General features: G+C 44.9%; 2 protein-coding genes across 2 annotated transcripts; both read left to right on the top strand.

The window, feature by feature from the left end:
* Positions 1-33,939: 33,939 nt before the first annotated feature.
* LOC141994316 (actin, cytoplasmic 2-like) lies at positions 33,940-34,677 on the top strand. The gene has a single exon (XM_074964520.1). The coding sequence runs from the start codon at positions 33,940-33,942 to the stop codon at positions 34,675-34,677; it is 738 nt and encodes a 245-aa protein (XP_074820621.1).
* Positions 34,678-51,647: 16,970 nt separating this feature from the next.
* On the top strand, positions 51,648-61,386 carry PARP16 (poly(ADP-ribose) polymerase family member 16). The gene is made up of 7 exons (XM_074964832.1): positions 51,648-51,748; positions 52,645-52,849; positions 55,405-55,542; positions 56,740-56,946; positions 58,319-58,490; positions 59,309-59,450; positions 59,749-61,386. Exons 2-7 carry the CDS (start codon positions 52,658-52,660, stop codon positions 59,891-59,893), a joined length of 996 nt encoding a protein of 331 aa, XP_074820933.1. The 5' UTR covers positions 51,648-51,748; positions 52,645-52,657; the 3' UTR covers positions 59,894-61,386.
* The last annotated feature ends 10,703 nt before the right edge of the window (positions 61,387-72,089 follow it).

Genomic DNA, 72,089 nt, shown 5'->3' with positions numbered 1-72,089 from the left:
GTAGCACGTGAAGGGCAGTTGTAAACTGAGCAACAGCTCATGTATTAAGAGCTATCAGCGGCTATTTTTTTTAAAAAAAAAACTATGTCGTTAATCTCACTCTCTCTCTCTGCCGTCCATCATACATGCTGAAAAGTTTGAAAATACCATTTATTTTGTGACCTGCTTTATCCTTCCCAGTTTGCAAATAATGGGCCAGCCACCCCTGTTCTATTCCGCAGCCGAGAGAGAAACACAGACACTGGTAAAACAAACAAACAACTCGCCAACGTGTGCTCAAACCACTGCCAACCCTGCAGACCCGTATTGTGTCATTGTTCCCTTGTGCTTCCCCCATCCAGAGCCTCCTGTCTTACATTTAGTTTGAAACCTGTTTGGGGCAGGGGCTGTCTTTTTGTTGTGTTTGTACAGCGCCTAGCACAACAGGGTCCTGGCTCATGACTACAGCTCTTTGACACTGCCACAATACAAAATAAATAACAACGGTGAAATGAGACCAGAGAGCACAGAATGAGTTGACCAGTGGCTACGCTGCTTTTTTCTTTCCACTCTCCAACCCATTCGTGGTCTTTCCCCAGTTGCTCCAGTCACACGCAGCTTTCATGGCAGGGCTTGACTAAAAGGAGATGGTGGTGGTTGTTCCCATGTGTACAGTAATAATGCCCAAGGACTTCAGCTCCCGGTCTGGGACTGCATTATGTGTAGGGCCCTACCAAATTCACAGTCCGTTTTGGTCAATTTCACGGTCATCGGATTTTTAAAATTGTAAATTTCATGATTTCAGCTATTTAAATCTGAAATTTCATGGTGTTGTAATTGTCGGGGTCCTGACCCAAAAAGGAGTTGTGGGGGGGTTGCAAGGGTATTGCAGGGGGGGTTGCGGTACTGCTACCCTGACTTCTGCGCTGCTGCTGGCGGCGGCGCTGCCTTCAGAGCTGAGCACCTGGCCAACGGCCACCGCTCTCCAGCCACCCAGCTCTGAAGGCAACGCAGAAGTAATGGTGGCAATACCATGACCCCCCAAGCAACTCCCTTTTGGGTCAGGACCCCCAATTTGAGAAACGCTGGTCTCCCCCGTGAAATCTATATAGTATAGGGTAAAAGCACATAAAACACAAGATTTCACAGGGGGGAGACCAGATTTCACAGTCCGTGACACGTTTTTCATGGCCGTGAATATGGTAGGCTCCTAATTATGTGAGGTGCTGTGGAAACATCTATTTAAAAAGAGAGTCCCTGCCCCAAATGGTGGACAATCTAGCTTACAACCAGGAGACAAAACAAACCGGAGGAGGTGGAGGTGTAGGAGTAAAGCAAGCGTACACACCCCCCAGCATTAACCTGGGCTCTCCACTCTGCACACATATGTAAGAATACACCCCAGAATAGAGAGAGCTGGGGATTTCTGCGGCATTATGCTGATTTACAGCAGCGGTGGATCTGGCCCTTGGAGCCTAACCTAAAATTAAAGATAAGGAAAAGGGGGACAGAAAGATGCCGAGACAAAAAAAGATGTATAAAATAACTGGAGGTGACCCAAGGAAAGGTGTCTTCTCAGGGATCACTAGTGAAAGAAAGTTACATGGGTGTGTAAATTCTTGCAGGATCAGGGCTTTATTTTGCCCGAAGGATGAGGTTAAAGTTCCCTCGCACCATTTCTACCTTCCACTTTCCCCAGAGTTCCACCACAAGATGGGACAATTAGGCTCACTCTCTCTTGGTACTGCAAAACCCCCCCGAATGTGGTGGCTTTTTGCTTACTTCTTGCCTTGCACCTGCTTTACTGGCCACGTCAACAGGAAGGGGCTCAGCCTTGGGAATAGCGTGTGTGTCTGTCAGGCTGCTCTGGAGAAGCAGCATTTCACTAAAGCACCCATTGATTTTATCAGAGCAGTACCCTGGCCCTGGAGAATTTAGTAAGAGAGCACATATTTACAAAACCTAAAGACATTCCCCGCCAGCCTATAACAACTGAGGGAATATTTTGAGCACAGGGAAGTGTTCCTTTAAATAAAGGGATACTCTCAATGTTAAAATAGACCAACAATTATATTAGACATTAAATATTGGGGTGAAATCTATTTTTACAAGATGACCCGCACATAAGATGGGCGTGGGACATTGAGATAGATGACGAAAAACGCTGCTTGCCTAGTATCCTTCAAAGAGATTAAAAGAATTTAAGTCACTGAGCAGCTTTAAACCTGGCTTTTTCATTGTATGAAAACAGTGACATACAATTGATCTGACCTCATCAGTGACCTATCTGCCATCTAGGGTTTGATTGGTACAGATATATGGCTGTAAGTTGAGGGTCTGTTAAAAGCAGGCCATTCTGAAACAATAAAACTCTGTAGGAAGCAAAGACTGAAATAAGTTAGGGTAGCTTCATAATTTACTATCGACAGATGGACAAGCAGGCTGCCCATCATCTCTGAGCTGGTCCCAGGAAGTTGGCCTCAAGTATCAGCAAGGAATGACCTTATTTTAAGGCATTACCGAGCCTATAAAGTCTACCTCATGGGGAGGAAACAATTTGTTTTTCTGCACTCTCTTCTCCACCTTCAACCAGTTTAGAACCCAAACTCTTAAATAAATTATTGGCTGCTGTAGAGCACTACAGATGGATGTGAGGTAGCCACATGCTATAGCACATGTGAAAATAAACCCACGGTCTCTGCCCTCAGATAGGTGCAGTCTCAGAGGAAGGGTGTTCCAGGAGCCTGGAAGAGCTGGATTGAATTCCCTGCTCTGTGCCTCAGGGCAAGTCACATAGATGCTCTGTGCCTCAGTTTCCCTATCTGTACAATGGGGATAACAGCACCGCCCTGCCTCCCAGGGATGTTGTGAGGATAAATACATTAAAGATTAGGAGGTGCTTATATACTACAGTAATAGGGGCCATTCTCTCGTCTCTCCCGGGGATTGCACGTAAGAACACCTATGGTAGATACAGAGAGAGAAGACGCACCAGACAATGGTTTAGGCCAAAGAGGATTTTTTGAAAAATAATTCATGTAATGCAAATTAACAATTGCATACAACTGATTTTTCTTGCATACCCGTCCCTTCTATTTTATATATTCATTCCATACATAATTCTATGTTAACGTTACCTCTTTAGCATTCAAGAGTCAGGAAATACCAAATTGATTACTGCCTGCGTGGCCTTAACTCACCCCCCTTATGCAGATAGATTTTTTAAAATAAATAAGAAAGGTATATTTTCCCCAGCTCTCCTGGAAGGAAATTTCTGGAACAGTTTTACTCAAACTTTAAAAATGAAATAAAATTAATCAAGCCTCCGAAAACTCAGCCCCCAAGGTGAAAGTTTCAGAAAGTAACAAAACAGAGGGTTGGGGTGGAAAGTGGTGGGAAATCTGAACTTCAGCACTTTCTGTTGCTCCTGCCAGAATTCCACGGATAGGCCATGACGCACGAAAGCTCCCCGATGTATTCAGGATGGACACTTAAACACATGCTCAAATACTTTCCTGAATTGGGGCTTTCGGGCTCGAACACCCTGGCCTTGATTCAGCAAAATGCTTAAGTACTTGCTTAGCTTTAAGAACGTAAGTCATCCCGTTGACTTCATTGGAACTATTCACATGAGTAAAGGGCAGCATGAGCTGTGCTGGATCAGGACCACAGTGTTCTGCACCTTGCAGGATTAAGCCCTTAGTTAGTGGGAAGACAGGTGAGAAATATAATATATTTATTCAGTTTGGACACAATCATGTTCCTAAAACGGGAGTTTTGTCTTTGACATCAATGGGAGTTGGATTGTATCCTTTATCGTAAGTTTCTCCATTAACCACTGGAGGCAAATGTACTGAAAAGGCAGACAAAAAAGCATGACCCGAGCCACATACTGATATACTATCCCAAAAGCTCGGGCTACGGACATAGAAGGCCTGATCTTCAAAATTAGGTGTTTGTACAACTGTGCACCTCATTTGCATGTGTAAAGCTGGATGATTGGATGCACAGATGAACGGTTCTTCATCTGAGTGGCAACTTGCACACACAATCACGAGATGTGCATGTGCAATCATGGACAATGAGCATGCAAGTTAGACATGGAATTGCAGGTGCATTTTTGGCACCCAAAAGGGATATACCCAATATTTTGGGGGAGGAGAAAAAAAAATTGAACTTCACAGCCAAGTTTTCACCCCAGCTATGCTCACACCACCCAGCTAAAGTTACCATGGTTGTACTGGTGTAAATGAGGGAAGAATGTGACCCCTGGGGTGTAAAATCTGGCAATATTTGAAAAGAAACCTGCCCCTCCACTCCTATGGGAAGGGCTCCTTCCACCAGGATAGCAAAAGCTATTATAAGCCAGTAACATCACTAACTGAATCTTCATAAATTACTTTGCTGTATAAACAATATGGTAACCCAACACCTTCCATCTTCAAAAGCACATTACAAGCTTTGATTCATTAAGTCCCCAGCTTTCCAGAAAGACATGGCAGTATTCGGGTTATGCTTAAACCATGGCTGCTTTATTAAACAGTAGCAATGATACTGATTTTAAAACCATTAGCAATGACACTGGTACAGAACGTCTGATTTTGGCCACCCGGCGACACTCCTCCAAGTCTAGAATCGCAAGACAATCTGAACAAACAAATCTAAGTTATGTGTGCAATATATCTTGAGTGAGTAAAATACTGCCACGTTTCCTGCTCCATTTACCCAATTTTAACTACACCTGACCTATTCTTATCCTAATGGGAAACGGCTGCTCCTCTCATCGCCGCATTCGCCAAACATGTATTTCTGGTAAAGGCCAAGCCTAAATCACTTCCCCTGCTCTTAAGTGCTGAGCACCAGCTGTCTTGTGACATTGAACTGGAACAGCCCTTTTCCTAGACCTCCAACTGGGCTTCCCATTATCTGTACTCTCCCCCACCCACTATCTCCTGTGTTTCTGCACTGGGTTCCAAGCTTTCATATACTGCTTCACTTTAAGAACTCTAAATCACCACTGGCTAATACCTACCCCAAAGGTTGGGCAAATCTTCATTCCAAGCACCAAGTTAACAACTAAGGGCCTGATCTTGTCCAGTGCTCAGCAATCCACGATTTCTATTGACTTCAGTGGGAGTAAGCATGCTGAGCACCTTGCAGGATCATTGCAAAAGTACTCCTTCAGCTCCAGTTCAAGAACTGATCCTGTAAGCCATGACTCAGGCAAGCTGTCCTTAATGCAAGTTGCATTCAGCAAGGCTACTCAATTCATACTGAAGTCAATGGAAAGACTCCCAATGACAATGGAATTTGGAGGCGACCCTGAGTAAGTAACTATTCACACGAGAAAGGATGTGCAGGACTCGGCCCCACAATGGCATGAACTGGACTTAGAGCAGACTCTTTTTTGGAGGTAACAAAATCCTGATTAGGAATAGGGGAGAGATGCATCTTCTAAGACTGGTCTATTCAATTAAGCCATCTCCATAAAGATCAAATGGAAACCGGATAAAAATACTTGCTGATCCCTGACCTTTCCAGGACACGTGCTTAAAACTGTCAGCTTCCTCAGAAAATGTGTTTGTTTTACAAACAAACAATGACAGTATCTTTTGAAATAGCCCAGAGAAGCCAGTCAGATATTATTAACTGCTATTAAGTATTACTTGGGACTTGGTGGTGAAGAAACATATGCCATTGGCTGAGTTTATGCGAGATAATTTTACAAGTTCACTTTGATATGCAGAAACTGATGTCTTGAAGCAAGTATATAGGCAAAAGAATTTTCTGCTGGAATTAGCATTTGGCATAAGATAATTGCAGCAATTGTCTCTCCCTTATTGGTGGTGAATTGCCGTAATTGTCCATCATTTAGTTGTGTAAATCTTGCACGAATAAAGCCACAATTTGCATGTGTGCAGAAAAAAAACATTACAGAAACGAAAAGTAAACAAGCTATATTTTCCTGCTCAAGATGCGTTTTCATTCTTATGTCAAAATTAAACAATAAGATTCTGTGTGATTTGTTTGTTCCCAGCCTAGAAATCAAAACTTCAGCAACCTTTAATTTTAAAATAATCAAAAATACTGGAAGAATGAGAAATCTTCCATGGTTTGTTACAGAAGTTACATTGTGTGCTATAGTGGTGAGAACACTGGACTGGGGACTGAGCACTGGACTGGGCATTTATTCTTGGCTATTCCACTGATAATCTTTATGAACTTGGCCAAGTTAGCAAGTCTGATCCAGGTCCTGCTGGCCGTCAATGAAAAGACTCTCATTGACTTAGACTTTCATTGACTCCAATGAAAGCTGGATCTGTTGACTTTAACAGGAGCTGGATAGGACACTTAGGAACTGGTGTTTCAGTTTTCCCACTCACAAAATACCACATGGATGTCATGAGGCTACATAAATTAAAATGAATAAGTTTCAGAGTAACAGCCGTGTTAGTCTGTATTTGCAAAAAGAAAAGGAGTACCTGTGGCACCTTAGAGACTAACCAATTTATTTGAGCATAAGCTTTCGTGAGCTACAGCTTATGCTCAAATAAATTGGTTAGTCTCTAAGGTGCCACAGGTACTCCTTTTCTTTTTGTAAAATGAATAAGAAGCTCTTTGAGGTGTCAGATGATTAAAAAAAAATAAAAAAATCTACCCCTAAACTCCCCCCAAACTGTTAACATTTCTTATTACCGCTGAAAAGTGCTACTGAAGTAGAACGTGTCCATTGCAACCAGCAATATCCTGGATGGAAGATTCGGGTTCGGCATTTCTATTTATTGCTGTGTTGTAGCTTTACAATACCAACGGCAGTAGAGGGAGGCAGATACTGTGAGAAATTCTCCATAAATACGCATTCCATTTTTCAACGAATTTGATTTGAGCATATCCTCATTCCCTGTGTGTTTGGTTACAGCAAATATTCCAGTGAATGGAGTTTTTTGGCAGAAATGTTCACTGAAACAATGAAGTAAGGCCCTGATTCAGCAAGGTACGGAAACGTGGATAGCATTTTAAGCATGTGAGGATGCTTAGCGCCCTATCCACTAAACCAGGCTGCCAAATTTAGGAAGTTTGATATTCACATGATACCTACATTACAGGTAGGGCTGGTCAAAAATTCTCCAGTAAACCTTTTTTGACAGAAAATTGGGCTTTTGACTGAACAAACATTTTCATGGGAGGTGACTGCTTACTTCGAAAGTTTTTGATTTTTTACTGAAAGTCCATTTTTTCCTTACAGCAGAAAAATCAAAAAGATTTTTAGTTTTGGACAAGTAGTCAAAATTTTCTGTGGTGAAAAAAAACAAAAACCATCATATGACTAGCTCTAAATCTAGGCCCTGATCCTGCAATCTGATCCGCATGGGTGGACTCTTATCTCCGCATGAGTTCCCAGAGGAGCTCTGCCTGGATGCAGAGTTCTATTCTGGCAGGGTCAGGTCTTAGTACGTACATGTGATCTTGTTTTCGTTTGGAAATTTTCTCATAAAGTGACATGAACGACATTTCCTTCCAGCTGTACTGCGACATATTGGAGAGGCATACAACATAACTCAATTCCTCATATGGTGGTCAAACCCCTGAGGCATATAATTTTAATAAAGCATGTCTTCCTAGAACACATCCACCTCCTGTGCAATTCAGATGGAACATAGCTTCTTGACAACCCTCGTTAGCTGTAACGTTAGGTTACTAATTAGTTAAACTAGCAACTGGAGGACTGGCTGTTCAACCAAGCTGCAATCAGGCCCCGTCTCTAGGAACAAGAGTCTTGTTGTAGATTTTGGCATAGTTCTGAATTGATCCCAAACCAAATTCCTGAACAATTATCATCATCATTCAGGATCAGAATCCAGCCATTTCCCCGCCATGGCCTCTCCTACCTAAAACATCTCCTCTTGATCTACTTTCCAAGTTGCCATGGAGGTCTACAGCAACAAGCCGGTATCATAATAGCTACCCTTTTCACTTCTAGCCCAAAGGTACTATGGGATATTGTACTCGTTTATTCAGCACAGATTAAAAGGAGATATTTGTACACCAGCTACAGTCAGATTCATCACTGGGGAATTCCATACTTTCAATTAAGATTCTATTATCACAGAGCTATTAATCACTCTATAACCTCACCAAAACAAGTCCTAAGGGTAGATATTTCTGAGTAAAAAAACTGTCAGCATTTCAAGGGTGGGAAGCGACTGACAAAGGGTGCATCTCTCCGTTTCATCTCAGTGCATTATTCCTTTGTGTACATTGCAATGAAGTAGTATAGTCCATGCAATCCTGTCACTGGAAACGGTCATCAGCAGGATCACTAGAAAAGGGTGTATTTGTAAACCTCTTGTTTAACTGCTTAATACCTGGCAACAGGATCAGCCCAGAAGAACTTCTTTCACCCCAGTGGGCCTGCACTGATAAGCCCCTCCTGCAAGTGCCCTCAGCTTCCAAAGTAGTCCCGGTGAGCTGAGGTTGCTCAGCACTGCATAGGAGGAGCTCAGCCCTTCGCAGAACCGGACTACTACTGCCTTCAGTACTTCGGCTGCTAGGTTTAGTGTAAGAACTGAGGCACAATGTCTCAGCTGACTCCAGTGGAAGGCACAAGTGAACCAGTTACAACTCCATGAAGCTGGGGCTGACTCTATGCCGCTCTAGATTACAGTAGCCCAGGGGCTACTCTAATTTCTGCTGTCTAACTGTGGCCCCTAAGGGGCTAGCTGCCAGCTAGAAATAGCCAGAGTGTCATCCACTCTCCAGCCCCTTGACATGCCTCATATGCCATGGGAGCCAACTGTGATAGCTGTACATCCACTGGGGATTTCTTCATGCTGGGGGGGAGTCCCAAGCTGGAAGATCCACCCAGTTTCCAGCCTCCTGCACCACCGGAGCAGGCTGGAGAATCTGACTCCTGGACTAGAGCCTCTGATCTCAAGAGAAAGAGAGCTTTCACTGTCCTGCTAAGTAACCTGCAGAGGCAGAGGAAAGAGGATGCATTGTCAGCATCAATGTAATCTCCAGTCACAATTCGCATACAGTTACACAAAGGGGTAGGCAGCAATGGGAACTACCTTTCCACCCAGACACAGAGCCGGGTCTGGGCCCCAGGTGACAGCATCGGCGTCCACTATGCGAGGGGAAAGAGGAGGAGTGTAATTATTGCCTAGGCGGTTGCTTACTTCACTGCTGCTTTGACTTCCATGAGCAGGGTCATTACAATCCCATTGCCGCGGACAACAAACACGGAATCCATCAACCCAACAGGCCACGTGTGCGTGTGAGAGAGAGAAGGGGAGATACAAATAGTATCACAGGCTGCAGTCATAATCAAAAGTCTGCTAGCCGTGCTTCTCCTTGCTACTCAAACCAAACTCCTAGTACAGAAATATGTCAGCTACTGCTACAGTAAGGGCTCCTCTAGCTGTGACTTCCCACCCCGTAACTACTACACCCTTTCACCCCAATCCATGGTCTCATCCAGCTTCAGGCAAGCAGAGGGAGACTAAGGGCTGGTATCCTCAGGCTGGCTCCACGATCAGCTTATTGCTACAACAGACTCATCACAACTGTATTATTCTGTCTACGTCCATACTTCCACAGGAGATCATTAGAAAACACTAGCACCAAGAAATGAGAGTGGATCATTGCTTTATCAAAGTGAAAGCTTTATACCACCTGCAGGAAAGCATCACTTTAATTTAAAAATGAGATTCTAAATTTCTGTATATTATATATGAAGAGAATGGGATTTAGTTTTAAAAGTATGAATACATAGCCCCTTAGTACCCTACCCAATACCTCATTAGATCCTCTCTCTGTCTCAGACTCTCTGTACATTCGTGGACAAGTAGCCACAATTGTCTAATGATCTGACTAGCCAGACCCTCATTTTTATCTATAGTTTCTTTAAATCAAGTAGATATATTGCACTGGTTAAAAATGTCCATGTGCAACAACTACACCAGCACCCCTAAATACTAACCGATGTGAGCCATATACTCACTTGATAAATAAACATGAGTTTAAGATATGATGGAAACTTCTGGTTGATTTTTTCCCCCCAAAAGGGTTTTGAAGTTCTTTCTGGAAATTTTTTTTGTTTTTTCCATGAAATTTTTTTTTTTTTATAAATTTTTTTGAAATTTCAATATTTTCTCCATCTCATCTTTTTTTGCCCTTTTTCCAACCAAGTACAATCATCATGTGCATTTTCCCTACACTGACTTTGTTTGTTTCCATATTTCTTTTGGCTACCTTGTAACTTTTCAGAACTTCTCCAACTTTCGAAAAGTCACAGGGGGGCAAAGTTACAGTCTCATTTTTCCATCTGCTGCTCTCAAGGTTTCCTCGGCTTTAGTAAAGTTGCAAGAGGTGACAAATGTCAAACAAAACAAATAAAACCCAGACCATTCATTGCACTGCATTTAGTGCCAAAAGTAAATAAAAGGAGGCAAAGTGACAAAATAATTTTTAAAATGTCAAAAGTTTTCAATTTTGAGGGGAAAAAAACAAAAAAACCCAAACAACCAGGAAAATGATGAAACACCAAAAATGCTCATGAAACTCTCCAGCTTAGAAAAGAGATAATTTGTTAGAATATGGTTTTGAATTCAAAATTTCCACTAGCTCTAAATGCCAAGTAACCTAGCAGGAAGGCGCTAACAGAAAAGAAGTCCATTCTAGTGTTTAGAAAAACTACAACTTATTTTGCACACAAAACAAGTGTTTTTCCTCCCTGCATGACTCTTTCCTTCCATTTTCTCTTCTTTTTATGCCTTGTCTCATTCTCTCCATTCTCTAGTAGGTTTTGTATGTATTTCTCCAATGCTGAAATCATTGTCGTTCTCTAACTGGCAGGTAAATGAATCCTGAATCCTTGAATCTCCCATGCATCTGGGAAAAGGAACTAGCCAATCTAAGGGAAAAAGTTGCCCACTCCAATCCCTTCCTCTTAAAAAGCAGAGAAAGGGGTTGGGGGAAGCACAGACGGAAAAGGGAAGCACAACTGCCATTGTTTTATAGGGTCATAGTAATTAAATATCCTATAGGGTAGGAATATACTTAAGACAACCAAGTGAATCCCCATACAAGGTCTAGTTCTAATCTTCCTGCCTGCCCCCCTTCCCTAAGAGAGGATATGTCCAATATTAAATTGATGTGATAGTTGATCTTACCAAAAGGCAAAGAAGTCCTTTTGAATCAGGTGTTCACCTAGTCTTGTGAGCAAAGCTGATCTGCTGACCTACCGCTGGATTTCTGCAGTAAACAGCATTCTCGGCTTTTAACAGGTAAGTGACATCTTTTAGGAAGAGAGCTAGAGAGAGGTTGAAAACACTGGATCAGTCAAAAGCAAAGCTATTAGTCAAAATGTTAAATTGATACAATGGCACTAAGATTGTGTGCATAGTAAGCATCCCAGCTGAATAAGTCTCATTAATCTATTTATTTTGGAAGGGACGCTGCAGGAGTCACATGCATCAGAACATTTAAACTGCTGTAATTAGAGTTTCATTGGATTTTCTCAAAAAGAAAAGGGGTACTTGTGGTACCTTAGAGACTAACAAATTTATTTGAGCATAAGCTTTCGCGAGCTAAGTGAGCAGTACCTCACGAAAGCTCATGCTCAAATAAATTTGTTAGTCTCTAAGGTGCCACAAGTACCCCTTTTCTTTTTGCAGATACAGACTAACACGGCTGCTACTCTGAAACCTGTCATTGGATTTTCTATCACACCCACAGAAGAATGTTACTGACCAAATGTCAAATTATGCTCTGTTGCACCAGTGTAAATCCAGAGTAACACTACTTAAATCAGTGGAGTTACTCTGGATTTACACCAATGGACTGAAAGCAGAATTTAGCCTTGTCAAATATAAAGGGAAGGGTAAACACCTTTAAATCCCTCCTGGACAGAGGAAAAACCCTTTCACCTGTAAAGGGTTAAGAAGCTAAGATAACCTCGCTGGCACCTGACCAAAATGACCAATGAGGAGACAAGATACTTTCAAAGCTGGAGGGGGGGAATAAAGGGTTCTCTTTGTCTGTGTGTTGCTTTTGCTGGGACCAGAGCAGGAATGCAGGTCAGAACTCCTGTAAAGAGTTAATAAGCAATCTAGTTAGATATGCGTTAGATTCTGTTTTGTTTAAATGGCTGATAAAATAAGTTGTGCTGAATGGAATGTATATTCCTGTTTGTGTGTCTTTTTGTAACTTAAGGTTTTGCCTAGAGGGATTCTCTGTGTTTTGAATCTGATTACCCTGTAAGGTATTTACCATCCTGATTTTACAGAGGTGATTCTTTTACTTTTTCTTTTTCTTTAATTAAAATTCTTCTTTTAAGAACCTGCTTGTTTTTTCATGGTTCTTAAGATCCAAGGGTTTGGGCCTGTGTTCACCTATGCAAATTGGTGAGGATTTTTATCAAGCCTTCCCCAGGAAAGGGGGTGTAGGGCTTGGGGGGATTTTGGGGGGAAAAATGTTTCCAAGTGGGCTCTTTCCCTGTTATTTTTGTTAGATGCTTGGTGGTGGCAGCAATAAGGTCCAGGGGCAAAAGGTAAAATAGTTTGTACCTTGGGGAAGTTTTAACCTAAGCTGGTAAAAATAAGCTTAGGGGGTTTTTCATGCAGGTCCCCACATCTGTACCCTAGAGTTCAGAATGGGGAAGGAAACTTGACAAGCCTATATACCATCTAAGCAATATGTACACAGATTTTTTTCTTGTTGGTGTACTTGTAAGAAGTTTATGGCTTGAAAGCATTCGTTTTCCTTTGAAAATGTCCAGGCTGGTGATCTGAAAGCTAAATTCCAGGTTCCTGTAATTAAGCTGCTCTTTCATGCAAATTCCCAACTCCCTGCTCTGAATGTTTATGTTTCATACTGTTGATGATACAGCTAGTTTTAGGCACCTAAAAACCTAGGAAAGTACTAATTTTCCATGTTTTGGGGTCTGTGTTGTGCTTGGAAATGAGCCTGTCCAGACATTCACCCGTTTTTACTAGAAACCGACCTGGTGTTTTGCATGTTTTTGACTGCTTTTGAAAGCAAACTGAGGTTCAGTCTTATCCACGCTCATACAGCCAGCGAGGGCCTCAGCTGCAAGTAGGGCCCAGAGGTCCTGATTTCCAGTTTCATACTTTAGGGCCCAATCCTGCAAACAATGGCACAGCTCATATGAAGTTACTCTTGTGCATAAGCATATGCAGCTTTGGGACCTAGGCTTTGTCCCCCTCAAAGAACTTGACTTCCAGCAGGATACTTTCTTTGAGGGGTCCCATGCCAAGCATGTTTGCACACAATTGACAAACTCTGAGGGATAGCTCAGTGGTTTGAGCATTGGCTTGCTAAACCCAGGGTTGTGAGTTCAATCCTTGAGGGAGCCATTTAGGGATCTGGGGCAAAAATTGGGGATTGGTCCTGCTTTGAGCGGGGGTTGGACTAGATGACCTCTTGAGGTCCCTTCCAACCCTGATATTCTATGAAACGTAAACCTTCTGGTGTGTTGAATTCAGTTGAGCTCTTCTGACAAAGGAAACATTTAGGGGAGAAAGATTTCACGCTCTTTCGGGGAGGAGCGTCAGTTTGAAAGAGAAGAAATGTGCCTGAAGAGGTGGGGCCCAGAATCTGCAGCCCACGGTGGAACAAAGGTGACCCCAAGCCAGCTTTTTGTCCTCCCACTCCTGGGCCGCTCCAGTAGCTGGAGAGGCCCCCGCCTAAATCACACAGGCTCTGAGCTAAGGCAGCTTTGCAGGGTTTCCCTATGGACCCCTGCATAGCAGAAATCCTTGGGAGACAGCCTTACAGCTATCTTCTGCTATACTTGAGCCAGGGGAATCCTTCCCCAGCCAAATCTGGGGCTTTCAGGGCCTTTTTATACCACTCTGGCCCTTCCAGTGCAGGGGCAAGAATGTCACCCTTCATCTGACTGTTTATAGGGTGAAAACTTACAAAGTGTTTGAATTCTCTGGCCTGTGCTAGGCATAAGGTCAGACTAGATTGTCAGAATTGTCCCTTCTGACCTTAGAATCCAGGATCTCTTTTCCAGAAAAAAAAAATTATAAACTCTCTTCTTTCATTCGATAGGCATTGAGCCTGCATACCTCACAGGAGCAGCCTGAGTATCGAGCTGTCAGTTTAAAATACACATTTCCACAATAGCATTCAGTGGGGATTCGCTATTTCAGGTAGAATAAATATTTTTAAAAAATCTAATTTAGTTTCCATTGTTAAACAACATGTATTGCCAATTTTTTTTTTACCACTTTCACGCTGTCATTTTAGGGGTGAAAAGCCACTTAATTTCTCTAGTGCTTTCTTTTTGAAAAATGAGCCCATTTCTGTATCTGTGAAACTTATGCCCCCCCTTAATGTTAAGCAAAGAAACTGTGTGCTCAGAACACACATCTTAGGTTTTAACTCTTGATTCATTACTGATAAGGAATCAAGCTAAGGATGCACCATTGTTCTCCTCATCAGGTTTCAATCACATTTCTCCAGAGAAGATGCAAAGAAAGGAACTCTTTTCTGTTCATACACATCAGCTTGATGAAATCAAGCCTATAAAAGAATTTCATTAATGGCAAATACACCCACTGTTCTTTCGTCAAAATACATTTTAAAAAATATTTTAGAATTTCCCATCGTGCTAAATGCAGACCCTAACAAATTGTGTATTGGAATAATAATTATTCACAGCTTTAAAGTTATTGACTTGGGAAATCTAATTGGATTTGCATGTAGATCTGGACTTCGACATATTTTATGCCCAAGGATTCCACTTGTCCACTATTCATTATGCTTAAAGATATCATCGTAAAGGTACCGAGTAACTTTTATACTATACAGAGGTTAATGCAGTGACAGTAGTATAGTGCACGAACACATTAAGACCATTTCCTACAAAGAATTCTACAACTGGTTAAATGCCATCCACCAGAGGGAACAGATAAATTAAGTGGTAAGGTGATGAGCACACTGGTGCAACACATCGTTTGCCGCATTGTGGTTGCAAAGTGACAACAGAAAGTCTGGCAAGCTGGGTGAGGTAATATCTTTTATTTGGCCAACTTCTGCTGGTGAGAGAGACAAGCTTTCAAGCTTACACAGAGCTTTTCTTCAGACGAAGAGCTCTGTGTAAACTCAAAAAGCGTGTCTCTCTCCCCAACAGATGTTGGTCCAATAAAAGATATTACCTCACCCAGCTTGTCTCTATAATATCCTGGGACCAATATGGCTACAACACCACTGCATATAATAGAAAGTCTATTACTCTACAGATATACTCCCTCGGGACCCATCAAACGATGGATGAGTAGGTCAGCTTCCTATACTTTGCTTTCTCTCACAAATCGACAGCAGTTACCAATGCTATAGATGTTGAGTGGTTGTCTTGTCTTTACTTTTTATATCCCGTGTATTTATAGAATAACTACCTCCCTTCCTGACAGCACTATTTTTACCATTTAAGCAAAACTTAATTAAAATTTTAATCCAAAGATGAATTACACTCTTAACCTCCTGGAGAGACGAGCCCTATTCCTTCACTGCACACGGTATTGTTGATAATCACTTTTTTCACACTATGCTTTATTAATATACATATGGTACGTGCTCTGCCCCAAAAACTTACGATGCAAGACAGTTTTATAGGGCCAGATTCTGGCTCACACTATGTCAATGGGACTGTCCATGGATTAAAGCGAGGATGTCACACTCTGATATATGTTAGGTCATCAGTTCATAAATCAGAATAAAAAAGCCAGCCTGCCCGAGAAGGGCACATCTCTTAAAGCCCACCAGATTTAAAGAGGCTGTGTTACCTTCCTGATCACTAGAAATAACTGTGAAGGTTATTACTTGTGGATGGTGTCCCTAGCCTCTGTTTGCCAGAAGCCGGGAGAGGGCGACAGGGGATGGATCACTTGATGATTACCCGTTCTGTTCATTCCTTCTGGGGCACCTGGCATTGGCCACTGTCGGAAGACAGGATACGGGGCTAGATGGACCTTCGGTCTGACCCAGTATGGCCTTTCTTATGTTCTCATCAGCACATTTCTATAATTGAACTGAAAGGATCCATTAAGCTATTTATTTTACTATTGGTATTGCAGTGGTTCCTGCAGGCCTGTAGTGAGGTGGAGTGGCCTCCTACTGACCCAGAAGGGGAGGAGCTGCTCGCAGAGCCCTGGTGGGTGGAGCCAGGCCATGCTCACCCCTCCCACCGGAAGTCAGGGGGCAGGGCAGGAAGTATAAAAGGCGGGTTTGGGGGGTTCAGTTGTGGGGCAGCTGCTGAAGGAGCCAGATGCCCCCTCCCTGCTCCCAAGCTGGGAAACTGCTGCAGGCCTCCCGCGGCACTGAGGACTGGCCGACGCTGCCGGAGCCATCTGCTGACCAAGCCATGGAGGAGTCGCCGGGACTGCCGCTGGCCTTCTACCTGGACAACTCAGAGGACCCCCTGCGGCCCCAGGTACACCCCCAGGGGGAGATAGGAAGTAGCCCTGGGGAACCAGACAACGGTCTAGTGAAGAGCTGGCCTGCGACGAGGTTGGCATGTTGCAGGCAGATCCCCGCTGACCCGGTGGCAGACCCCTGTGCCCCTGTTAGGGCCCTGGGCTGGGACACGGTGGAGTTGGGCGGGCCCATGTCCCCCCTGGAACCTCCCACCCATGGGGTGTCAGTACTCCCCCTCCGTAGACCCAGAGGCCTGCCTACGCCGACATTCTGCCGAGTGAGGACACTAGGAGGTTCTTCTCATGCCTGAGCTCCCCCAGGCTGCGTTTGGGGTGCTCTACCCCGGCCTGAGCCCAGAGGACTTGTTGCCCCGCCCTGACTAAGGGCCTCGGCCCTGAGACCCAGACTCTGCACTGCCCCGCCCAAGTGTTCGGTGTACTAACTCTTTGTTTGCCACTCTATCCAGAGTACCAGTCCGAACCACAGACTCTTCGCTGCCCTGACTGTGGGCTAGAGACCCTGAGTGACTATCGCTCTGCCCGGACTGGTGACCAGAGATACAGGCCGAGTGTGACTCGGCTCATTCCCTAAGTGGGAACGACGCCCCGGGACGTAGTGAGGCGGAGTGGCCTCCTACTGACCCAGAGGGGGAGGATCCACTGCTAACCCACTACAAGGCCCCACTTGAGATGGGGGTCCCATAGGTCCAGTTCCTGAGACTGTCCCTGACCCAAAGAGTTTAGAGTCTAAATAGACAAGACAAAGGGTGGGAGGGGAAACTGAGGCACAGCTGGTCAGACAGCATGTCAGTGGCAGAACTGGGGAGAGAAATCCAAGTTTCCTGACTCCCAGTCCAGGGCTCTATTCACCTGATGCCGCCACTTCTCTTTAACTTACTACTAACACATTCCAAAAAAAAAAGTTTCCTTTCTAGGCCCTCCTGCCAGTTGCCCACACCAAACTTGCGGGAAGATGGCAAAGAAATTTGGCTTTGCTGGCAGATGGGAGCATTGTTCTCTCTCTGTCATTCTCCTGTTCTCTTTTGAGTCTGATTCTCCTCTCACTTTCACTGGTGTAAGCCAGCAGTAGGAGTTACAAAAAATGGTGCAAGACCAGAATTAGGCCCATGGAGTTTTAACTTGCCTCAAATGAAAGCCTCTCTCTCGATCCCTAATTTTTCTGGCCATATCCCCCCTCAAAGTTCTATCGACACAATAGCTGCTAGTCCTTTAGCCTTGCCTCAGCTCTTGACTGACCCATTAAGCCCATGAAAAGACCCTTTCTGCGAACTCAACTCCACGCACCGCCACTCGGAGACATGGAGTGGCGTGTTGAGCTAGGACATCTGGGAAGCCCAACTCACCAAGTTCCTCAGTGTCTCTCCCCTTCAGTGGGCAGTTACCCAGTTTCTCCTCATCCCCCATTATTAAGGATGCGTGCTCACAAGGCCAAAATTCAGCAGAAATGGAGAGTTCTTGGCACCGGGCAGGATTGGATCCCCAGCAGGCAAAGATTGTCAGTCTCCTTCCTTCAGAGATAGGGCCCAGGTTTGCAAACTTCCAAGGTCAGTAAGAAGCCCCCAACTTACTCGCTATAGCCTCCTTCAACTCCTCGCTCTTCGTGAGGGCTAGGGGAAAAGCGCTTTTGGAACAGAGCGTTACACTTGGCAACTGGCAGAGCCACAGGTATATTGATTGGCCTTTGCTTCTTTTTGTTTTATAAGGCACACTGGCACATAAACATGAATAGGATGGGATGAGGCAAGGGCTAGATCCCCTACTGCTTTTCTCTGGGTTTATGCCTGTGTGACCCTGCTGTGTTACATCAGCATAAAGCTGCCCTGATACAGTGAAGGAGGCCCAGAATTTAACCGAATGTCTGTGTTTCTGTTCGATCAAGGCAGAAATGAGGCTTATTTTACTCACAATTCCTTGCAAGCACAAACCCGAGGATGGCACTATGTTTCCACCCTCTCTTGCTCTAAATAAAATGTAATCCTTTGCACTTCCATGGCACCTTCTGTCAGAGGATGCCCAGGCACTTTACAAAGGTTAATAAGTTAAGCCTGGCATCATGGCTGTGAGACAAGATGGTATCACTGACCCCTATTATACAGATGGAGAAACTGAGGCCCAGAGAGAGATGAAGTGACTTGTCCAGAGATCCTCAAAAAGCTTGGGTGCAGAACCCAGACATGGAGACAACCAGTCTTGGGCTTTAGCCATAAGACTGTTGTGCCAGGTTGCCAAAAATCAAACACTGAAAAAGTTTCTCATGATTTGCTACCAGGTTTCTAGGGAGGAGGAGGGAGATCAGAGCTGTTAGCCTTTTCAAGGTTAAAGCAAAACTTAGTTAAGACCATTCATCCCGGTTCTTGCTCACTCTTTCATTCTGAACAAAGACAATGCAGGAAAAGCACTCTCACCGCAGGCAGTATCTAGCAGAGGAAATAAACAGCAATACATTATGAGACAGAGAGCTCTTGCATCTTGTACCCATTAACTAATTCCTACGGCAGGACATGGGCACCAATTCATCAAATGTAATCAATACCTTCCCATATGCAGCGGGTTGAGGAGAGTGTGTGTTGACATTCCGATGACCTTGGGAGAACAAGGCCAGCTCCCTCAGAGCTCAGGCCAAAGAATCTAGTGACAGAGGATGTGGAAAAAGTTAATGAACTCAATGCTTTTTTTGCCTCTGCCTTCATGAACAAGGTCAGCTCCCAGACTACTGCACTGGGCAGCACAGCATGGGGAGGAGGTGACCAGCCCTCTGTGGAGAAAGAAGTGGTTCGGGACTATTTAGAAAAGCTGGACGAGCACAAGTCCATGGGGCCGGATGCTCTGCATCCGAGAGTGCTAAAGGAGTTGGCAGATGTGATTGCAGAGCCATTGGCCATTATCTTTGAAAACTCATGGCAATCGGGGGAAGTCCCGGACGACGGGAAAAAGGCTAATGTAGTGCCCATCTTTAAAAAAGGGAAGGAGGAGGGTCCTGGGAACTACAGGCCAGTCAGCCTCACCTCAGTCCCTGGAAAAATCTTGGAGCAGGTCCTCAAGGAATCAATTCTGAAGCATTTAGACAAGAGGAAAGTGATCAGGAACAGTCAGCATGGATTCACCAAGGGCAAGTCATGCCTGACTAATCTAATTGCCTTCTATGAAGAGATAACTGGCTCTGTGGATGAGGGGAAAGCAGTGGACGTGTTGTTCCTTGACTTTAGCAAAGCTTTTGACACTGTCTCCCACAGTATTCTTGCCAGCAAGTTAAAGAAGTATGGGCTGGATGAATGGACTATAAGGTGGATAGAAAGTTGGCTAGATTGTCGGGCTCAACGGGTAGTGATTAATGGCTCCATGTCTAGTTGGCAGCCAGTATCAAGTGGAGTGCCCCAAGGGTCGGTCCTGGGGCCGGTTTTGTTCAATATCTTCATAAATGATCTGGAGGATGGTGTGGATTGCAAGTTTGCAAGTTTGCAGATGACACTAAACTGGGAGGAGAGGTAGATACACTGGAGGGTAGGGATAGGATACAGAGGGACCTAGACAAATTAGAGGATTGGGCCAAAAGAAATCTGATGAGGTTCAACAAGGACAAGTGCAGAGTCCTGCACTTAGGATGGAAGAATCCCATGCACCGCTACAGACTAGGGACCGAATGGCTAGGCAGCAGTTCTTCAGAAAAGGACCTAGAGGTTACAGTGGACGAGAAGCTGGATATGAGTCAACAGTGTGCCCTTGTTGCCAAGAAGGCCAATGGCATTTTGGGATGTATAAGTAGGGGCATTGCCAGCAGATCGAGGGACTTGATCATTCCCCTCTATTTGACATTGTGTCCAGTTTTGGGCCCCACACTACAAGAAGGATGTGGAAAAATTGGATAGCATCCAGCAGAGGGCAACAAAAATGATTAGGGGACTGGAACACATGACTTATGAGGGGAGGCTGAGGCAACTGGGATTGTTTAGTCTGCGGAAGAGAAGAATGAGGGGGATTTGATAGCTGCTTTCAGCTACCTGAAAGGGGGTTCCAAAGAGGATGGATCGAGACTGTTCTCAGTGGTAGCAGGTGACAGAACAAGGAGTAATGGTCTCAAGTTGCAGTGGGGGAGATTTAGGTTGGATATTAGGAAAAACTTTTTCACTAGGAGGGTGGTGAAGCACTGGAATGCGTTACCTAGGGAGGTGGTGGAATCTCCTTCCTTAGAAGTTTTTAAGATCAGGCTTGACAAAGCCCTGGCTGGGATGATTTAGCTGGGGACTGGTCCTGCTTTGAGCAGGGGGTTGGACTAGATGACCTCCTGAGGTCCCTTCCAACCCTGATATTCTATGAATCTGGACCGAAACAGCTGTATAAGCTCACATGTTGCTCCACACCGCAATCAGGTCGCAGCTTGTCGTGGCATACCCACGCTAGCTTTGATCTAGCTAGACCAAAGCTACCTGGAGTAACAATAGCAGTGTAGCCACAGCAGCCTGGGTAGCGAAGCTTGTGTACGTATCCTGGGTCCTGTAGCTGGGACGCTAGCCCATGCCGCTACCCCCACGGCTGCAGCTACACCGGTATTGTTACTCGGGTATGTCTACACGAGCTGCAAGCCCATCTCCTGATTGCAGTGTAGACGTACCAATGTGGCTTGGCCCAAGCAGCATGTGGCAGAGGCAAGGGTTTAGACCTGATGTCTCCCAAGTGCGAGGCTAGCCCCATAATCACTGACCATCCTTTAGGCACTGCCACAGTGCAAACAGTAAGTAATAGCGGCAGCCAATGCCCGTGCTACCCATGTTCTGTGGATCAAGTACTTCAGTCTTCAGAGCCAGCCACATCCCTGGCCCCTATTTATAAAAATGCCAGCATGTAAATGAAATGCCCCCTATCTGTACGGCCGCAATTCAACAAGGCAAAGAAGCCACGGCAGTAAGTAGTATCGATGGATTATTATGCACACTGCGCACTTTTTTGCCAGAGGGGTATCCTTACGAACCCCCCCCTCACCCCCCCAAACGAATAAATGCGAAGAGCAGCAAAAATGCAGGCTTACTCATTGGCATGATGGCGGACTTTGTCTTTCACAGCAGTTCGGCTACCCCAAAATTAGAATTAGTAAGAGATGCGGAGATACAGTAAAGCTGCTTTGATGTTTGTCTGCGTGATTCAGGGTTAAAATCATCGCTTTTCAGCCTTATCAGCATGCCAAAAGTAATTAGATAACAGGCTACCATAAACTGTCATTTCCTATGAACATATTTTAAAGTGGTCTTTAGTTGACCTTTACTGTATGCAGTGGCTTCGTTTGCTCTATGCTCCTCCAATGGATTTATTTTGAAAATTAGACACATGTCTGTGGTCTAGGATGCCAGATAGGAGAAATAGCCTAGATTCTGCAGGGGAACAAAACATACATGGTGATGAGAAAACAGTCCTGACAAGCTGTTTTATAGACTCTTTAGAAAGCATATTTTTACCTGTATGGGCCAAATTCAGATTTTGTGTAAGCAGCTGCAAGTCCACTGACTTTACATGCAAGACTAAATCTGCTGTTTGAAGCAGTGGAAATTTACTTATCATAGAGTCATTAACAGGAGAGGTAGCCAGGGGAATAGAAAAAGATGGAAAATTTTAGGACTAATTACATTTTCAGCTGAACATGCCAAGGTATAAAGTCTGATGCATCAGGGCACCAGGCAATCACCCAAGGGTCAGGAAGGAAATCTTCCCCCACCCATCAGAGGCAGGATTACACAACTGGCCAGGTGAATTATGGTCTCAATCCAGAGATGGTACACAGCCAGGTGAGGGCCAAGTGTCCTGATCTGATACAGCAGGCCCTAAGGTCTTATATCTTCACCTAGACAAAGGAGGTTTTTAATATAAATCAAAGCAGAAACACATTCTTTTCAAATACACTATTCGATCTGGCTTTGCAGAAGAGCAAGAGATTCCATGCCATCGGTAGCTGCTGGCTGGGGCAGCACTTCCTGCCTTACAAACCTCCAGAGTGGAACAAAGAGAAAAGATGGAGAAGGAAAAGGACTTGAATAAAGTGGTAGCAGTGCCAGATTTGCCTTTCCTACATTCAGAAGACACCTGTCATCCCAGAGCAGTGCCCACAGGGCTTCTAAAATTGCCATGCTGCTCAGCAGTTTTTTCTTCACCTTTTGAGCCTCTGAGTATAATGGAATTGGAAAAAAAAAAACCCCACACAGACATAATGACGACAGCCGCTATCAAAATAATTCTAAAGCTCTGGGAAGATTCCATGCAAATTACATGTAGATCGATGGCTACGTTCCATTGCTAGGACATATGAATATGGTGATTATGCTTCTAAACACACCCAGTGAGTCATTTCCTACTGTATATAGCAGTAGTTTTCAACCTGTGAACTGTGACCCCTGGGGGTCCGCAGACTAGGTCTAAGGGGTCCACAAAAGGTTGTTGTTACCATAGTACAGTGGTTTTCAACCTGTGGTCCATGGTGGACCACTGGGGGTCCGCAACCCCTGGGGGTCCGGAGGCTATGTCTAAGATTTCCAAAGGGGTCTGCACCTCCATTTGAAATTTGTTAGGGGTCCTCAAATGAAAAAAGGTTGAAAACCACTGGTCTAAAGCTCTGGAGTTATCTTTCTTTGTCCATTTCTATATATGTTGAGTTAGGAAAGTGGTGTCAGTTGTTTACTGGAGTGTCTCATAAAAATAATGGAGCTAGCCTATTAATATTTTCCACAAAGATTTTAAATAAGAATTCCTCTGTTACGGTTGTCATTTCTGGAATTTAAGGAAGGGTCTGATGTCATTAAATAATGGTTTGAGGCTTCAATAACTCAGGCAGAGATTAGAGGTCTGTTACAGGAGTGGGTGGGTGAGATTCTGTGGCCTGCAAGGTGCAGGAAGTCAGACTAGATGATCATGATGGTCCCTTCTGGCCTTGACGTCTATGGTCATCTCGGTTTGGACTGAAATATAAAACCAAGGTCCTGACTACTCGTATCAAGGAAACACCATCATGTCTGGGTTACATTTCGCTTAAATTGATCATGTTTTTCAAAAAATTCTCATTTCTGTTAGCACCCCCTTCAAATGGTATCTATGGAATTTTAAAGGTTCGCACAACTTTTCATTTCTTATTAATTTCCTCTGGTGGTATTTTTAAGGGTCTTTTCAGCAAGGGAGAGTGGCCGCTTACAGCAGCACCCACACCAAAGGTGGTTGGGCCCATCCTCTTTCCCTGCTCTGTGTTTATTCCTGCCTCGAGGTCTGCTTGAGCCTAATCTGAAAGCTGGATCCAAGGCCAAGAGGGTGAGTTGTTTTCAGGTGCAAACGGAGCCAGACACCTGTAGCAGGGTGACTACCTTTTCAAAATGCAAAAACAGGACACATAGAGGAGCCCCGCCCCCCCGCAGTGTCCCTCCTCGTGCTCCTCCTCTTCCCCCTGAGGCCCCGCCAGAAGCTGAAGCATGGCAGTGGTAAGAGCTGCCAGGGAGCCCGGGCTGCTGAGGTGACCATACTTGAGTAGTGGACAAAACAATCCCCATACATACCACAGATTGTAAAGCACTTTGAGATCTTTCTGGAGGCAAGGTGCTATATAAATGCAAGATCATTTCCAGGAGACCCTATCTTTCTCATTTGTCATGAACTCCCAAAGTTCAATAGACTTATCTCCCCATAATCTTATTCTGCTATTAGAGGTAGATTTATGCGAATTTTAGAATTCAGGAGAAAGTCAGACCCTGCTGGTCAAGGCATCTTGCAATTGAGGGATTTATAAAGTAACTGAACTTCATTTTAAAATCTCATCAGATTCACTGGTTAATACTCCCATATCGAATCTAATTAAATTTTTTAAAAATACTTTCCAATTCCCCTCACACGTGATCTCACCTGGCAGCCAATAGATGAGTTTTTCCTGTTTATTTTCATCATTTCTTCAAATGACATGAAGACCCTAGTTTTTAAGAACAAGCAAGATTCTTAAAGCATATTGTTTATATTTATTATACCAGAATCTGGGAGATCCCAGGGCCAGACAATTTCTTTGTGTTTTTAAATCTTCACAAACTAAAAAGCACAAATCCCTGATCTGGAAGACAACAACAAATGGGTGTTGCGACTATCACCCATTAACAGTGTCCAAGTCAACTTCCATATATATTGTTGGCTTTTCTATCTACCTGGCCCCCATCACCATACTCCCTGAGCACCTCGCAATCTTTATGCATTTGTCCTCACACCACTGCTGTGAGGTAAGGTGGTGCTATCATCCATATTTCACAGATGCGGGGACTGAGGCCCAGCGAGGCTAAGGGCCAGATCCACAAATCAGGCACCTAAGTCCCCATTTTGGCTCCACAAAACTCCCACCAAACCCCAGAGGTGCCTAAACTCACTCAGGACCTAAGTTTTCAGGGTAAAAAGTTCCCTGCGTGCCTAAGTTCCCACCTCTGGGCATGCACACTGCTGCTCAGTCGTCAGGCCTGGATGTCTATCTCCCACCTTAGCCCCAGAGTGATCTGGGAGAAGACAGGCTCCCTAACTTGTTTGTCTCCCTAACTTGCATGCAGGACCCAATCCAGAAGGCGGCCTTTGAGCGCACTTGCCGCATCAGGTCCCATTTAAAATCTGGCTAGAGGATGAGGTGGTGGTAGTGCTGCCCTTACAACTTGTAGCCCAGTGGTTAGAGAATCCGTGTGAGAGACCCAGGTTCAATTCCCCCCTCTAGTAGATGGGGAGAAAGGATTTGAACAGGGGTCTCCAACCTCTCAGGAACATGCTCTATCCAATGAGCTCTGGGATATTCTGGAGTGGGCTCCCTCCGTCTCTCTGGTTGAAGGTGTTCCTTGGTGGATAAGTGATGAAAGAGTCACTGGAGTGGGGGGACTGGACCTTGGTGGGTGCGTGAACGAGAATCCTCACTGGCTCTCTCTCTCTCATTACTGATCCACAGAGGAACAGCTTCACAGGAGAGACAGAGGGAGTCCCCACATCTTGCTCTCCCATAGCTCAGTGCTTAGCACACTCCCTGGAGAGGCAGGAGACGTCTGTGCAAATCCTCTCTCCCCACAGGCAGAGAGGGGAACTGACCCTGTGCCTCCCAGGTGAGTGCTCTAACCCGGAGCTAAAAGTTATAAGGCGGGCGGTGACACTTCCTCCTCTGGCAGTTTTGGAGAGAGGCAGGCATCTCACTCATTCTCCCAATACACAACTTAGGCACCTAAGCCACCTGACTCCAGGAACAGGTTCCTGTTCATGGACATCTAGGAAAGCCAGCTGCCACCCTACAGCCCAGACTTACATACCGATCTCCATGAGAGAGACGGGGCTTCGCACACCTCCCTCTCATCTGCATCTCCCATTGGCTAGCCTAGGCAGCTTCCTGCCAGCCGGCTTTTGTGGATCACATCCTAAGGTGCCTATCTTTTCCCATTCATTGTATAGCGAGCCTAGACACCTAATTCAGGCTTTGTGTGCCCCAGTGTCATTCCAGGGCTTTTCTGGGCGCTGCAATGCTCAGCATCGCAATACCTAAGTCCCTTTGTGGATCCAGGCTGAAGTGACTTGGCCATGGACAGCCAGGAAGCAGAGGAAGGAACTGAACCTGAGTTTCCCAGTTCTCAAGCTAGTGTCCTAAAGGGACCATCCTTCCTGTATTTATAGAATGACTAAGCACCACCAAAAACTAAAATTGTAGCACTGGAATGAATGCAAAAGAGAAACGGACACTGAGGATTTTTGCCATTTTTTAAAATTTTAACTTTACCACTATTTTATACTTACGTGCTGGTAGCAGGACATGGCCAACCATTCCCATCTCCAGGAGTGAAGTCATTAGAATGTATTTTTCCTCTTGAAGCTCGGTTTTGTACCTCCTGTTTTCATGCTCTCGCTAATAATAATGTGTTGTGCTAAAGCATCTTCCATCCAAGAGTCTCAATGCACTCAGCAATCAGCATCTCAGAACAGTCCCACCTAGTTTGCCTGGATTACCCCCATACTCCAGATGTAGCAAACTGAGGCACAAAGCAGTTAAAGGTCACACACCGTGAATCAGTGGCCAAGCCTGGAATAAAACCTGTACCATTCATAATCACGTGCCTCAGGAGGCTACTGCAAGGTCTAATTCATTAGACGTATGGGAAGCCATTTGAGTTCAGTGGGTGGAAGGTACTATAGAAATGCAAAGCATTGTTATTAGTAATCAGTCTATGTGAGCTGGAGTTTAACCAGGGGATGAAATGGAGCTGCAGGGAAACGTGGATTTTAATAACATTGTCGGGTTCCTCGGAGTATCACCTCTTCTGTATTTTATTAAGCTTCCTCTCTGCAAGGCTCATCTTTAAGCCCAGGCATTTGAAGAGCAGGATATCTAAAAGGCTGGGGAGTTTTATCTGGGTTAGAGATGTTTATTATCAATCTTGTTTATTCATAGAGGGGCAGCAAGTTCACAGTACTATGTATCCATGAAAAAAAACAACATACAGCCTCAAAGAAATTAAGTGTGACACGTCACCCAGTGCCTGGGATAGGTGCTAGCGTTTGAATGATTCGCCTCTTTACAAACCAAATATAAAAGAAGGCAACGACATTTTCAGTATGATTTCAGGAGCCTTAATTTCTGGCGGCTAAACTTCTGCCTGATTTTTACAAGTGCCGAGAAACCGCCACTCCAATTATACAATATAGACGGGACCGCAAGAGGTCGTCTAGTCCATGCTTCTGCACTGAGTCAGGATTAAGTGTGGTAAATGGGAGCGGCTGGGGTTTAGCACTTTGTAAAAATCAGAGCTAACGTGTGTTGAGTGGGGATCCCAAAACCTTGTTAATTTTTGCCTTAACCGCTCTGTGCTTAAATAAATGCTCAAGGTTGTTGCAGGATGCTTTTAAATTCTCCTTGTGTGCCATACAAAACACCACCCTGCTAGCAAGCAGAGATGACAGAGGACATGCATAGGCCAGCGTAAATGAGAAAATCAAGGCAGCATGCTTTCTGCCTGAAGGCCAGTGATTGGTGACGGCACAATTCCTCAGCGAGGCCTAGAAATTGACAGTTTTTGACAGCATTCCCTATCATTAGGACTCACGTGCTGTCTTCCCAGCCTAGATCCAAGCAAACACTGCTGACCGATTCCACACACAATATGCCACAGTTTGATATGCAGAATGAGATTCAGTTGTCACTGCACAAAGAAATTGGAGAGCAATTGCATGAGAAGTCACTGGTGTATTAAGCTGTCCTGGGATACCTAGCCCCCTCGCCCTTGTGATGGACACCACTGGCTAGAAGCCGTAATGTATCAACACAACCATGAACGTGTTTATTGTCCCAGAGGTTCTATTACAGCTAGACATAACCAAACTGCCTTAACTTGTTGCATTACAATCCTCATTCCTGCAAGATTTATTGTTTAGGGTCAACTCCAAATGAGGGCTTGGATCCAGCCTGGAGCTCGTATTATAGGATTGCTGGACTATTTATTAACATTTCTGTCCACAAAGACATGCACTGTTTGAAATAAATACTGCAGGAACCTTAATTTCCCTCCGTACTAATGCTTACACCCCCCCCCCCACCCAAAAAGAAGGCAGGAAGAGAAGCGGCAGAGAGCGAGGCAAAGACAAGAAGAAATAGTACTTAGCATGTATACATAGGGCTTTGCATTCACAAGAGCATCCTGCGAGGTGGGAAAAATATCAATGTACCCATTTCATAGACAGGGAAACCGAGGCTCAGGGCAGGGAATAGGCCCCCCAGCAGGTCAGCAGCAAAGACAGAGTTAGAACTTAGAAGTCCCTGGCTCCCAGTCCTGGCCTATGCTGCAGAAGGACAGAGGATGCAGAAAAAGGAGGGCGGAGAACAGAGCAGAAATCAATATAAAGAGGATGGAAAGTGAGAAACAATTTTTTTAGATAAAAAGTATTTTTAAAGACCCTTAGCATAGCAGCCAATAGCCGAAATCCTGCACTGTGTATGTGGTGCAACCTTGGATAACCCATTGGCCAACGTATGTTACATACCCTCTCTGTGCCCCATCCATACTGGATAGAAGTAGAGGTGACACATGGTGTCACGTGTCCCCCCAGATTTCTGCCAGGGTTTACATGCCCTGCCCTGACCCCCGCTGAATACCACCAGAGCCTTTAAATTGTGCGCCCGCCACTATCAACACAAGCCTGCCTCGTTAGCTCAAGCTGTAAAGACCCATGTTGTGAGCTCAAGAGCTCCCCAGGGTTAGGGTGACCAGACAGCAAGTGTGAAAAATTGGAATGGGCTGGGGGGGTAATAGGAGCCTATATAAGAAAAAGCCCCAAATATCGGGACTGTCCTTATAAAATCAGGACACCTGGTCACCCTAGGCCAAGGTGGTGGCCTTCAGTCTTGCATAACCCTCAGGCCACAGTAAGCAGCCAATCTCCGACAAGATTCCCTCTCTGGCACCTTTGTCAGCTTGGAGCTCCCTATGCCGCAGCATGAAGTTCCTGATACACTGGTGCCCTCTGGCTCTGCAAACATAACAGGAGCTGTAAAACCACTGTGAATTCCTCCGAGGGGATTCCTTTAACGAACCCAGCATATAATCTTAGTCCAGTGAAAACAAACTGACCAATGCAGTCTGCAAGCAGTTCTGAGCTGATTACAGCCCAACCCAAAAACAGTAGCCTCAGACGAGTGTAATTCATGCACCACTCTCTGCATGGTCTGCATCTGTTTTAGCACGACTGTTCCTCCTTATAGGACTCAGAGTGCTGTGATATATGGCAACTGTACAGTATTTTAGAGGAGCTGTTTGCCAAATGTAAAGGAAGGCTTCTTGCCCGAGGACTTCCTTCTGTTCCTATTGATACACACGTCTGCAAAGGTTTGTTACATGCCACCAAAAGGATTAAAGCTTAACATAAGAAATATTACTGCAGAGATGCTGGAGACAGCAGCCACAGGGCAATAATGTAGCCACGCCAGCTACTGTATCAACAGCGTCCTACTGCAAGCAGCTTGGATTTTAATGCATGAGGCTTTTGCCTCTCCGAACAACGTAGTGCAAACAACAAAGGCACTTCCATGGGGAAATGTTCTGCGAGTCCATGGCATTGCTGGCCCACCAAGTACTGGCTGTAGGCCTCAAAGTGGCCAGTACTTGGATGCACCTGAAAAATCTTTAGACAAGACGATCGCTGTGATTTGTAATAAAAATACTGAGTCGTACCTCCCTGCCCCTCTTCCTGCTGGCATTTCCCGAGAAAGAGAGGCTCCTTGGGCCAATGTGTAACTGTTTGGCCCCCTAAACCCAGAGGCTACCCCTGATCACCCACCTTGCAAGAGCCCCTGGAGCAGACTGCCTGACAGTGGTGGGGGGAAGGAGAAGGGGCCACGGCCAAGATGCTCCACACCTGGTTATCCCCAGCTGCTGGAATGCCCATATGGGCAATTATTACCTGGACACAGACCTCAGAGTGAGGGAGCAAGCACATTGTCTCTCCCTCAGTCCCTGCACTAACACAGTGGGGAATTCTCCACCCCACCCCAGAGAGGTTAAGCAGTCCCTGCACTGGAGCTCAGGATTTCCTCAGACCATTAGGCCAAGTGCTAGTTAGGTGCAATGTCGGTTGCAGGCATGGTTGAAATGGTTTTGACCTGGCCTATGGTAGCACTTAAATGGCTTTCCCCATTGGCTCAGGTGGGAACACGTGCTGAAAGCCCGTCAGATTTCCTGGCATGCCTGCACGGCTGGGGAGTTTTTGCTGAGTTTGCCAGTCTGACTCATTCCCATGGAGAGAGGACTGGTTGTAACAGGATTTAGCAGGACTAGATTGTCTGTCAAGGATTAAACCCTACCAGGAGACAGCATTATGGAGAGATTATTTTGTGATTAAAAATATATATATATATATCATTCGCTGAAGGAGATCACAAGATTATCCTGCAACAAGATTCATTTATGGAGACAATGATGGACAATCGGGGAAGGGGCCAATGCCATCTTAACATGTGCTCTCCAATGTGGAATCATCCAAGTATATATGATTGTCCACTGTGGGCTCTGGGAGGGAAAAGCATCCAAGATACCAATGATGCCTCCCTCAGTTTGAGAGAGAAACTTCTGGAGAAGATCAGGTCAAAGGTCATTAATTTATAGGTAGTTTCTTAACTGGCTCTAATTTCTGAAGCATTATTAGCCTTCTAACACAGTCATCCAGTAGATGGAAGCCAGGGCTTGGGAGACGAGCAGCATCTAAATGGAGATTTGCAGTGAGTCCAGCTCTTTTCACTTTCCAGAAAGTTGGTGGCAGGACTGGTTGGGAATATTTTAGCTCTGCATAGAAAGGGTATTTCTGCCTTATGGCCTATGACAGAAGAAGAAAAAGAGAGAAGGGAAGAAAGAGAAAAATAAGAAGAAGAAAAAAAAAGAGCTGATCCCCCAAAGCTAAGAATGGATTCTGAAAATTCATGGGTGGGAATGAGGTGAAGAAAACACGTTGATTTGAATCCTCCTGATACAAACCTGCCTCTAAAGCTTTGGTTCTGGGTCAGTCCAAAACCCAAAGTGGCCTTTGGCATTCTACAGTGAGGGCATGCTATGGGCAAGATGGCAGAGATCCTCCCAAGAAACTGGATCTTAGTGGCATTAAATCTGAACAGGAACCCAAACTGAACCAAAGCCAGATTCAGACACTGTTTCTTCACCTTTGTCCTAGTTAAAACAGGAGAGTTACTCTCTATTCACTTGCTGGAGGATTCTCTGCTCCTTGAAGTCTTTAAACTACGATTTGAAGACTTCAATAGCACAGACATAGGTGTGAGGTTTTTTGCAGGAGTGGGTGGGTGAAATTCTGTGGCCTGCGTTGTGCAGGAGGTCAGACTAGATGATCATAATGGTCCCTTCTGACCTAAATATCTATGAATCTATTCCAAGTCTCTCTTTCTCAGGAACAGGCTCAGAGAAGTATTCAGACAAAGGAGAAAGCAGTCCCAATGGCTAATTGAGAACCAAACCTACAAATCAAAGAGCTCTGTGCTATCACCGTTATGTTCTGGAGTGCACGTAGTTACCCATCTCTGGGACGCTCATCTGGGACTGCATCCGCCCTGCTAAGTGGGACAGGGGTCCTGATATGGAAAAAAGCAAACATGGTACAGAAGAGCTTAAGAACGAGCGTTACACAGCACCCATCCGGCATAAAATTATGGTTGAAACCTTACCTCTTCCATGCCATTGGTTTCAACAGGAGTTAGGCACTTATATACCTCTGAGGATCTGGGCCTATGAGTCTTCAGGGTTAGTATAGCTCACGAAAGACCAGTCTCAACATTCCACAAAGTATTACCCTGCAGCCAGAGCCATTTTCAGGTCATATTTCCTTGTGATTTCTCAGTGTGCCTACTGTGCATTTCAAAGAATAAGGGGGTGGGGGAAGATACAGGATTCTACAAATGGGATACAGGATGGGCAAAATGGGATCCCATGCAAATTAGCTGGGTTCAATTCAAGAGGCTATACAAATTGTGTGGGGAAGGGAAGAAGTGGATTTTAGGGGGTGTTTACATTTTATCTGAAAAATATTTTGGTGCCTGAAACCTCTCTCTCTCCAGTGAATGCATCCGATGAAGTGAGCTGTAGCTCACGAAAGCTTATGCTCAAATACATTTGTTAGTCTCTAAGGTGCCACAAGTCCTCCTTTGCTTTTTCCAGTCAGTCTGTGGCTCTTATTTTTTAGCCATGTTATAGAGGGCATAATAGCAAATCATGCCTATTTAGAAACAGATTTCCATTTTTAATAAAGCCCAGCTCTGTATCCCTTTTCACATGCTGAGCAACCTGGGAGCAAGAATGACTCAGCGTGAGTAAGGCTTACAGATTCTGTCCCATGCTGATTTTAAGATGATACTTTCCACAGAAAGGCTGCTTCGCACCCTGTACTTTTTAAATTGCTGCCTTCCATCTTTTAACAAAGAATCAGTTACAGCAAATCCTTCCATTCTTGCGTATAAATAGATGATCTACATTTCTTCAGCCTCATGCACGAACCCTGAAGTCACACTCGAACAGCACAGTGAGGTACTGGATCTCTGCCACCTTTCAGACTGTAGAACGCCACCTTCCAAGTAATGCAATCAAAACAATCCATCTAAAAGCATTTCATTTGGGATGGATTGATGTGAATTGTTTCGAAAAAAGCTAAAGCTCTGTGGGACAACTAATGGGTGCTTATTAGGACAGCCAATGAACTATTCAATCAACTATACAGGGAAGCTAATGGGGACTGGTAGGCAAAAGACTTGGTGAGGACTTACCTCTTTAAATAAAGCACAGAGGGTCTGGTGATTGGATTAATCGGTTTTAATTTTCATTGCTACCCCAATCATGGCAGTGTGGCCTACTGGGCACAGCACAGGACTGGAACTCAGGAGAGCTGGGTTCTAATCCTGCCCTGCTGGGTGATCTTGGACAAGTCACTTCATTGCTCTGTGCCTCAGTTTCCCCATCTGTAAAACAGGGATAATGATACCCAATTCCTTTATAAAGTGCTTTGAGACCTACTGATAAAAAGCACTATCTAAAAGCTAGGTATTAGTCGCATACTGCACTCTGGTTTGTTTCATTTGCAGGTTGGGAAATACTGCCCATCAACTTTCCAAATCTGACTCATTTGGAAGATCCCTCATTATCAGGCAGACTCTAAAGTCTGGCACTGCCACCAGGAAGGGCTTGGCAAAGGATGTCATCTGTAAAGTTCTTTTAGATGAAAGCCCTATGTAAAGACAAGAGATTAACATGAGACAGGGAAAACTTCCCTCAGGGTGGAGACCCCCTACTCTTTACCATACTAGGTTAAGACCAACCTTGAAACCATCCCCACAATCCCCTGAACAAAAGCAGGCAAATAATTACACCCACCCTCTAGAAACAAAAAGCACTTCTTATCAGTTTTTCCCCCATACCTTTAGATAGTCACAACAGAAGGGACTCTGGAGATATCTCAGAATAATTTACAACTGTGGCAGTGAAGTGAGCTGACAGGGAAGGGAAAGGCTAGTTTCCCTTAAGAAGTAAGGGCCTGAAATTTGCAATTTGGAAGTGGGAAATACCCATCTCTGAACCAGCTCTTTAACTTACTTTTAGCATTGTACCACTGGCAGCTTATGTGGGGCCCTTCCGAGATGCTCCCTGCAGAGGGTGAGTGAACAGATGGAAGCAATAGCTGCTGATTCCAGGTCACAACCCTCTGCACCTCTCCCTAACGCAAGCCAGGTGCATCAGGCACTGAGTAGCTTCTTCCCTGGACAAACGTCAGTGAACCAGTGGGCTCACCAAGAGACACCAATGAATGACTGCATCCCACCCCATTCAGGAGCGTGGCCATGTCTCCCTTAAATATGCCCCATACTGCAGGGGGAACCTCCTATCCAGCCAGCAGCAGTGCATCTCTGAGCTTCTGCTGTTGCAGTCATTCTCCCAGCTAACTCACTATAGCTGATGAAGAGCTTGCTGCACTGGTAATTGATAATGGCTCTGGTATGTGCAAAGCTGGCTTTGATGGGGATGATGCTCCCTGGGCTATCTTCCCCTTCATTGTGGGGCACCCCAGGCACCACGGGGTCATGGTGGGGATGGGCCAGAAGGGCAGCTATGTGGGAGATGAAGCCCAGAACAAGAGGGACATCCTGACCTTGAAGTACCCCACTGAGCATGGCATCGTCACCAAGTGGGATGACATGGAGAAGATCTGGCACCACACCTTCTACAATGAACTCCTGGTGGCCCCCAAAGAGCACTCTGTCCTACTCATGGAAGCCCCCTTGAACCCTAAAGCTAATAGGGAGAAGATGACTCAGATCACATGTGATACCTCCAGTGCCCCAGCTATGTATATACCCACCTGGGCTGTGCTGTCCCTGTATACGTCTGGCTATCCCGCCAGCATTGTCATGGACTCTGGGGATGGTGTCCCCCACACTGTGCCCATCTATGAAGGCTACGCATTGCCCCATGCCATCCTGCACCTGGACTTGGCCAGCCATGATCTGATCGACTTCCTCATGAAGATCCTTACCAAGAGAGGGTACAGCTTCACCACCACGGCTGAGAGGGAAATTGTGCGAGATGTCAAGGAAAAACTGTACTCGGTCACCCTAGACTTTGAGGTGGAGATGGCCATGGCCGCTTCATCTTCCTCCTTGGAGAAGAGCTATGAGCTACCTGATGGCCAGGTGATCGCTACTGGGAATGAGAGGTTCAGCCATTGTCCACTGTAAATGCTTCTAAATAAACTACCTGCAAGTGTATCCACACAACTGGAATAGTTCTGGTTCAAATAAAAACCCTTGCCCTTGCCAAGTTTCTGAGACTGATACTGAAGCTATCTGAATGACACTACTTTGTTCATGTTAAATCTCCAAGGTTGGTCTAAGCTTCAGGAGAATCACACCATGTAAAGCTGTCTGCTTGCATCATTGCTAACTGGGACAGTCCACTATGTGATCTAAAATTGAAATGAGACTTTTTTTGGTGTGCGTGGGGGGAGCTGGTTGTAGGAATGCTAGGACCCTGTGAGATTTCTGTTTGCTCTAAATATTCTCCTCCTCCTTCCAATTATGAAATTCTCTAGGGCTTGAGCCCCAGTTTTGGGAGTGGGAGAAGTAATCAAGGCAGAATGCAATGACTGAACCACTAAGCATTGCAAAAGTGCTGTCTCTCTCTTTCTCCCTCCTCCTTCCTCTGCGAGGTTAGCGCTCCAAGGAAAACAGGAGGAGACGCTTGCTATTCTGGAGCACCTAAGCATTACAAATAAGTTCTTTATGGCTTGCAAAAGCCTGGTGCTAAGCACCATGCAACGTGGGCTGCATCTCTCACAATAGGAATGCTTAGAAGCTTCTGCAGAGCTCAAATGGAAAATCAGGTTGCTTTGGAGTTTTGCAAAACCGAAGGCCTTATGCAGTGTCCTGAGTGCATTAAGAATACAGCTGACCCCTCTAACCGGGTTTGCCCATTCATAGATCTAATTCTAAAGTCTAAGAGGTATCTCTTTAATGTATTAGTAGCAATAAGAGCATGAACACATAGCTGATGCGCAGCTGAGCCTTCCCTTTCCGCCACCATATCCCCTTGCAGAGGACAGCTTTATGCTGATTAACTTATATTGCCTCCAGCACAGGCGCTGGTCATGGTCACAGAACATGCACTGCAGCTGTAGGACCCAGATGCATCCCTTTGCTATGGCATCTGAATGCTACTTCCTCCTGACTAGTCCTATCTGGGGCTGTGGTTGGGTTCTTGGGGGACTGGTGAAGTAGCTGCATTGTCCTTTAGACTAGGAGACTAACTTCCTCTTAATTGTTAGGCTTCTCCTGTATAACCATCTGATTAAAGTTTTTTAGCTGTCCTCAGTCTCGCCGCTCCCCCGTTTGCCCTCCATTCACCCTGGGCCCTATAGAGAGAGACAGACAGACACACACACATCCCCTTGCAACTTGCATACGGCAGGAACCGAATCCATTTTTGTTGGCACTGAATGCAGTAGAAACTCTTCTGAAAAACTTCCCACAACTAACTGTCAGACAAGCTTTTAAATAACTTGGAGCATTGTTATCATGAAGTTGTTAAGCTAATTAAGAACCATTACTAAATAGTTAAGGGTAAACAGATGGGTACATACAGTAACTCTTCAAATAAGGACATGATAAACTTGTAATTTTTTCCTTGAATAAAGAACATACACGCCACTAGAGAAAGTAGTGCAAGAATTTATCAGCACTACTGCAAATAATTTAGAAAGAGCTAAACTGCATGATGGAAAGGGATCCCTTGTGTTCTATTTAGGACTCTCTTAACAGGATAAAAAGAAAAAAGAAAAGGAGTACTTGTGGCACCTTAGAGACTAACCAGTTTATTTGAGCATGAGCTTTCGTGAGCTACAGCTCACTTCATCGGATGCATAGCATATTGTGGAAACTGCAGAAGACATTATATACACACAGAGACCATGAAACAAAACTTCCTCCCACCCCACTGTCCTGCTCGTAACAGCTTATCTAAAGTGATCATCAAGGAGGGCCATTTCCAGCACAAATCCAGGTTTTCTCACCCTCCCCCCCCCCACCACAGACACACATACAAACTCACTCTCCTGCTGGTAATAGCCCATCCCTCTTTGAAACCTCTCTTTATAATGCGCATGATAATCAAGGTGGGTCATTTCCAGCACTAATCCAGGTTTTCTCACCACCCCCCCCCCCCCCCCCAACACACACACCCCCCTCCAAAAACCACACACACAAACTCACTCTCCTGCTGGCAATAGCTCATCTTACAATGTGCACAGCAATAATCCAAGTTTAACCAGAACGTCTTGGGGGGGGGGGGGGGGTTGTAGGAAAAAAACAAGGGGAGATAGGCTTGTGATGTGATTTCAAGTGGAGGATTTTAGTGTATGAGGCTCCAGTTCCAAACTCAACTTGGGCTGAGAGCCTCTTTGAAAGATAGGAACCTGAAACTGGGCTCCTAACTAAGTGGCCTGGTCTCTGAGTCTGCTGAGCAGCCAGCAGCTCCCACTGACTGCCATGGGAGCTGCTGGGTGCTCAGGACCCTTAATAAGTTCGCTCACTTAGTTCCTTCTGGCCTTCGAGTCCATGAGAAATAACTCTCCTGCAGCCAATGGATTTACACCAGTATGAAAGAATCACTACTGGCGTGTGTGTATATATGCACACTGAGGGGAAAAAATGAGATGTTTCCCAAACAAATACAACTGAACTGGCTGCTCAAGGCTTTGCCTTCACTGCTAAAAAAGGTGTGCGATTCCAGTGGAGTAATGAAGGTGTGATAGCTATTGCTCTGTAAACTCTTAGTGGAGAGAAGGCTCTGTAGTTTTACCATGAGGTTAAGTAGGTGAGGTCAACCATGGGTAGGGCCATAGTGCTGACCTCACGTAAAACGACAGGTGCTTTGCTTCCGCAGGATTTTACAGTGAGAGAACTATCCTGTGTTTATCTCACTGTAACAAAAAATCCTCCACCACTAGTCTTCCTGCCCCAACAAGCTTCACTCAGGGTGAGAGGTGTCCTGTGTCTGTGAGGTAAGCTGGGAGGAATCTTATTGTTTTGTGAAACGAGTCAGCGTGATGTGCAAAAGAGGTAGGGCTGAAGCTGCATTATTCATAGAGGATCTTAAATATTTCAGCGAAAACAATCCAACGCTGATTTTGATTTTGTCCTCTCTTCCCCTACCATGACTACTTGGGCTTGGGGAGGGCAAGATGGGAATATGCTCTCGCTCCATACACGGGCTCTTGCAAATGTTTTGCAAAACTCCCAAAGTAAAATCAAGTTAATGGTTTTGCTAACCAAGCAGACCCCACTGTCTGTATGTAATAGTCTCTGAGAGAAATACAGTTAAGCTGTCGCCTCCTTGTTCAAGGCAGTCTTTAATTCTCTCTCTAGTGTTCTGGGAGAATGGCTGGTGAATGATTCAGTGCCTCACTTTGTTTTGAGATTCAGCAGCTGGGCTCTAATTTAAAAACACAAGCAAGAGGAAGACACAGGTAGAAGATGCATAGAGCAGAAATGACTGGTTGTGCTCTCCATGCTCCAAGAGTTGCTACCCTGTTAGTGCTCGCTTCCGTATCTTTCTCTTTTTCCTTTGGGCAATTTACCCAATCTGCAGAAACAAATCAGATGAAATTGCCCGTTCCCACACGGCAGCATAATATTGCACTATAATCACGTCTTGCAATATCTGAAGGAATCCAGTCAGAACACCAAAAGAAACTGACAGGTCAGCTAGTTAGAAAACCCTGCCTGCTGAGCTGCATGAAGCATAAGTCCTACCCTGCAGTGGCACAATTATCATGTTTAATTGTATTCGCTGCGAGGGAGACCGTGGCTCAGTTGGATAGATACGCTGCTGCCATCACCTGGCAAAATACATACATTAGAGAACGCTCTCTCCACGACAATGAAAACAACGAGGAGTCCTTGTGGCACCTTAGAGGCTAACAAATTTACTTGGGCATAAGCTTTTGTGGGCTAAAACCCACTTCATCGGATGCATGCTAAATTTGTTAGTCTCTAAGGTGCCACTGAAGTCAACTGAGTTGTGGCAGTGTGAAACTGGAGTAATGCAGTGAGGATCAGGGCCCTTGCAAACAGGATGAAGCAAAGGCCAACGGCCACCCCTCTGAAACCTGTCTCCACGACAGTGGGAATTAGCATTGAGATGTGCTGCAAACATCTGACAGCTGAACAAACACCCTGCACCATTGTTTTGTAATTGTTACATTGCCGATCACTCTCTAAATGCAGTCGGAACAGTATTACAAACAGGGTATTCCATGTAGCAGAGATCTAGACCCCCTGGGCATGAATCAGTGTTACACACCAGTTTTACATCACCATAACTCCACTGAAGTCAACTGAGTTGTGGCAGTGTGAAACTGGAGTAATGCAGTGAGGATCAGGGCCCTTGCAAACAGGATGAAGCAAAGGCCAAACAGCCTTTGTAATTGGTCTCATTGGAGGTGAAGTCACAAGATTAGTGCATTCATGTACTATGGACTTCTATTTACATAGCACCTGTACTGTCCGATGCATTTGCTATGCAGCCCTGAAAAGCAGACAGTCTGTCAACTTACAAAGTGCATGGACTTTTCAAGCTATTTAGTTTTAGGTCACTCATCTTCTTAGGTCATTGCCCCTCACAGTTCATCTTATTTGACACTTGCAGGGGAGACCACTATAATTATCCATGAAAGCGCTGGGCGCACAGCTGCCATCAGGACCTTGTGGACACTTATGCTAGGTAAAATATCACCCATTTTGCAATCCCCCTCCCCATTTTGAGAGTCTCTTGGGTGGTTTCATGAAGGAAAAAGTGAGATGTTTCACAATCCAATACCCACACTCATGCCCACGCTCCCAAAGACAGAGGTCTCTTGTTCTTCCCAGCAGAAATTGCTTTTCAATTCCGGAAAGAAACATACAAAAATATGCAGAAGAACAATTTGGACACAGGGGAAAACTGGTTAAGAGAAAACTTCAAATGGGCAAACCCAGTTCCCCAAACCAAATCTCCACCCTATCTGATCAGGTACCTCTACCTTTGCCCTAAGAGTCCTATGCCTTCCTAAGTTAATGAGGGCACAAGCACTTCTGACTCTAACATGAGACTTTGAAATTTGTTCCCCACAAAGATTCATGGCACTAAAACTTGACTGTGCAAACATCCATGTAAAGTGCTTTGCAGCTCCCACCAAGCTCTACTCTGGTTAGTGGGAGGACATGCATGGAAGAAGGAGGGAAACTTCAAAAGGTTCATGGCCAAGCTTTGGATTGCCTTTCAAACCCTTTGGGCCTTAGCAAACCCAGGTCTCCAGCCTTTTCTCACAGCACTCATCACCCAGTGTTCACAAAACAGCCTAGCAAGGCAAAACTTGACAGTAGCTTCTTGTGTGAGAGAAAGAACTAAACCAGCACCCTACAGCTGACTACTCCTGGACTTGAGGGAAATTCTACTCTGCTGGGAATCCTCATAGATCAATGACTCAAAGGACTATCTTAACAGTGATTTAAATTCTATCTCATGTCTCCTTTCTGTCGGGTTAAAAGTTTTTCACACCATCTCACTGTAAATGTTTACATTAATTCAGTGCAAACTTTTGCAATTACCTTAATTATACTTCAGTTTGTTAACTGACGAATGCACCGTGCCCTTTGTGGTGGAATATTTTCCATTCCTGAGTTGTGCATTCAACAATTTCCAAAACCAAGAAAAGGAGTACTTGTGGCACCTTAGAGACTAACAAATTTATTTGAGCATAGCTCACGAAAGCTTATGCTCAAATAAATTTGTTAGTCTCTAAGGTGCCACAAGTACTCCTTTTCTTTTTGCGAATACAGACTAACACGGCTGCTACTCTGAAACCTGTCTAATGGAAAAGAGACTTATGGCCTCTAATATTTATGAAATCACCCACTGTGATTTGTAAATGTTCGAATCACAGAAAAAGCTATAGTTCAAAAGGTACCCTGAGGTTGTATATACAGAACAGAGAGTCCTCTAATTATGTCGACATCTCTGAGTCTTTAGTCTGAAGCCAAAGTCTCCATTAATCCATTCAGGTCATCTCCTTCTTCTCATGGAGGATAGGTCCATCAATGGCTATTAGCCAGGATGGGCAAGGCTGGTGTTCCTAGCCTGTATTTGCTAGAAGCTGAGAATGGGCTACTGGAGACAGATCACTTGACGATTACCTGTTCTGTTCATTCCCTATGAAGCACCTGGCCTTGGCCACTGTCGGAAGTCAGGATACTGAGCTAGATGGACCTTTGGTCTGACCCAGTATGACCATTCTTATGTTCTCAAAAGCTTTTTCTCTCTTGGGATGTCCTTCGACTGCAGTCATCAGCAACTCACCTTCTGCCTCTTCTGTGGAAACAGCAAAGGAATGGCACTCCCATTTCTCTGAAACTGGTGCTGTGGTTTTGTAGTAATAGTGTCAAGAGTAAGAAATAAGTCAAAGGCAAGGGTGAAAGGCCCTGATTTTGATCTTATTTACACTGGTGTAACTCTGTTGTCTCCCAGTTTACAACAGTGTGAGAGCAGAATCACACCCAAAGCGTTTAACGCTAATATGCAATTCATATGGCTATTATGGGAAGTTCAGTATTTGTGCCTGAACCTTTGAAACCACACCTTTGGCACATCACCAGCCTGACCCAGCTATCATATTACCGTATATTCCACTCAGACTGATTGATTTGAGAAAGGGAAAGGGGGGGGGGGGACGACCAAAAGAGCCTTGAAGAGTTGATAGCATCAATTCTCTCCTTAGAATGACTCCAAACTTCTGCTTGGCAAATAGAGGCTCAAGACGGGGAAGCGAACCCAGATGGGGAAGCGAATAGTTCACTGGCTTGCTCCTGATATCTTCCCTTCTTAAAGAGAACTGAACACTGTTGAAAGATGCCACACTGATAGTGATAGTGGAGACCAAAGTCCTCTGTTTACTCATGAAACAGGTTCAGCATAAGCACTCTGTCAAAGGAGGGTCACTCCTGAGCGGGGCTGGATTTGAACCAGTGACCTAGAGGTGAAATGCTCCATATCCAGTCTCCTATTGCATTTATTTTCTAATGTGTCAGACCAAAGACCGCTAAGGAGCAAATAAACCAGCAAAGGGCCAGCACTCCAGACCGATCTTACTTGCTTTTATTTTTTTACTTTTAGCACGTATGCCCCTTCCAATGATATATCATTTTCAGATTTTTGTATTAAAAGAAAAAACAGCCCATCATAAATACTAAAACCTGCCATTATCTCTACACTGCATGGACCACCTTGGGAAAGAAGCAATCTGCTAATCAAAGCTGTTTTAAAATACCCAAGTTTATATTCAGCAACGACTTTTTATTTTAGCAAGCTATTGCTTCCCTGCTCTGAGAATGTGTTCACTACACTCTGCCTTGGAATTCGCTTTGCAGAGGTGCCATGTGCTAGAACAATTCAATAAAGATCTCCATACTGTCACAAAAGCTGGGTAGGCTTTAACATTTCCTTTGCTGTTATTTGACCCAAACAATTCAAGATCATAATGGTATCTGCTACCATGATAGTTATCTGGCCAGAAAGTATTATTTTCTGCTAAACATATTAGGCCTGATTCTCCTCTTATTCACACCGGTTTCAGTCGAGCTTAACTTGATTAGTTTCAGAGGAGCTATTCCTAAATTACTCTGGTGTCAGTGAAAAGAGAATCAGGCCCAATGTCTCTTTTGTGCTGCTGGGAATGAGTATGCTGTCTTGGGTATTCCTTTATTGTGATGGTAAAGAAAGGCATGGATAATTACCATCTAATAGGGATTCAGTTCACGGCACTTTTTAACCTCCTCAGATGTGTTTGGGTGAAATGGAAACTGCCTCTCTTTTCCATAGGTGGTGACAGCACAAATAAACCTGAATCACGTAACCTAGTCCTCAATAATCTGCTCTACAGATGATAATGGGAGTTTTGATCTCTTTCTACGTGAAATCCCCAAAGAGGAGCATAAAATTGGTGCAGAACAAAGAAAAGAAATTCAATAAAACAAAGAGAAGAGCAATACTGACCAGAAAAGGAAGGATGGTTTTGTGGTTAAAGCACTGGACTGGGACTCATGAGATTTGGGGTGAAATTCTGGCCCCACTGATGTTAATTGGGCCAGGATTTCACCCTTGAGGACTATCCCAGCTCTGCCACAAACTTCTTGTGCTGCCTTGGGGAAGTCACTTAACCCTGTCCCTCATTTTCCACATATGCTAACTGGGGATAATGCCTATCTCACAGGGGGTGTGGCGAGATTAATATTTGTAAAGCACTTTGAGCTATTTAATTTTAAAAAATTAAACAGCTCAGTTTTTAGAAGGGCAGACTAAACTGAGGGTACACACGAGAACTCACAGCAGACCAAATTTTCCTGGTAAACTTGGGGTGATTTGGGGTGGCACCTGTATGAGTGACAGGAAGATTTGACCCATCATTTTCACATTGCTTTATTTACAAAATAAAAGTTAATATGATTTCAGCAAGCCACTAAAAAGTAGGGAAAAGTGAGGGCATTTTCTGCCAATTGATTTCAAAAGATATTTGGTACAGAGTTCTAGTTTCAGTAAATATGCCAGGAAAAAGGGGCCTTAACAGATTAGTCATGAAAAGGACACAAAGACGTTAACTACTAGAAGAAGGAGGAAAATGAGATAAACAATTTATTTCTATTATCTTTACCATATGTTCTATTCCAACTGGATTCACAAACTGCATGTCATCTTCAAGCACAGCTCTAGACCCTTTGAAGTGACCTGACCATATTATTGATTTATTTCAAACTAACCTCTCTCTTTGAACCCTAGGTCAAGGTTAGTGCTATAATAAAATATACCTTTTACAGCTGGCCTTTGCCAGTGTTGCCAACAAGTAACAAACCCCTTATTTAAGCATTCATTTTACTGAGTGTAGCATTGTATTTCTATTTTCCCTCCCCCATAGTCATTTCCTTCACAAACCCTAGTTAAGGAGAAAAAATTCTCATTTCCGGTCCAGGAGATCAATTTTAAACGTACTTGAAGTAAATGCAGATATTTAAGCTACATTTCTATGCCAAAAGGCACTGACACCAGAAATGCTCTATTTCGAATATCCACGTACGCTAACCTACCACATCTTTGACTTCATAAGAAACCATACAGATACTTCTTCCACCAGCAATGTCAGTTTAGCAACCTTCTATAAACCTGTCTTTGTGCAGAATCACAGCTATCCAACAAGGACAATATAGCTAGAAAATCAATATTGGAGAATATATTTTAAGAGCACTTCTTGAGTAGGGAAGACATAACGGAGAGCTGCTTGTAAGCACACACAGGGCAAAGCTCATCCTTGATGTAAGTTCATTGGCTTGCAGAGGAAGATAGGAATGGAAGTGAGGTGAAGTGAGGTCTTTGATTGCATGTAGGCAGCTGGGGGGGGAAGCAGCACTGGGCTAAAAGTGTCCGTGGTTGTTTGGAGATGAGGAATGTAGGGATTAGGGCAGGGCATCAAGGCTGTACTCCACTCTGTTCAGGGCTTCTGAGTCTGCTGCTTCCTAGCCGAGAGTTTTGACTCCTAAATCCTCACCCAGTGATCAGACAGCGCTGTGCCTTTTTCAGACAGCAGAAGGGTGACCATATTTCCTAAAGAGAAAATGGGACACCCTCAGCTTCTTGCCCAAGGTGCCTGTCCCCTCCTCCCCCTCCCCCCCCACATGAGGCTGTTGCCCGTCACTGGAACCCTCTGGGTGAATCCCCCCTCGCAAGTTGGAACACTACCTCCCCCAAGCCCTGCCTCCCCCCCCATGGGGGAGGGGGCTAGCATTTCCACTTGCGCCCCCCATGTTCCTTCACACCGCACCCCACTTTTTTGACATCTGTCCCATTTGCTCTTACCAACTGATCAAGTCAGCAAGAGCAAACAGGACATATGCCTCCTGAAAAAAAAGTCGGGATGGCTGGGACAGGGCTTAAAAAAGGGACTGTCCCAGCCAAAATAGGATGTATGGTCACCCTAGATGGCAGTGGAAATGAATGTGGCTGGGCGACAATAAAAAAAAGAAATAAAACATTTAGAAATTTGTAATTCTTCGATACAACAGTGTTTTTAGAAAAGAAAGGAGTGAGGACAAGGGGCGAATGTTTGATTTTTGAAATCAGAGCAACACTTTCAACTCTTAATTAAATGCAGGAATTAGTTAGTTGGCTATATTTCTGATATTCCTCCAGACCCCAAAGCTTTAGCACTCTGTGGCCGTCAGAGCTGCTACGAGCAGGATTAAATGACACAGGGCTTAAAATGCTAGCGGCACTTGGAGGTGCTTCTATACCAGGGGCTCCCAGTGTTGTCAATACTAGGGGAGCTGAACTGGTATTAGCAACAGTGGGATTTTTGCTAGGGAGGTGATGTTTTAAATAATGATCAAATTAATAAAATCTACCCTCCCCCAAGTAGAGTTGTGGCCCCAAAAGGGGAGAAGTGCCAGAGTTTCCATGAAGTCCATTAAGCAGTTTGCTATTCCTATTACGTGGAAGGTATTCAGATACTGCAGTGATGGGCAGCAGAATAAAACCCCAAGATAAATAAATACTAATGGGCAAAAGCTATTTGGCTTCAAGGGAGTTACTCCTGATTTACACTGTGTGAGGACCCTGTCAAGTCAATGACTCCCGTTGAGGTCAGTCAGAGTTGGATCAGCCCCTACGCAAGAGGAGAATCAGGCTTTGTTACTCCATACCCACCATGGGGTTTCTCCAGTGGTTTGATTGATAGTACAACAGGAGGCAAAAGAAGATGATAGCGCCCAATGTCCCCAGCTGGAGAAAAGGCTCATGCCAAAACTAAGAATCAGAAAGAGGAATGGATCTAAATACAATACTGTAACTTTAACACTTACAAGATGGTAGTGGCTCCTTATTAATATGGCTGATGTCACATCTTCATGGACTTTAGTGCCCTGAGTGGAAGTTCAGAAACATCAGTACAGGAAGGGGTTTCTCTTAAATTTGGCATCAAAAGCTTTTAGTGCTCCACCTCCTACTTTAATGTCTAGTTTGTAGAATAGGGTTTTAGTGCATCCTTGGATGAATTTGACCAGACACCACTCTCAGTAAGTTTAAATAAGGCAAACTTGTTATCCCATCAGTATCTGCCGCTGCCGAAATCAGCAGAACTTGCTGCAGTAGAGCTGTCATCCATTGTAAATCCCAAGGATGACACATCAGTTCTGGGTCAATGTTTTCAGCAGTTTCATTAACTATCACGCTGCTGGTGTTACTTCATATCTATTCTTGGGTTAATTTCTTGGCGCAGGAACAAGTCAACACACCACCATCTATTTACTTTAAGAGAGGCCCTCCTGCAATTAACTAAAAGGTGTATTGATGAGCTCTGGAGCAGCACAAATGTCTGGCCTCTCCAACACAAATAGACATAATTTTCTCCTCCAGGACAAACTCTTCCTCTCTCTCTGGCTCTCCCATTGCAATTCACCAGGATGGACTTTTTCTCATAGCTTCCCCAGACAGACACTTGCCTTTCTCCCATATCTAAGTCCTTGACCTACTATCCGTGTACACCTAAATCCTTGATCGACCACCTATGTAATACATCCCAGACCACCATAGGAGATAGCCAGCTGGCAGCTATCAACTGAGCACTACACCACTGCATCACACTCTTCCTCAGACTCACAGCCTTGGTTGTTTGTGAGGTATCAGACCTTAAAAAAGACACTGGTCCTTCAGATCAGCAGTTCTATTTTGCCACTTGTCCAGGACTGTTACACGGCAAATCCCGGATATTGGACCAATGCAGCTTTTGGCCCTTGAAATGTCTTCATTATACTCAGGAATTTCAAAAAAAAGTAACAGCTTTTCCTTAAAGGAAAGGTGAAGATAGAAGCCCAGGAAACAAAAAATTATTCACCATTGGTGAACTATCAGTAAGCAGAGATTTGCATCTGGTATGTGATTAGCTCAGAAGTTAACAGTTATCACCAAACGCGGTTGCATCCGGTTAGGATGCAATCGTTGGTATACCCAATCTGATTGGTCGCCATTGCTCCAAATCTCAGTAACCATCCCCTAAATTGTAAACATCCAAAATATGCTGACATGAGAGTAGCTGAAAGTAGTCATGTGACAAGACAGCATTTTCTTTTCTCATGTAACAAGAGATATTTTACAATGAGACATGAAAATGATATTAATGCAGAAGTTCAAAATAGCAATGTAAAATTCCACTCAGAGGAAGAAACTGAAAGAGACATCTCCATGGTCATATTATATTGTTCTTTAACAAGTGCTGATAAGAAAACGATTATGTCTAATGAAATATTAGTGAACAAACTCAGCCAACTGAGACAGTCAATGACTGATTTTCAAAAGGAGCGCACAGAACAATTTAATATAATGCAAGCTAATAAACACGTCCCAAGCTGAATCACTGAATGATGTAGTTAACAGCCTGTCAGAGACATCAGATATTTACAGACAGAATAATGCAGAGAATCAGATAAAGCAAAATGCCTCCTCACAAGGCCTTGCAAATGTGGAAATCAGTCTCAGCAGCCATATTCTGAGATCAGGATGCCTTACACAAGCCAAGAGAAAGAGGTGATAGCTACACCTTCTCCTTAAAAGTAGCTCATCCCATCCTTCCATCCAAAAGTATTTTATGGATAATATATAGGAATCACTGCACCAAATGGAATGCAACCAAGTCCAAGATTGAAGGTGGCTGTCAGACAGCTGATTGGCACATACTACACTGCCACACAATGAGGGGGTGAGGAAATTTGCTGGCCAGTGACATTGGGGCAAACTCCTACTGTTACAGGAAGTGCTGTGGGATTTTTAATGTCCATGCAGAGCAGTCAGAATCTTGATTTTAAGGTTTCATCCAAAAGACCCCGCACAATAACCATCAATTACCAGTGTGTTAGGAAAAGAAAGGCAATATAATCCTTACGAGCTGGATAATGTTTTCAAGAGAAAAAGTATATCTAGATGTCTAGTAAATTTGCTAATCTAAAACCCCAAGTATCTTTAAGATCTTTATCTCCAAGACTACAACAAGACCATACCGCAGCAAATAATTTTATGTTTTTATACTGAAGTCGTTTACATAACTGTTATTGAAAAATGCATTTTCTGTGAAATGATCAAGAAAAAAAAGATCGTATGCATATTTATTCCAACACACCAGTCCCTGACCATAAAATCTCATCATCTAAAAGATGCATAGGTATTTTACATAGCTAATTTAAGAACAGTTAAGACTCTTTCTAAGGCAGCTATAGATATTTAAGCAAAGAACATTTTCTTTGAATTTCATCATTTATACAGGGAAAACTATCTTAAAATAATTCAATTATGATCTAATTTTGGGTACAGTAACTCCTCACTTAAAGTCGTCCCAGTTAACATTGTTCCATTGTGGATCAATTAGAGAACATGCTCGTTTAAAGTTGTGCAATGCTCCCTTATAATGTTGTTTGGCGGCCGCCTGCTTTGTCCACTGCTTGCAGAAAGAGCAGCCCGTTGGAGCTAGCTGGTGGGGGCTTGGAACCAGAGTGGACCAGCACCCCCCCATCAGCTCCCCGCACCCCTAAATTCCCGGTGCAGCAGCCACCCAACAGGCTATCAATTGCCAGGCAGTTCAGTTGTCCCTCCCCCCACTGCCATGTGCTGCTCCTGCCCTCTGCCTTGGAGCTGCTCCCGGGAGCCTCCTGCTTGCTGTGCAAAGGGGGTAAAGAGGAGTGCTAATGTCAAGGGGTTCCCCCCGCTCCTGACCCCCATCTCCATAGAACAAGGGATACCCGACAGGGCTCAGGACGGAGGGAGGAGGGAGCTTGCTGGCAGCAGCTGCTTGGCTCAACTTGCTGATCTACTTAAAAAGGCAATGTACTTAGAGTGGGGTCAGCATTCTTAAAGGGGCAATGCGTGTCTCTCACACACACACATTGTGTGTCTCTGTCTCTCTTTGACATGCTGTCTCCCCTCGCTCCATTCGTGCTGCCTTGTAGAGTGTGAGGCTACATTAACAACAATGTGTTAACCCTTGAGGGCTCAGCCAAGTGCTAGTTCATCATTTAGCAGTAAGGCATTCCCTGGGAAATATCCCACCCTCTTCCACCCTCTGACTCCACCACCTCAACCAAGCTTCACAATCATCATTGCTGAGTACAGTATTAAATTGTTTGTTTAAAACTTACACTGTTTATATGTGTATGTATATACATATAAAATATAGTCTTTTGTCTGGCAAAAAATATTTCCCTGGAATTTAAACCTCCCATTTACATTAATTCTTATGGGGAAATTGGATTTGCTTAACATCGTTTCGCTTAAAGTAGCATTTTTCAGGAACATAACTACAACAGTAAGCGAGGAGTTACTATAATTAATAGTGTCTTATGTGTGATATTGTAATGGATTTGCTAGTTGCGGAGTCTCCTTCACTGGAGATTTTTAAGAACAGGCTAGACAAATACCTGTCATAATGGTGTAGTTATTACTTAGTCCTGTACTGAGTGCAGGGGACTGGAGTAGAAGACCAGTTGAGGTCCCTTCTAGTCCTACACTTCTATGATTCTATGGAATATAATTTGAATAGCACCTAAAGATTATCCTTCAGTTCAAGTGACAGCAGCCCATACTTTTGGAGCAGGGAGACCTGAGTTCTAGTCCCTCTGTCATTGTAATATTCCAAGCAGCGGCATGCAGCATGGTGACACCTCTGAAGATTCCAGATGGCCCAAGAGGTATTCAACTATTTTTGTTTGCACTCCCACTGTATACTGAAACCATGAACTGATTTTTGTCCATTGAGTTTGCCTGATTATGATGTATAGTGTAATTTACACTACCCAGATGAAAAACAAGCATTATCATACAACTGCTGACAATTAGGAGAAAAAATGATCCCAGCAGAACAAGTGGAGAGAAAGGAGAGTGTGATGGGGCGGCTGCCCCTCACCGGCAGAAAAGGGGTTAAAAGCAGCCCTAGGGAGGTTGTGCTGGAGGCAGCCAATTAGAAAGGGGCTGAGAGGAGCAGCCAATCATGGCCCGGGAGGCTCATATAAGAAGGACTGCAAGGCAGAGAGTTCAGTAGCTGACTGCTGCCTAAATAAATATCATGCATGTATGCCTTTTAAAGCTCTCTGAGCATTTAAGACACTTCTGCATGACAGGAGCCTGTATCAACTGATAAATTGCATATGGAATGCCCTTTCTGAGCTGATAAACCAAGCCACAACTGACTCCTCATTGAGATCCCTCCTCCAGACTTACTTCTGCTCTAATGCCTACAAGCTAGGAATCAATGGGATTTATACTATTAAAAAAAAATCTGTCTCGCCTTGCTGTGCATCAGCTTTTTGCCAAGTAACAGTGCATTCTCACTGCTGTAACACCCCTCGCTGCCTTCACCCGCCTTAGTACCCCCTATAAAAAAATGCTATCTTCTGACAGGGGAAAAGGGAACAACTACTATGCCTTGCATGTCTCCTTTGACTCCCAAAGATGTGGGGCTGTCTGTATTATGAGGTCCTGCACCCTCTTCCTATCCAATAGTTCGAACAGGCTTGATGTTTCTTCTTCAGATCAGATCAGACCCCATCCCTGCCAAGTCTCCCCCACTTGGAGGTGACCTATTCAACTAGGATTGGGCATAAAGGCCAGTATGTATCATGAGAGAAACAAGGTGAGTGAGGTAATATATTTTATTGGATCAACACCTCACCCACCTTGTCTAATATCCTGGGACCAACACGGCTACAAAAACACAGTAGATACCGCTGTTAGGACAAGGGCTGGTTTTGGCATGTTTGTGATGGTCACACTCAACAGTTGAGGCTAAAGAGCCTTGCTCGCTATCTGAGCACTGTCACAGTCTCTCATCTTCTGTGGAAGGGGGATACAAAGCACACCCTGGATACTGGCTAGAGCTGGTCAAACTAGTTTGTGATGGAAAAACTGCAATTTTGACTAAATTAAAACTGCTGTTGAAAATACCTGGTTTCTGCTGAAGATTTCAAGGAAAACCATTTCCCCCCTTGTTTCTCTCAAGATTTTCTGCAAGGGGGAAAAAATTAACATTTCCAGGGCAGCTCTGCCACAGGCTACAAGAGTGTCAATGAAACCCTGCAAAGCTCCTCTCTTTTCATTTCTTCATTCAGATGATCCCATCTTGGGATAGTACAGACGTCAACCCGCCCCAAGTCTCTGCTGGGGCAAGAGTGGGAAAGGAACATGATGGGGGTTGGGCAGAAAGGAGGGAAAGAAAGACAGGGAGTGGAGAGCAAAACAGTGCAATGAGTGACTGAATGGAGAAAAGAATGGAAACTACGAATAAAGGGAAGGGAAAAAGAATGGGAGGATGGAGAGGGAGGGGGAAGGACAGAGAGAGGGTGGACGGAAAGTGAGGAATGAAGGAGAAAGATGAAGGAAGGTGGGGGAGGGGGTAAAACCCAAGGGATTGAGGGAGAGAGAGGGAGGGAAGGATAGAGTGGGCAAGGAGGGAATGGGAAAGAGAAAAAGAGAGAGGGGAGAGAAAGAAGGCAAAGGAAAGAGGGACAGCTAGACAGTTGGGGGACAGAGTCAGGGGCACAGGTAGACAATGGTGGGGACAGTGACAGGCCAATAGTCGGGAGGAAAGAAGGAAAGCTGGGGGAACAGAAAGACAATGGGGAGACAGGAGGAAAGTCGGGGGGGGAGACAATCGGGGGGGACAGTCGGGGGGGTCAGAAGGAAAGTCGGGGGGAGACAGACAATGGGGGGAGCAGTCGGGGGGACAGAAGGACAATGGGGAGACAATCGGGGGGGCAGTCGGGGGGGTCAGAAGGAAAGTCGGGAGGCAGATAGACAATGGGGGGGCGGGGAAATCGCGGGGGAGACAGACAATGGGGGGACAGCCAGACAGTCACGGGCAGTGGTGTCCCAGGGCAGGGGGCTGGCGCTGACGGGGTCCCCCCCGGCCCCGATCCGGGCCCAGCCGAGACACGTGGGAGGGGGTCTCTCCCCTTTCCGGAGCCCCGCGGGGACCGAGCGGGCCGCTGCCCCCGCTCGCCCGGCCCGGGGCCGCCAGGGCCGTGTGCCGGAGGGAGGCGCCGTCAGCCGCCGGGGCTGGGCGGGGCCCCGGGAACCAGAGGCCGCCGCGGCTTCCGGCCGGCGAGGCAGGCCGCGGGGCGGGGGAGCCGAGCCGAGCCGAGCCCAGCCCAACCCAACCCGGTAGAGCGGGGGGCGCTGCTGGGCCTGGGCTGCCGGGTGGGTAGCGCGGGGTGCGGGGGCTGCGAGCAATAAGGGGGAGAAGGGACTGGAGGGGGCAGTAGGGGAGAGAGGAGGAGGCCGGAGGGCAGTATAGGGGGCGGGGGGGCAGGCTGGGGTCAGTAGGGGCGAGAGGAGGAGGCCGGAGGGCAGTATAGGGGGCGGGGGGACAGTAGGGGAGAGAGGAGGAGGCCGGAGGGCAGTATAGGGGGCGGGGGGGGCAGGCTGGGGGCAGTAGGGGAGAGAGGAGGAGGCCGGAGGGCAGTATAGGGGGCGGGGGGGCAGGCTGGGGGCAGTAGGGGAGAGAGGAGGAGGCCGGAGGGCAGTATAGGGGCTGGGGCAGTAGGGGCGAGAGGAGGAGGCCGGAGGACAGTATAGGGGGTGAAGGGGGGGCAGGCTGGGGGCAGTAGGGGAGAGAGGAGGAGGAGGCCGGAGGGCAGTATAGGGGACTGGGTGGGCAGGCTGGGGTCAGTAGGGGCGAGAGGAGGAGGCCGGAGGGCAGTATAGGGGGCGGGGGGGCAGTAGGGGAGAGAGGAGGAGGAGGCGGCCGGAGGGCAGTATAGGGGGCTGGGTGGGCCGGCTGGGGTCAGTAGGGGCGAGAGGAGGAGGCTGGAGGGCAGTATAGGGGGTGGGGGGGCAGTAGGGGAGAGAGGAGGAGGAGGCAGGAGGGCAGTGTAGGGGGTGATCTGGGGGCCCAAGGGCAGTCAGATGGAGGGGTACTGCAGGGCAGGGTACATGTTCTGTAAATCCCTGAGACACGGATGGCAGGGTGTGTGGGTGGGGTGAGGACAGCTGTGGGGTAGCAGCTTGGTGTGTCCCTCCCACCCCCCTCCTGTGAGCATTAGGGAAGGGCTTTAACCTCTGCTGAGCTGCTGCCCTGTGTGTTTCCTGGCCAGACCCCTGGTGGGGATGCTGCCCCGCAGGCCCAGCGATGCTGCCCTGAGGGAGAAGATCAAGGAAGCCACCCACAGGGACATCTTGGCTGCGGATCTGAAGTGCAGCCTCTTTGTCTCTGCTTTACAGAGCTACAAGCGTGATTCCGTCCTGAGACCCTTTCCAGGCCTCTATGCCAATGAGGAGAGCAAGGATTTTGATGCATTGGTGAGTTATCATCCCCTCCAGGGGGACAGCTTGGCAACGGGTGAATGGGGAGGGGAGAGGAAGAGCAGCAGGTATTCCTTCAGAGCACACGTGTAATTAGTTCCACGTAAAAACAAAGCCCAGAACAGATCCTATAAACAAGTCACTCGTTTTCATTACTGATGCACTGAATGCAACTTCACAGGAGTGTTGTTAGGAGCAATTAGTTAATATCTATAAAGTGCCTCCAAGATAAAATGTGCTAAGTATTATTAAAATGATTATCCACTTGAATAGTGCTGACTCCATTTCTGGCACCTCCTGGTTTAAACACACCGGCTGTGCAGGCTTGCCTTACCTTCCCCTTGTTTTCTGGCTGACTGAGGGGTGCAGTGGAGGGTTACCACTTCCACACGGTGCTTTCCTGCATTGTAAATGTGTCCCCTTGTCCTCTCAGATTGGGGGTAAGAGTCTGATTCACTCAGAGTTCCCTGCTCAGTGCAGCTACTGCTTCAGGCCCTTCATTCTGGAGCCTGTTCAATGTATCTGGTTTTCTGTACACACCGAGGACACGGACAGATTCCCTGCGGTGGCAAGATATGGCGTGAGCATTAGCGGCACATATATTATAAAAACTTGGATCCTTGTTAAGGACAGGTGGCTACCATAATTCTCCGAATCCCCTCACCCAATCTTGATTTTTCTAACTACACATGAGGCTGTTAGGTTGTGCTCTGTATGTATGTGTTTGAACACTGTCCACGAGTGAAAATTGCAAAACAGCTGCCACTATAACATTTTCAACTTCACAACTTTCTGAAAAACCCTCCTCTAGGATGGAAACTTTCCAGACATGGTCCCTGTCCAAAGGTGAATTTCCGTTTTGGTTGGAGGAAAACACCTTTTCAGGCATGTGATGTTGAATAAACAGACAGATGCCATATTGAGCACATAGCCCTCTGCATAAGGGGAAGGAGGGAATCACTGGTTTAATGGTGTCCTTCCAAATAAATGCAGTGTAATTTGTACACGGCTCTGGAAGTTAAAAAAATAAATTAAAAAAGTAGAAAAGCTGTCATACTACTGCGTATATTGTGTTATAATTTATATATGGGCAAAAGCCTACATAGCTCTTTACAGACAATCATAAAAATGAGGCCCCGGCCCAAGGGTTTATATCTAAGTTGAGTGGAAACTATAAAGCAGGTTTAAAATACATTGTTTTCTCTATAACCAAGAGTCAAAGCAGCCGTGCAAAACTATGTACATTTACTAGCTCAAACAAAATACCTACTCTTGCCCAGTTAATGATAAAAAAATGGATATGTTGTCTGCCCAATATAAGTGGGTAAGTAAAATTTTGCAAGTCTGAAATGCAGTAAGATAGATTAAGGAATTGAGATTTAGAAGGTAAATGACAAATGTAGACTTGGAAGCTTCTGAGTCTAAGTTTGAAAGTCTGAAAAGGTTTAACAGGTGAAATAATATCAAAAGCCTTTTATTTTTTTCCCCCATCTGTTGCTCTCTGGAAAATCAAGTTTGAACCAGTATGTGCAAGACTCCTTGGGGTGGCATCTCTCTGGAGATGTTTACAACTTAAATTAGTCACCGTAATCACCACCTCACTGTTTTGATTCATGGGGGAGTTGTGGTAACTCTTCCCTCCTGGTGTTGCATATAATCCCTGGCCCACAGTCATAGGTATCAACTTCCCCTCTTTCCCGTGGGTCCTCGACCCCCCCCCCCCGTCCCCACCCCTTCCATGAGGCCCCAGCCCTGCCCCCATTCCAACCCCTTCCCCAAGTCCCCGCCCCAACTCCGTCCCCTCCCTGCCAACATTCCAACTCCTTCCCCAAATCCTGGCCCTGTCCCCGCCTCTTCCCCTCAGCGCGCCAAAGTTCCTACTCCTCCCCCCCCCCGTCCCCGAGCGTGCTAACGCTGCCAAACAGGTGTTTGGCGGTGGCCAGGTGGGAAGTGCTGGGAGGTAGGTGGAGGAGAGGGGATGCGGCGCGTTCAGGGGAGGAGGAGGATGGGGGGTGGGGGGTGAGGGGAGCTTGGCTGCTGGTGGGTGCAGAGCACCCACTAATTTTTCCCCATGGGTGCTCCAGCCCTGGAGCACCCACGGAGTCGGCGCCTATGCCCACAGTGATACATAACTTAATACGGTATGGTTCCCAAAAATATTACATGGGATGGCAATATCTGTCACACTTATACCACTCCAGATATTGCCTCTGTGTTGATGTAGTGACCACATTCAGATGTTTTTGCTCACTGTTCTTATGCATACCCCATGGATGCTGCTGCTGAATATAGATCATAGAATTATAGAAGACCTGTAACTTGCTCAAACATAGTACTCAGTGTTGTATGTCAGAACAAATGACAAATTTCCCCACATAATCTCAGTGTAAGTTTTTCAGAAGTGATTCTTGTAATTAATTGGAAATTGTTTTTCAACTTGTACCCCACAGATCCCCAGTAGAGTGAAATATTATTTTCTTACCACTAGAGGTCTCTATTTAATCGTGATGATGAAGAGATGCAAACCACACTAATCATCTTTCTTACATTAGCTTGCAGATACAAATGCTTTGCCAAGCTTAAAAGAACTTCCAGAGTCTATTTCAGACACAGATAAAAGGACATGGGATCTGTTTAGCTGGATTTTATCATCTAAATTCTTAACTATACAAAGTACTAAGAAAAAGGAGGTAAGATTTCAAATTCTTATGAAAGTTTCATGACATGAGTTTTCTATTTAACACAACCACTTGCATGCAGGTGGTTACCTCAACCTGGGATTTAAGGGTTGTTTATTGTAAGGATTGAAAAGTATGTCAAGTGAACCCATTTTCCAGTAGGCATAGATGAATAAAGAGACAGTGTGTTTACCCCAAAGAGATCAAAATCTAAATAGAGAAGGAACAGAAGGAGGAATGTGTGCAGCAAAAGCAAGTGAATGACTGAGTGGTGATTAATCTATTATTTCCTATTAAAACCCCAAAGGTTTGTCTTAGCAAAACCCTTATATTGCTAATATATGGTTAATCACAGTTGACCACTCTATTGAATGTTGTACTCCTACCCTGTGTTCAGATTGTGAGGGCCTCAGGGCAGGGACCATGCCACTTTTTCTGTTTAGAAAACACCTCATGTTGAGGAGGAAGAATGAGCTAGTGGTTCAGATGCCAGCCCAGGAGGCAGGATACCAGGGTTTGTTTCCATGCTCCGCCACAGACTCCACGTATGATCTTGCGTAGGTAACGGTCTCTCTGTGCCTCAGGTTCCAATCTATAAAATGTGCACTGCCTCACAGGGACGTTGTGAGGATAAATGTGTTAAACATTGTGAGGCACTCAGATACTACAATAATGGAGACTGTGTAAGTACCTAAGAGAGTTGTGGATGCTGCTGGAAATGATAAAAATGTCTTAGTTCCACATTTTTTTCTTTCCCAAGGAACATATCTCATGAATATATCTATATCATAGCCTTGTTTGTGTGTTGGGATGATGACACCATAAAGATGTCTCTCTTCTTTTCCTCCCTCTCATTGCATCATCCACTTAACTCTGATATCTGAGTCCCATTATTGGGAGAGGAGGTGGGGGGACATTTAACTTTGATGTCATAACCTTACCACTCAGTAAAGCTCATGAATATTCATAGAGAAGCAGCAAAGGAGAAGAAGGCAGGAGCATGGAGGAAAAATAAACCCTTACAGTTCCCACAATCCACTTGATCTTCTATGGTACCATTACCAGCTAGCTGCGTATTAATACTGAATTATAAATGTGCATAGGTAAATATATATAGGAACTAGGAAAGGATCTGAGAGACTAAGCAAATTTCCAGTGAACAATCTAGACCTTTTAAAAATAACCCTAGGATTCCTTTCTGTTTTTAAGTATGAGAAGATCCAAGAGTTGACAGGAATGTCAAGTGATGCCGTTCCTACTCCTGACTTCCTGTTTGAAATAGTGTATTGTGATCAGATGAATGCCAAATTTGATGAAACCAGGGGAGAAAGGAACCTTATTTATGCATTCCATGGGAGTCGCCTTGAGAACTTCCATTCCATACTGCACAATGGTTTACATTGCCATTTAAATAGGGTAAGGTTTCCAATATTTCTTGCATTAAACACACAGCTTTATCCTTCATTCACAAACTCTGAGGGGTGTTTTAAACACATGTACAAACTTGTGTAGGGATAAAAAAAATGTGAGCTGATATCTCATGTTGTTATTTGTTTTCCTTGATGGCAACACTGTTAACTTTGCATATGATTGTACTGGGTTTTATAATTCAGATTGAGCTTAAAAAATGCAGGTGATGTGAAACATAGGCATTAAATTATAGTCGTTTCTCCAATATGCCTGGTTGTAGCCATCCTTCGCTTTAAAAATAAAAAGATGAATTTAGTGCCTCTGAAAAATGCTGGCTTATTTGACAGCCCTAGAGATGGAAGATCTCTAGCCTTATACCAAGAGGAACATGGTCAGTGTAGGCGCTCTCTGCCCAGGTCTCAACCTTGGACCACCTCTAAAGGTGAGAAACTATCTGCTAACTGAGAGTCCTTTGCATCTGCCAGGAGATTGCTAACAAGGATGTTATTTGGTTGTGTGTGTGTGTGTGGGGGGGGAACGACTTTGTGGATGTCCATACCTGTTTGATAGAAGCTAGCTGGGACTATCACTTCTTTTCATGTAGGTTGTCACATAGCTGCCAGACAGTAAAAACACAAGTCATTACCAACCTGGGTCACGTGTGAAACAGTGACTTATTTTTTTTAATTTCATCCCCACATTCTTACTACCTCACTTTCATAAGCACCAAAGTTCACATGAAAACAAAAAGTTAAAAGGCTCACACTTTTAGGGTCACAGAGGGCAAGAAAGAATCTTTACCTTGCCAGGAGGGCACAGGGCATTTTGATTTTTTCCCCCACCCTCATGAGTTATCACATTGACTACAGTGGGAGGCAGCGTGCTAGATTACATGGGTTGGCAAATCCTATGTTTCTGAACTATTAAAGCAATTGCATTTGGGAAAAAAAAAATCACACTTGAAAAGAACTTTTCTCCCTTGCAAAGCAGGTTTCTAAATGTCACTAAGGCCTTGTCCATGCACAGAAGTTGCACCACTTTAAATATACCAGCATAGTTAAAGCTGTACAATCTCCTGAGTGTGGTTTAAAAAGTGCATATATTGGTCTAGCTTAATCCGTTTAAAAAAAAAAAAGTCACACCCCTAACTGAAATAGTTACACTGGTACAAAATCTGTCTGTAGTCCAGCGCTAAGGAGTTTAAGAACTGAGACTTCTGAATGTCACTGCTGTGTTTAAGCTCCATAATACTTTTGGAAACAGCGTGCTGGCATTTGGAAAGGAAAGCGCAGTGGTACGCTGTATTATTGTTCAATGTGGACATTCAGAGTGTTTGATCTGATGCAGTCTCTCTTGATTTACCTTTGTGCTATTTCAGACATCCTTGTTTGGTGAAGGTACCTACCTTACCAGTGATCTAAGCCTTGCTCTACTTTATAGCCCTCACGGTCTTGGGTGGCAACACAGTGTTTTGGGCCCTATCCTTAGTTGTGTAGCTGTTTGTGAGATTATTGATCATCCAGATGTAAAATGCCAGGTGAAGAAGAAAGGTGAGTGTATAAAAATAATTACAACTAGAGTGTTTGTTAGTCTATTAATACTCCTCAGGTCTTGGGTTGTGTATATGTGCAGTAATACAGCTAAGAATGTACTCGTGTGTACACTAGTTTCCCTTCTGCAGAAACTGACCGGGGGGCACCTTTTCTGGATGACCCATTAGCAAATCTACAAAAGCTTTCCACAAAAATGGAAACAATAAAACTTGATCATTCTGGTAGTGGGACCCTGCTAGATCAGTATCGAAACCAAAATAACATCCTATTTTGTTTTAATCTAGCATCAATACGGTAACAGAATGTGTTCTGTAACGCAGAGTTATTTCATTTGTTCCAGAAGTGAACCCAAGCCAAGGTATTCCTGTAACAGCAAGATTAATACGCTTTCTGTACTTATGCATGTTTGACTCATAACAAGGCCCATATTCGAGTAGTCAAATTTCATTTTGCTGTTTTCTTCCCACAGTTCTAGATCCTGTTGTATTATTTCTCAATCCTTTCTGATGTTAGCAACCCCTCAAGCATTGTGCTCTCGGCCTGCCTTCTCCTATCTCTAATGTGCCCCTTCTCCACTCCCAACCCATAGTACTCCCATGCCAGGGATAACCAGCAGGGGCTGGTGTAGCCTTAACACAACTCTGATTCTCCTTTGGGATGCTAAGAGGGACCACTGAAATTTGAGGTAGAGCCGGGAATAAGAGCCCTGTTTCCTAACTCCAACTCCTATGCCTTCACCCATCTTCCTTTACTGTCATACATGTGCTTTTGCTTTCCTTCCCATTCCCAAGAAAACCTCTTTTTGTCCCATACAGATTCAGAAGAAATAGACAGGAAAAGAGCAAGAGTAAAAAACAGCGAAGGGGGCGATGTTCCACAGAAATACTTTGTTGTCACAAACAATCAGCTTTTACGAGTTAAATACTTATTAGTATATTCACAGAAACAACACAGGAGGTAAGAGTTCAGCTCACCAGTATGATGAGCATGGTGCAAGTGCGAGATAGACGGATCTTATTTGTACAGCATTCTCTCTCTCAAAATCCAAAAATACAAAAGCAAGACATGCTTCCACTTACAGGAAGCAAAAAGGGATCCCAAAGCAAATAGAGGAGCAAAAGCAGTAGCTAGGAAAATCTTTATCAAAGCTTGCAAGATCATTTAAAAGTAATAAAACATAATAAATGTGTCTTAATGTGACAAGATTATATTTGATGTAATTCATGCTTTTTATGCATTTTTTTCCCCTCCACAGGCCTTCTAGTCAGTCATCTTGGTTTTCCAATCATCGTTTTGCTATAATGATGATGATGTATCTACTACTGCTAATTGTTATAGGTGCCAGCAACTCACCGGCCTTCCTCTACTACTGGAATAGAATGTTTGACTCAGAAGGATGAGCAAGCTGGTTTATATGCTGTTATGTTCACCATGTGCCTTAATGATAGGAGATCTACAACCTACTGCATCTGTACCAGCTCTCTGGAAATGGGGTCTCGAGCATTTGGTTATATTCCAGTTGCATTACCTTCATGGCCCCCTTTCCATTTTTTCTTATTTTAAGTCGTTTTCTTTCTTTGAGTAATGAGGGAGCCTGATCGGCTGAAAAGGGAGCTGCCATTCTTGCCCTAGGGACGCTGAAGTAGAATGAATAGTTCTGTACACACATTTTAGTCAACGGTCCAAAAAAACCTTTATTTACAATTAATTAAAACTTTGGTGTGGAAACTGTTGGGCCCCAGGTGCTGGAACTGGGGGTGCAGCCGCACGCCCTGGCTTGAAGGGGTTTCTATCATACACAGGGTGCACAGTTTGGTTCAGTTTCTCTCAGCACCCCTGTATTGGGGGTGTTTGTTCTCTGCCAGATTAAACCAGCAATATTTATTTATAACACTATTGGAAAGGAGGAATTCTCTTTACCTCACACACAGGTAAACCTGCAGTAGGTTTTATTGCTTTGACGTGAGAAACCCTGTGTCTTTACTGAAGAGGAAAAGTGCTGTTTCTCATATGATAAAGCAGGATCATCTTAATTACAATTTTTGACAGGGGATTATATTTAGGCACAGTGATTGTAACAAAACATTATAAATAAAACAGTAACCAAATCGGAAGGATCTGAACGTTCTTGTGTGTTTTTGAAAATAAAATCACTGGATAAAGAATTAATACTGAATTTTAGAGCACTGTAGGTGATGATGAGAGGAATACGTCTTAAGTACAGTACAATGGGCCAGATCCTCAGCTAGGTTCAGAGAGCATACAGTGCACGTCTGGGGAGGAGGGGTGTAAGATCAAAGTTCACCTTGGCCCTCCCCCACTAAGGGGCACACTATATGCAGGGCTGGTCCCTATGTCTAACAGGCTCAAATGGGAGTTCAGGATCAGGGCTGGGCAGGGGCTTCCCATCAAGAAGGAAGGGGAAGGTCTATGCCACTGGCAGATCTCTTGGTCTGGGAACACTGTTTTCACAGCCAATGGTGCAGTGCAAGGTGGTCACAGGATGCTCCAGCATGTGGGTCTATGTTTGTACACATGTCCCGTCTCTTTTTCTGCATTTGTGACCTGATAACTGCAGTAGGAATATATCAAATATTTCCTAAAACAGTGTTTTAGAAATATAATATTTTGAGAGCAGGATTTATTTTGTTTCCGAGGTCAGAGAGTGATGTCAGCTTAGTATATACTACATTTAGGTTTTCACTTGATAACTGACCTTTGTACGTGTGTCTGTAAGATGTACTGTCAAAGTTATCAGAAGGAGATTGGTTTTTCCTCTTTCAGAATTACATTATCTGTGTTAGGTAGGCTTCATGCCAATATGTAAGTAGTAGCCGTGTTTTACTTTTTTTTTGTTTTGTAAATCAAATTACACTAAGAACCCCTCATTTATCATTTAGAATTGTTTGACAATGTATAGGTTTGTGAGTTCTGTGTAGTGCACACTTAGACACTTGGAACTTTTAAAGAGATTTGAAAATCACTTCCCTGTCTGAATGTTTTATCTGTACTATAGTTATAAAACCACCTAACAGTATAAAAACTGAAAAAGCTAGCAAAAAGAATTTTCTGTTGTTAGTTTGTTGTGCATATGGGGATAACTTTGCATAGGGTCAGATTCACTAGTTCTCCTTTTATGGAACAGCAAGGCAGCAGAAGAACCCCACATAAAATTGCCTTAATACAAATATTTGTAAAAGCTTCAGGACACATTTTAAGATTGTGCTCTCAGAAACTGGCAGGTTTTTTAAATAAGTCAACTTTAAATAATTGAAATTGACACTGTCCCTTTAAACTCTGGGGGCTTTTAGCACTCATTTTGAGCACAGTAAAACTTTAATTTTGTGAAGATGTGAGTATGGGTGACTTTGACCAGTCTTGATGTTAATCTCAGATTTAAGTACAGTGATGCGGTGCAAGCAGGAGAGTTCCACATTTATAAAGCGCTACATTTTGTGTTGTAAACATTAGTTATGTTTTGAGACAGCCAGGGTTCAACAAAGAAGATCTACACCCTATGAAAGTAGATTCAGCAGCAGACTAGCCAAGGTTGTGAACAAAGTGTCAGGAAGGAATGAACTATTTCAGACAGAACTATTTTAATTAAGCTTTGGGGTTGGCTGACTTATTTTTAAAGGCATTAAGAGACAAAATATTTTATGAAATGTGTATTTTCTCACCTTTGAGATTTTGAATTATATAAATTCAACTTTACATCTTTAATAGAAGCATCCATTCTAGGAGCTAAGTTCGTCATGACTTATGGTAAAGTAGCCTCACAGGGGTGTCAGATAGGGAAGTAACATGTCCATTTCACAGACGGGAAACTGAAGCACAGCCACTAAGTAAGGTGCAAGGGAAATGGTGATTAGGGCATTTTACAGTGAAAATGGATGGTTTTAGAAGATTTAAAATGGCAAAGGAAGCCACCTTCAGGAGAGAGGTTAAATGACTTGCTTATTAGGGTGAGGAAAGAGCGGTTTTAAAAAGTGCGTGTTTAAAGGTGATCACATTGGGAAAAAAAAATCACAATTGCAAAATTTGATAACAGCTCCTGTGTGAAATCTGTTATTAACCAAACTGTAAGGAAATGGTGTGTACTCCCTGAAGCCATAGTGGAGTGTCTTTTAAGATGCATGAAGACCATGATTATCCTCTAGGCTTCTGATTATCCTTCATCTGAGGATTTCAAAATGGTGGGCAAGTATTAAATCCCTTTTCCTGATGGTTAAATTTAGGGACAAAGAAGTGACTTGACTGAGAATATACAGCAAGTCTGTGAGGTAGCTGGGAATAAAACCCACCAGACTTGACTAGAGGCCCCTGCTGTAACCACATTAGAAGTTTAACGTCTGTGGATGGCTGAATTGCTGGCAAAACAGATTAGATGAATGGCAGAGAGATCCAAGGCAAAAGATAGAAGTTAGATGCATGCATCTGCTCGAGACTGCAATCTGACCCTTAATATTATGCTTGATCAATGCAGCTTTTCATTGTACAATGAACTCTACCGAAAGGTCTCACTGCATATTTCTGGCAAACGAGACGAGGGTTACTACCTCACTGATTAACATCTAGGGAAAAGATATTTTGACACACTTATTCTGTCACCTAATTGCCAGAAATAATGACTTGGTAATCAGGTTTTCCAACTCAAGCCCTCAAAATTAGGCCTAAACCATGTCAACACTGGCTGTGCTATTGTGGCGACATCACTATCAATTCTCACTCAATCTCACTCACTGCACCTAGAAGCATTTATTCCGGTGAATTTCTCTGCCAGAACGCCTTTATTTATGCCCTGTGCAGCTTGCAAAACAAGATTATTATCATCTAATGCCACATTGCCTTTCACAGTCCATTAATACTGCCCAGCTTTACAGCATATCCTATGCCCAAGTAACATGGGCACTAATCAGAGAGCTGATTTGAAATTAAAATACTTCTCAATTAACATTTTATTGTTCCATGGAGCGGAGGACAGAAGCCTCTCGATCTCTCTCTTTAAGGCAGCTTACCCTTTGGTTCTCCATTACAGGAATTAGGCTTATACGGGGATCTCAGGCCATTTCTGAAAGCATGGGTGTGTGTTTTTGGTGCACGTCAATGTGTGTGTGCCTGTGTATATTAGTGCCATAGGTGTGCACAGTGATTGCAAGCTATTTAGAGTATAACTAGCAGGGTGGCTGTGGCAGCATGGGTCCAGCTCGGCCGTGCCAAGTACGTACCCACCGGGTTCAGGCAGGTTTGTACTCGGCCCGCCGAAGCAGTATCCATACTGCCCGGGTTACTGTAGCGACATCGCAGGGCAGAGGTCTAAGAGGCAGGAGTGGATACAGTGCTAGCCACTCGGTGTTCGTAGTGGCTGCAGCTAGAACGACTGGGGGACCAGCTGGGTCTTGGAAGGAGGAGAGGGAGGTCGTGTGACACATACTAACTTGGGAGGTTGTTCCAGGAGAAGGAGCAGGCACAAAACTGTGGGGGGGGGGGGGGGGGGAGCAATTAATTAAGACAGAAGGAGAAGCTGGGAAGAAAGACAGGAATTTTGAGACTTTGTTGCTTAGAACAACTGGTTCTCAAAGAGCCAGGCACCTGTAGCCCAGAACTGCCACTGCAAACAGCGGAAGTTTTGTGTGGGGAAAGGAGCAAATGTCTCATTCTGTTATCAGTTGTTAAGCAGGTCTCCCAACAGACTACAGCCATTCTTTTTGGGTCCCAGAGGAAGGATGGTCCAGTGGTCAGGGCCGTAGGCTGGTACTTAGGAGCTCAGGGTTCAGTTCCCTCCTCTGTTACAGCCTTCCTGTGTGACCTTGGAGAAGTCACCTGGCCTTTCTACGCCTCAGTTCCCTATCTGTGACCTACCTTGCGGGTGCATGAGGGTAAATACCTTAAAGATTGTGAGTTGTTCAGATACGACGATAACAGGATTCAAATAATGCATTTATCAGCTGATAATGCATTCTGTACTCAGGGCCACATCCTGCCACTATTTGGAATCCGTGTGGAGGACGGGTTACTACGTGTATTTCCCAATGCTGGCAAGATACATTCACTTGAATTACTTTGTGGTAGAAAACACAAAGTTGTGCCAAGCAACTCCCACAGGTATTTTTATTACTGAATGTGAACCAAAGGTTAGCCTATTAAACAGTTTACATCTTCAAAGCACCGGGCAAAGTGCTCGAAAAGTACTGAGTGCTTTACTTAATGGGAAGCTAATGTAATTTTGCCTGCACAAAAAGTCTGAATAAAACTGAGTAAGCAGCTCAGGATTAGGCCCCAAAGCTGCAAAATGTCTAGATCCCTCTGCTCATCAAAATCGTCAGCACAGCAATGTGACGAATAGTGAGAATGTGCTGCTCGGACACAGACATCTGTCAAACGCCTTTTAATGAATTGAAAAATATTTTATTTACGTGAAACCAATCTTTTAAGTTACTTGTCTGATATTTTATTTTTGTTTGCTTTGTTACGATAAAGCAAACTGGGTTTCTCTCTGCTCCGGTTTGGCCCAAGTCCAGTAGAATTTTAATAAAATGGCCCCCGGTGGCCTCCAGGTTTTGCAATAAGGGGCTAGTGCATGGGCATCTGAAAGTGAAACATACTAGAAATAAAATTGAAGCTGACTGGTCTCTCTTCCTTGCCCAAGCTGCGAGAAATGCAAACAGATTCTACAAAAGTCACTTATTTTTAAAATTTCCATTTTAACAAATTAAGATACTGAGAGAGAATTTTCTCAACGCTCATCTACCTAGAACATCTCCTTGAAGCGAGATTTCCAGTTGCCTCCCTCAAAGGAGCTGGAAAGAACAAGCTTCAGAAATTCAAGGGAAGAAATGTACTGTTTAGTTTTGCAGAGTTAAGAAACTGTAGTGGGAAAGGCTGATGGCCGGTGATCATGCATTTCATGGTTAGAATTTTATTTTTATAGAAGCAAGAGTAATAACCTTTAGATGAGACATTAAGCATTGGAAATATCGGTCAGGCTGAAGATTGTAGCTGTAAGTCACCAAAAATAAAACAAAGAAATACAAATAGAAATCTCTATTTAACAACAGGCTGTATGTGTAAGTTACTCTTTAAAGATCCCATTCTGAGTATTGCCAACCACAAGCGTTCAAAAATCATGACTCAGGCCTCTCCAAAATCATGAGATTGGCTTAACAACAATAAATGTTTTTCTATTTGCTTTCTGAGCCTTTAGGCTGCTCTCACTTGATATTTCAAGCTGTTTGTCACAACCCGGAAGGCTAGAAACTTACTTTCATTTCAAATGAGAGCTGAGAGTCTCATGCAATCTCTGGATTCCAGCATCTGGGGAAACACCAGGTATAAACAAGACTGAATCCCTCAAACGCTACTAAGTAATGTGCTCACCCCTGGAGCAGCAGGCCTGGTGCTATAGGGAGACAGCAGAAATGTGTCAGTTATGTGAGTTGGTATTTGCTCGGTAAGACCTCTAGCATCATTAGATGCCAGAGAGCACTCTACAAACTCAGCTGCTCCTTCCCCTAACCACCAGCTCTGCTCCTTAGAGCCCCACATGCCTCCTCCTGCTCTTCTGTGTCTGGGAATCGGAGTCTGCCCCCTAACCACCATCTCCACCTTCTGCAACCTCCAAGCACCTTGATCCCCAGATTCTCTCTAATGTCTGCAGACCTCGCCCTGCTGTTTAGCGGTTCCTCCTGTCCCAGCCAGGGGAATTCACCCACTTCTGATTCCACTCAGCTGCCTCTGCCCCCTCCCTGCTCGTCAGGAGTCTCCATCTCCATCCATTTGGCCTTTAAGAATTGGTCAGTTAGCACTGCAAAGAACACGCTTCAGTCCACTGGTGGTTTGCAAACTATTCTTAAATTAGTGAGGTGTGCGAGATGGGGCCTGGAGTGGCATTGTTCTGCTTGCTGATCTGGCCTTAGTTCAGCAAAATATCAAAGCATGTGCTTATGCCCATTGCAGACAGCGGTAACACAACCACTTCCAGTGCATCAGTTGCAAGGGGACTTAAGCACATGCTTAAAAATGTTTAGCAGCATAGGGATGGAATTATTCATGTGCTTAAAGTTAGGCAGGTGCTTTAGTGAGTTTCTTGACTAAGGCCTGGACGGTAAGGTCAAAAATGAGAGTGATTCCAAGATGGCAGCACAAATGCTTACAGGGGCAACACACACATGAGTATTTGCAGGACTCATTTTCTACCAATGTTCATGTAAATGGCACATAAACCCTGGTGCGAAGGGTGGTGTCAAAGTGATTGGAAACAGTAATAAAGCAATTGGCTAAGCAGCAGTTCTGCAGAAAATGACCCGGGGATTACAGTGGACGAGAAGCTGGATATGAGTCAGCAGTGTGCCCTTGTAGCCAAGAAGGCTAATGGCCTATTGGGCTGTATTAGTAGGGGCATTGCCAGCAGATCAAGGGAAGTGATTATTCCCCTCTATTCGGCACTGGTGAGACCACACCTGGAGTACTGTGTCCAGTTTTGGGCCCCCCACTACAGAAAGGATGTGGACAAACTGGAGAGAGTCCAGCGGAGGGCAATGAAAATGATTAGGGGGCTGGAGCACATGTCTTACGAGGAGAGGCTGAGGGAACTGGGTTTATTTAGTCTGCAGAAGAGAAGAGTGAGGTGGGATTTGACAGCAGCCTTCAACTACCTGAAGAGGGGTTCCAGAGGGGATGGAGCTGGGCTGTTCTCAGTGGTGGCAGATGTCAGAACAAGGAGCAATGGCTGCAAGTTGCAGTGGGGGAGGTCTAGGTTGGATATCAGGAAACACTATTTCACTAGGAGGGTGGTGAAGCACTGGAATGGGTTCCCTAGGGAGGTGGTGGAATCTCCATCCTTAGAGGTTTTTAAGACCCTGCTTGAAAAAGCCCTGGGATGATTTAGTTGGTGTTGGTCCTGCTTTGAGCAGGCGGTTGGACTAGATGACCTCCTGAGATCTCTTCCAACCCTAATAGTCTATGATTCTAATTGGTGGGCTTTATTTTAAAAAAAGTTTGTATTACACGTGCTCGTTTGAAGGTCTATTTAAGACAAACATCCCCAAACAAAATCTTTAGCTTTAGCAAGCTAAGGCAAAGCTGACAAGTTTTAGGCTCTGATCTACCAGATTGTTTATGGAGAACTGAACGAGATGGGTCAAGAAACACCTTTAAAAAAAAGAAATCACAAAATAGAGATCTGGCATGGAGTATTTTTAAAAACATGTTATCACTTCTAAATACCAGTCTTAAAATAATTGTGGTGACTCACAGAAAGATTGCCAGTGGAAAACAAAATAAACTAAAACCATTTCCTTTCGGCCTCTTTCCAGCTGACTGACGCAAATGCTAAGGTGAACTAAAAAAGAGTAATAGGATTTTTTAATGAGTGTCTGGCAATCTAAACAGTTAGATGTAATCATATTTGTTATAGTAAAGTGAATTTAATTCTAAGGAGAGCACTAGACTTATATTAAAAGGAGTCAGTAGATATCCCCAGAAAATTGGATTTGGTTCTATGGCTTATCATCGATATTACATTGTTCCATGAGGCTGTATTTTATCAAATGAGTGAAAACGTTTCAGTAAACTTTGAATTTTCATCTTTTCAGTTAACTATGTAGCTCTATCATCACTCAAAAGGATTAGATGAAATACTGTCACCAGAAAAGTTATTTTGTCTCATTTTAATTGTTTGTACTTAATGAGCCAGGTTCACGCAGGATGTGGTGTATCCAACAGGGGCATTTGATCCCATGCTTGTTAAATATAATTGCCACTAGATTTTCTTGCTACTTAGCAGATAATTAATGGATAGGTAGGATCTAAAAGCAACAATTTAATGAGATGCTTAGCTTCCTAGGAAAATGGGAGTTTCTATGTCCTACTAAGATATCATGCCATGTAAGTGGCATGTAATATCGTGACTGCTTCCTCCTTGTTTGTCACATTTGGGGGACATGGCAAAGTTCTCTGTTCCTAAAGGGAATTATTATAGATCCCAGGCTTTGCTGCTTTTGTAAAGGGGTGAAAATAACTGAGAAGGAAATCTCAACAGCCACCGGCATCTAAGACCATAGCTTGCAGCTTTCCTGTATAGCCTTTCATAAAGGACTCTGGAACAAACCGAGATCTCTCTCTGATCGCAGTAAAATAAAAGAATGCAATGACCTCCACCCTGTAGCTGAAGTACCACATTTGTGTTAATGGGGCTTGTGCTGAGAAATATAGTCTTGTGTGAATCCATAGGACTAATCCAGCTAACACTTCAGATAGCAGCTGGAATTGGGCAGCTGCCTATTACAGTGAATTGGCCCTCAGTTATAGTGCAATTGATGGAGTGAACTGTACGATCCAAGATGGTATCTTACTACAGCTACTAATTAGACTTTCCTTCAATAGAGGCACATTAGGATTGGGATTTCACTACTGGTAGCAGGAAGCGGAGGCGTTCTGGTCTGGATCTGGTTTCGCTTAGGGCCCAGGTTAGAAGATGAAGCAGGGTCAGGGCACGGGGGTCACACTGAATGGTGCTAAAAGCTCCTGAGCTGTTCTCAAACACAACATCCACATCAGTTCAGGTGACGGCCCCAGAACCAGAAATGCAGGGGCAGTTTCAGACCCAAGTACAAGAAGCCAAACACCAACCCAGAACTCACAGGGGGCTGGATTTGAGGTTCTGAGCTTCATCCCATCTCTGTTTTCCAGAGCAACTGGCAAGACCCATTATCTGTGCTAGACTCCTACCGTCAGCAACCCAGCTGACACTGACCCATTGCAAATCTATCCTCTTGCCAGTTCTGTCTCCGTTGCCTGGCTGGCTTGGCGCTAGGCAGGCAGGGTGATATATTTGGCAATGTGCTTTTTTGGTGACATTTTCATTTCATCGTGAAAGCTGTCTCCACAGGCTCCCTGCCCACACCCCGAGCTTCCTGAAACGCGCAAATGTCAGACTCAAGCACAGAGAAGAAAATGCAGAAAAAATAAAAATGCCTACAGATGACAGAGACCAAGAACCAAGTGATGGAAGGAAAGGACACCACCAGCAGGTCTTACGCTTACTGAAGCGCAGAGCTACTGGAGAGCCTAGAGCTGAGCCTAAACCCCCTAGGTCCCAGTAGTTCTGGACACCAGAGAAGTTCAGAACTGGGCATGGTGGAGATGAGGAGAGCTTTTTCTGGAGACAGAGCTGAAGCAGTTTGGGGCAGCTGCTCCTTCAGGCCCCTTCCAGCAAAGCACATAAGCACATGGTTTAACTGTAGGTGTTTTCAGTCCCACTGAATTCCACTGGATTTAAGCACGTGCTTAATTATGTTCCTGAATCAAGGCCAAGAGGCCGGCACCACAGACCTGGCTGATTGTAGCCCAGTCAGTCTCATGAACCCCCATTTTACAAACGGGGAAACCGAGGCACTGGGAGTGAAGTGACTTGCCCCAGGTCACCCAGCAGGCCAAGCTGGGAATAGAACCCAGGTCTGCTGCACCCCACTCTAATGCTGTAGCCACTAGGCAACACTGCCCTTCCTCCCCGCTTCCACACAATGCACGCCAACCTCACACAAGGGCCCCTCCCTCCCAATGCCGACTGCTGGGCAAGGCCTATTGCTTTGCTTTCGTGCTGGACGCAGCAGGGAGTGAGGAAGGCCGACGCCGTCTCTTGATGGGCCTGATGCCGAGCAGCCTCAGGTCCCTCCACGGCCCATAGGACGGAAGCAGCCAGCGTGCGGGGGTTGGGCCAGAGGGAGCCAAACTCCTTCATGCTGCCCAACAGCGCTGCCTGTGAAGCCGGCAGATGGCTCTGCCCCAAATAGCCTTCTACAGCTGACCCAAGACGCGGGAGGAGCGGCTGCATGGGCCGGCCAGGCAGCTTCACGCTGGTGAGCAGGGAAGGGCAATGCGCCGGATTCCTTGCCGGGGAGTGGTTTTAGGCTTTTGCAGTGCTGTGCTGGCCCAGACATCCCAGACAGGCTGCTGGGTAACGAGCGGGGTAACGAGCGGGTACATGCCGGAGGAGCAGCTCAGTAAAGCATCAGCAGAGTGGGTAAGGGGCCATGAGTGGTTTAGATGGGGACTCAGCCTTGGGGTCCCCAAGTCTGACAGGGGCTGGCTGCGGAGGGTCCCCCCTGTTTCAATCTGCCTAGCGTTCAAGGAGAGAGGCACCAACGCAAGTCGGGAGACGAGGGGAGAGAGGGGAAGAGAACAACGACCGGAGATTCATCTGAACAGAATCTTCCCAAGAGAGCCCCAGTCTCAGAGGGACCTGAGACAACTACAAGACTCTGAAACAGGCCCTGGAAATGCTCGGATATGTATGCAGGGCATCTCCTTAGACTAGCTTATATGGAGACAGGACTGGCATAGCCAGCGGGGCCTTTCCATTCCTTGGCAGCCCCCCAGAAAGGTGAGGCCACCGCTCTAGGCTTTGCAAGTCTGCAAAGTCAGCTCTGAGGTCTATCTTAGGTATTTATCTATTACCCCCTATTACCACAGCCTCTGAGCACCTCACAATCCGTAATGCATTTCTCCTCACAACATCCCTGTGGGGCAGGGCAGTGCTGTTATCCTCAGTTTTACAGATGGGGAACTGAGGCACAGAGAGACTAAGTGACATGCCCAAGGACACACGAGAAGCCTGCGTAGGAGCTGGGAATTTAACCAAGGTACCCCCAGGCTAGTGCCCCAATCCCCTGGCCATCCTTCCCCTCTGATGGGCTGCCAGAGGGTTAGGCCGTCCTCCCATCGCTGCAAAGAGGCAAACTCACTAATAGAAAACTTCAGCATTTTCCAAATCTCTGTAGCCCCTCCCAGTTTTCCCATGGCTGGCCCTGGTGTAGAGACATGAAAGGACAGGACTGGAGATTAGTACAGAGGTTCCCTGAAGCTTGTATTTCATGGACATGTTTCTTACTTTTAACAGCTGGGCTCCTCTTTGCTGTTTTCCACCTCATCTCTCCGATATGGTCACCGAGCACCAGATCATGAAACCTGCACTCTGTTGATAATTTAAATCTAGCTCTCCTACATCCAAACACCGCCACTAGAAGATATGGCCTTTGTTTAACCCCAGTCCTGTCCGACGTCCTTTTGGGGTTGGAATGGGCATGTTCTGATTTCTCTCTCTATGGACTATCTCAGCAGACCGTAACTGCACGGCCATGTTTTCATAGGCATACTGCAGTCCTCCCCCACAAGCCCTTTAATAAAGTAGCAGCTGCGCCCAACCTCCGCTCTTTCCCGAAGATCACACTGCAAAAGCTGTATCGGTTGTTTCCAAATACAAGCCATGGTCTCCTAGTTGTCTTTTTGTTGGGTTCCAAAGAACCATGAAATGTATCAAATAATCTGTTTACAATCAGCATTTTTCAGGGGGAACTGGATTTTAAAAATCAGTGAAACAGAACGATTAAACCAGAGCATTAAATTGTGTTACTTTATTACTCTGTGTGTTGTGATAGCACCACGGAGCCCCTAATCTAATCATGCACCAGGACCCCAGTGTGCCAGGCACTGTACAAAAAGATACTCCACTGTCCAAAAAGCTTACAACCCAATTGCACTTTCCAAGGTCACATGTGTTTAACAACAGCACCAGCTACTCTGCCAGGCACATCTTCC

Source organism: Natator depressus, chromosome 10, assembly GCF_965152275.1.
Source record: "Natator depressus isolate rNatDep1 chromosome 10, rNatDep2.hap1, whole genome shotgun sequence".
NCBI classification, from domain to species: Eukaryota; Metazoa; Chordata; order Testudines; family Cheloniidae; genus Natator; species Natator depressus.
The sequence above is the reverse complement of the archived record's forward strand: the minus strand, read 5'-3'. Positions and strand labels throughout refer to the sequence as shown.

Coding starts and splice junctions, on each gene's coding strand:
- PARP16 (XM_074964832.1), top strand. CDS start 52,658: ATGCTGCCCCGCAGGCCCAGCGATGCTGCCCTGAGGGAGAAGATCAAG. Junction 52,850..55,404: donor GCAAGGATTTTGATGCATTG/GTGAGTTATCAT, acceptor TTCTTACATTAG/CTTGCAGATACAAATGCTTT. Junction 59,451..59,748: donor TCACAGAAACAACACAGGAG/GTAAGAGTTCAG, acceptor TCCCCTCCACAG/GCCTTCTAGTCAGTCATCTT.
- LOC141994316 (XM_074964520.1), top strand. CDS start 33,940: ATGTGCAAAGCTGGCTTTGATGGGGATGATGCTCCCTGGGCTATCTTC.